Raw genomic sequence first — 72089 nt, 5'->3', positions numbered from 1 at the left:
TCTGCCATGGGACCTCTCTTCTCTGTCTGGGTGCCGGGGCCTAAAAATATCTGACAATGGCCTCTTCCATTGGTGGGTGACATGAAGCCTTATTCTCTGCTATGACATGAAGCCTGATTCTCTGCTATGGGACATCTCTCCTCTGTCTCGGTGACGGGGCCTAAATATCTTACAATGGCCTGTTCCAGTGATGGGTGACATGAAGCTTGATTCTCTGCTATGGGACCTCTCTCCTCTGTCTGGGTGCCGGGGCCTAAATATCTGACAATGGCCTGTTCCAGTGGTGGGTGACGTGAAGCCTGATTCTCTTCAATGACATTAAGCCTGATTCTCTGCTATGATATGAAGCCTGATTCTTTGCTATGACTTGAAGCCTTATTCTCTTCTATGGGACCTCTTTCCTTTGTCTGGGTGCTGGGGCCTAAATATCTGACAATGGCCTGTTCCAGTGGTGGGTGACGTGAAGCCTGATTCTCTGCTATGACATGAAGCCTGATTCTCTTCTATGACTTGAAGCCTGATTCTCTGCTATGACATGAAGCCCGATTCTCTGCTATGACATGAAGCCTGATTCTCTGCTATGGGACATCTCTCCTCTGTCTCGGTGCCGGGGCCTAAATATCTTACAATGGCCTGTTCCAGTGTTGGGTGACATGAAGCCTGATTCTCTGCTATTGCACCTCTCTCCTCTGTCTGGGTGCCGGGGCCTAAATATCTGACAACGGCCTGTTCCAGTGGTAGGTGACGTGAAGCCTGATTCTCTGCTATGACATGAAGCCTGATTCTCTGCTATGACTTAAAGCCTGATTCTCTGCTATGACATGAAGCCTGATTCTATGCTATGACATGAAGCCTGATTCTCTGCTATGGGACCTCTCTCCTCTGTCTGGGTGCCGGGGCCTAAATATCTGACAATGGCCTGTTCCAGTGGTGGGTGACGTGAAGCCTAATTCTCTGCTATGACATAAAGCCTGATTCTCTGCTATGGGACCTCTCTCCTTTGTCTGGGTGCCGGGGCCTTAAAATATCTGACAGTGGCCTTTTCCAGTGTTGGGTGACATGAAGCATGATTCTCTGCTATGACATGAAGCCTGATTCTCTGCTAGGGGACCTCTCTTCTCTATCTGGGTGCCGGGGCCTAAAATATCTGACAATGGCCTGTTCCATTGGTGAGTGACATAAAGCCTTATTCTCTGCTATGACATGAAGCCTGATTCTCTGCTATGGGACATCTCTCCTCTGTCTCGGTGCCGGGGCCTAAATATCTTACAATGGCCTGTTCCAGTGTTGGGTGACATGAAGCCTGATTCTCTGCTATTGCACCTCTCTCCTCTGTCTGGGTGCCGGGGCCTAAATATCTGACAATGGCCTGTTCCAGTGGTGGGTGACGTGAAGCCTGATTCTCTGCTATGACATGAACCCTGATTCTTTGCTATGACTTGAAGCCTGATTCTCTGCTATGAAATGAAGCCTTATTCTCTTCTATGGGACCTCTCGCCTTTGTCTGGGTGCCGGGGCCTAAATATCTGACAATGGCCTGTTCCAGTGGTGGGTGTTGTGAAGCCTGATTCTCTGTTATGACATGAAGCCTGATTCTCTGCTATGGGACCTCTCTCCTCTGTCTGGGTGCCGGGGCCTAAATATCTGACAATGGCCTGTTCCAGTGGTAGGTGACGTGAAGCCTGATTCTCTGCTATGACTTGAAGCGTGATTTTTTGCTATGACATGAAGCCTGATTCTCTGCTATGGGACCTCTCTCCTCTGTCTGGGTGCCGGGGCCTTAAAATATCTGACAGTGGCCTTTTCCAGTGTTGGGTGACATGAAGCATGATTCTCTGCTATGACATGAAGCCTGATTCTCTGCTAGGGGACCTCTCTTCTCTATCTGGGTGCCGGGGCCTAAAATATCTGACAATGGCCTGTTCCATTGGTGAGTGACATAAAGCCTTATTCTCTGCTATGACATGAAGCCTGATTCTCTGCTATGGGACATCTCTCCTCTGTCTCGGTGCCGGGGCCTAAATATCTTACAATGGCCTGTTCCAGTGTTGGGTGACATGAAGCCTGATTCTCTGCTATTGCACCTCTCTCCTCTGTCTGGGTGCCGGGGCCTAAATATCTGACAATGGCCTGTTCCAGTGGTGGGTGACGTGAAGCCTGATTCTCTGCTATGACATGAACCCTGATTCTTTGCTATGACTTGAAGCCTGATTCTCTGCTATGAAATGAAGCCTTATTCTCTTCTATGGGACCTCTCGCCTTTGTCTGGGTGCCGGGGCCTAAATATCTGACAATGGCCTGTTCCAGTGGTGGGTGTTGTGAAGCCTGATTCTCTGTTATGACATGAAGCCTGATTCTCTGCTATGGGACCTCTCTCCTCTGTCTGGGTGCCGGGGCCTAAATATCTGACAATGGCCTGTTCCAGTGGTAGGTGACGTGAAGCCTGATTCTCTGCTATGACTTGAAGCGTGATTTTTTGCTATGACATGAAGCCTGATTCTCTGCTATGGGACCTCTCTCCTCTGTCTGGGTGCCGGGGCCTTAAAATATCTGACAGTGGCCTTTTCCAGTGTTGGGTGACATGAAGCATGATTCTCTGCTATGACATGAAGCCTGATTCTCTGCTAGGGGACCTCTCTCCTCTGTCTGGGTGCCAGGACCTGAAAATATCTGACAATGGCCTGTTCCAGTGTTGGGTGACATGAAGCATGATTCTCTGCTATGAGATGAAGCCTGATTCTCTGCTATGGGACCTCTCTTCTCTGTCTGGGTATCTGGGCCTAAAAATATCTGACAATGGCCTCTTCCTTTGGTGGGTGACATGAAGCCTGATTCTCTGCTATGACATGAAGCCGTATTCTCTGCTATGGGACATCTCTCCTCTGTCTCGGTGCCGGGGCCTAAATATCTTACAATGGCCTGTTCCAGTGTTGGGTGACATGAAGCCTGATTCTCTGCTATGGGACCTCTATCCTCTGTCTGGGTGCCGGGGCCTAAATATCTGACAATGGCCTGTTCCAGTGGTGGGTGACGTGAAGCCTGATTCTCTGCTATGACATGAAGCCTGATTCTCTGCTATGGGACCTCTCTCCTCTGTCTGGGTGCCGGGGCCTTAAAATACCTGACAGTGGCCTTTTCCAGTGTTGGGTGACATGAAGCATGATTCTCTGCTATGACATGAAGCCTTATTCTCTGCTAGGGGACCTCTCTCCTCTGTCTGGGTGCCGAGACCTAAAAATATCTGACAATGGCCTGTTCCAGTGTTGGGTGACATGAAGCATGATTCTCTGCTATGACATAAAGCCTGATTCTCTGCTATGGGACCTCTCTTCTCTATCCTTGTGCCGGGGCCTAAAATATCTGACAATGGCCTGTTCCATTGGTGGGTGACATGAAGCCTTATTCTCTGCTATGACATGAAGCCTGATTCTCTGCTATGGGACATCTCTCCTCTGTCACGGTGCCGGGGCCTAAATATCTTACAATGGCCTGTTCCAGTGTTGGGTGACATGAAGCCTGATTCTCTGCTATGGTACCTCTCTCCTCTGTCTGGGTGCCGGGGCTTAAATATCTGACAATGGCCTGTTCCAGTGGTGGGTGACGTGAAGCCTGATTCTCAGCTATGACATGAAGCCTGATTCTTTGCTATGACTTGAAGCCTGATTCTCTGCTATGACATGAAGCCTTATTCTCTTCTATGGGACCTCTCTCCTTTGTCTGGGTGCCGGGGCCTAAATATCTGACAATGGCCTGTTCCATTGGTGGGTGTTGTGAAGCCTGATTCTCTGTTATGACATGAAGCCTGATTCTCTGCTATGGGACCTCTCTCCTCTGTCTGGGTGCCGGGGCCTAAATATCTGACAATGGCCTGTTCCAGTGGTGGGTGACGTGAAGCCTGATTCTCTGCTATGACATGAAGCCTGATTCTCTGCTATGACTTGAAGCCTGATTCTTTGCTATGACATGAAGCCTGATTCTCTGCTATGGGACCTCTCTCCTCTGTCTGGGTGCCGGGGCCTAAATATCTGACAATGGCCTGTTCCAGTGGTGGGTGACGTGTAGCCTGATTCTCTGCTATGGGACCTCTCTCCTCTGTCTGGGTGCCGGGGCCTTAAAATATCTGACAGTGGCCTTTTCCAGTGTTGGGTGACATGAAGCATGATTCTCTGCTATGACATGAAGCTTGATTCTCTGCCATGGGACCTCTCTTCTCTGTCTGGGTGCCGGGGCCTAAAAATATCTGACAATGGCCTCTTCCATTGGTGGGTGACATGAAGCCTTATTCTCTGCTATGACATGAAGCCTGATTCTCTGCTATGGGACATCTCTCCTCTGTCTCGGTGCCGGGGCCTAAATATCTTACAATGGCCTGTTCCAGTGATGGGTGACATGAAGCTTGATTCTCTGCTATGGGACCTCTCTCCTCTGTCTGGGTGCCGGGGCCTAAATATCTGACAATGGCCTGTTCCAGTGGTGGGTGACGTGAAGCCTGATTCTCTTCAATGACATTAAGCCTGATTCTCTGCTATGATATGAAGCCTGATTCTTTGCTATGACTTGAAGCCTTATTCTCTTCTATGGGACCTCTTTCCTTTGTCTGGGTGCTGGGGCCTAAATATCTGACAATGGCCTGTTCCAGTGGTGGGTGACGTGAAGCCTGATTCTCTGCTATGACATGAAGCCTGATTCTCTTCTATGACTTGAAGCCTGATTCTCTGCTATGACATGAAGCCTGATTCTCTGCTATGGGACCTCTCTCCTCTGTCTGGGTGTCGGGGCCTTAATATCTGACAATGGCCTTTTCCAGTGGTGGGTGACGTGAAGCCTGATTCTCTGCTATGACATGAAGCCTGATTCTCTGCTATGGGACCTCTGTCCTCTGTCTGGATGCCGGGGCCTAAATATCTGACAATGGCCTGTTCCAGTGGTGGGTGACGTGAAGCCTGATTCTCTGCTATGACATGAAGCCTGATTCTCTGCTATGATATGAAGCCTGATTCTCTGCTATGGGACCTCTCTCCTCTGTCTGGTTGCCGGGGCCTAAATATCTGACAATGGCCTGTTCCAGTTGTAGGTGACGTGAAGCCTGATTCTCTGCTATGACATGAAGCCTGATTCTCTGCTATGACTTGAAGCCTGATTCTCTGCTATGACTTGAAGCCTGATTCTCTGCTATGACATGAAGCCTAATTCTCTGCTATGGGACCTCTCTCCTCTGTCTGGGTGCCGGGCCTAAACATTTGACAATGGCCTATTCCAGTGGTGGGTGACGTGAAGCCTGATTCTCTGCTATGACATGAATCCTGATTCTCTGCTATGACATGAAGCCTGATTCTCTGCTATGGGACCTCTCTCCTCTGTCTGGGTGTCGGGGCCTAAATGTCTGACAATGGCCTGTTCTAGTGGTGGGTGACGTGAAGCCTGATTCTCTGCTATGACATGAAGCCTGATTCTCTGCTATGACTTGAAGCCTGATTCTCTGCTATGACATGAAGCCTGATTCTCTGCTATGGGACCTCTCTCCTCTGTCTGGGTGCCGGGGCCTAAATATCTGACAATGGCCTGTTCCAGTGGTGGGTGATGTGAAGCCTGATTCTCTGCTATGGGACCTCTCTCCTCTGTCTGGGTGCCGGGGCCTTAAAATATCTGACAATGGCCTGTTCAAGTGTTGGGTGACATGAAGCATGATTCTCTGCTATGACATGAAGCCTGATTCTCTGCTATGGGACCTCTCTTCTCTATCTGGGTGCCGGGGCCTAAAATATCTGACAATGGCCTGTTCCATTGGTGGGTGACATGAAGCCTTATTCTCTGCTATGACATGAAGCCTGATTCTCTGCTATGGGACCACTCTCCTTTGTCTGGGTGCCGGGGCCTAAATATCTGACAATGGCCTGTTCCAGTGGTGGGTGACGTGAAGCCTGATTCTCTGCTATGACATGAAGCCTGATTCTCTTCTATGACTTGAAGCCTGATTCTCTGCTATGACATGAAGCCTGATTCTCTGCTATGGGACCTCTCTCCTCTGTCTGGGTGTCGGGGCCTAAATATCTGACAATGGCCTTTTCCAGTGGTGGGTGACGTGAAGCCTGATTCTCTGCTATGACATGAAGCCTGATTCTCTGCTATGGGACCTCTGTCCTCTGTCTGGATGCCGGGGCCTAAATATCTGACAATGGCCTGTTCCAGTGGTGGGTGACGTGAAGCCTGATTCTCTGCTATGACATGAAGCCTGATTCTCTGCTATGATATGAAGCCTGATTCTCTGCTATGGGACCTCTCTCCTCTGTCTGGTTGCCGGGGCCTAAATATCTGACAATGGCCTGTTCCAGTTGTAGGTGACGTGAAGCCTGATTCTCTGCTATGACATGAAGCCTGATTCTCTGCTATGACTTGAAGCCTGATTCTCTGCTATGACTTGAAGCCTGATTCTCTGCTATGACATGAAGCCTAATTCTCTGCTATGGGACCTCTCTCCTCTGTCTGGGTGCCGGGCCTAAACATTTGACAATGGCCTATTCCAGTGGTGGGTGACGTGAAGCCTGATTCTCTGCTATGACATGAATCCTGATTCTCTGCTATGACATGAAGCCTGATTCTCTGCTATGGGACCTCTCTCCTCTGTCTGTGTGTCGGGGCCTAAATGTCTGACAATGGCCTGTTCTAGTGGTGGGTGACGTGAAGCCTGATTCTCTGCTATGACATGAAGCCTGATTCTCTGCTATGACTTGAAGCCTGATTCTCTGCTATGACATGAAGCCTGATTCTCTGCTATGGGACCTCTCTCCTCTGTCTGGGTGCCGGGGCCTAAATATCTGACAATGGCCTGTTCCAGTGGTGGGTGATGTGAAGCCTGATTCTCTGCTATGGGACCTCTCTCCTCTGTCTGGGTGCCGGGGCCTTAAAATATCTGACAATGGCCTGTTCAAGTGTTGGGTGACATGAAGCATGATTCTCTGCTATGACACGAAGCCTGATTCTCTGCTATGGGACCTCTCTTCTCTATCTGGGTGCCGGGGCCTAAAATATCTGACAATGGCCTGTTCCATTGGTGGGTGACATGAAGCCTTATTCTCTGCTATGACATGAAGCCTGATTCTCTGCTATGGGACCACTCTCCTTTGTCTGGGTGCCGGGGCCTAAATATCTGACAATGGCCTGTTCCAGTGGTGGGTGTCGTGAAGCCTGATTCTCTGTTATGACATGAAGCCTGATTCTCTGCTATGGGACCTCTTTCCTCTGTCTGGGTGCCGGGTCCTAAATATCTCACAATGGCCTGTTCCAGTGGTGGGTGACGTGAAGCCTTATTCTCTGCTATGACATGAAGCCTGATTCTCTGCTATGACTTGAAGCCTGATTCTCTGCTATGACCTGAAGCCTGATTCTCTGCTATGGGACCTCTCTTCTCTGTCTGGATGCCGGGGCCTAAATATCTGACAATTGCCTGTTCCAGTGGTAGGTGACGTGAAGCCTGATTCTCTGCTATGACATGAAGCCTGATTCTCTGCTATGACTTGAAGCCTGATTCTCTGCTATGACTTGAAGCCTGATTCTCTGCTATGACATGAAGCCTGATTCTCTGCTATGGGACCTCTCTCCTCTGTCTGGGTGCCAGGCCGAAACATCTGACAATGGCCTGTTCCAGTGGTGGGTGACGTGAAGCCTGATTCTCTGCTATGACATGAAGCCTGATTCTCTGCTATGACATGAAGCCTGATTCTCTGCTATGGGACCTCTCTCCTCTGTCTGGGTGCCGGGGCCTAATTGTCTGACAATGGCTTGTTCTAGTGGTGGGTGACGTGAAGCCTGATTCTCTGCTATGACATGAAGCCTGATTCTCTGCTATGACATGAAGCCTGATTCTTTGCTATGACTTGAAGCCTGATTCTCTGCTATGACATGAAGCCTTATTCTCTTCTATGGGACCTCTCTCCTTTGTCTCAGTGCCGGGGCCTAAATATCTGACAATGGCCTGTTCCAGTGGTGGGTGTTGTGAAGCCTGATTCTCTGTTATGACATGAAGCCTGATTCTCTGCTATGGGACCACTCTCCTCTGTCTGGGTGCCGGGGCCTAAATATCTGACAATGGCCTGTTCCAGTGGTGGGTGACGTGAAGCCTGATTCTCTGCTATGACATGAAGCCTGATTCTCTGCTATGACATGAAGCCTGATTCTCTGCTATGGGACCTCTCTCTTCTGTCTGGATGCCGGGGCCCAAACATCTGACAATGGCCTGTTCCAGTGGTGGGTGACGTGAAGCCTGATTCTCTGCTATGACATGAAGCCTGATTCTCTGCTATGACATGAAGCCTGATACTCTGCTATGGGACCTCTCTCCTCTGTCTGGGTGCCGGGGCCTAAATGTCTGACAATGGCCTGTTCTAGTGGTGGGTGACGTGAAACCTGATTCTCTGCTATGACATGAAGCCTGATTCTCTGCTATGACTTGAAGCCTGATTCTCTGCTATGACATGAAGCCTGATTCTCTGCTATGGGACCTCTCTGCTCTGTCTGGGTGCCGGGGCATAAAAATATCTGACAATGGCCTGTTCCAGTGGTGGGTGACATAAAGCCTGATTCTCTGCTATGGGACCTCTCTCCTCTGTCTGGGTGCCGGGGCCTAAATATCTGACAATGGCCTGTTCTAGTGGTGGGTGACGTGAAGCCTGATTCTCTGCTATGACATGAAGCCTGATTCTCTGCTATGAAAAGAAGCCTGATTCTCTGCTATGGGACCTCTCTCCTCTGTCTGAGTGCTGGGGCCTAAATATCTGACAATGGCCTGTTCCAGTGGTGGGTGTTGTGAAGCCTGATTCTCTGTTATGACATGAAGCCTGATTCTCTGCTATGGGACCTCTCTCCTCTGTCTGGGTGCCGGGGCCTAAATATCTGACAATGGCCTGTTCCAGTGCTGGGTGACGTGAAGCCTGATTCTCTGCTATGACAGGAAGCCTGATTCTCTGCTATGACATGAAGCCTGATTCTCTGCTATGGGACCTCTCTCCTCTGTCTGGATGCCGGGGCCCAAACATCTGACAATGGCCTGTTCCAGTGGTGGGTGACGTGAAGCCTGATTCTCTGCTATGACATGAAGCCTGATTCTCTGCTATGACATGAAGCCTGATACTCTGCTATGGGACCTCTCTCCTCTGTCTGGGTGCCGGGGCCTAAATGTCTGACAATGGCCTGTTTTAGTGGTGGGTGACGTGAAACCTGATTCTCTGCTATGACATGAAGCCTGATTCTCTGCTATGACTTGAAGCCTGATTCTCTGCTATGACATGAAGCCTGATTCTCTGCTATGGGACCTCTCTGCTCTGTCTGGGTGCCGGGGCATAAAAATATCTGACAATGGCCTGTTCCAGTGGTGGGTGACATAAAGCCTGATTCTCTGCTATGGGACCTCTCTCCTCTGTCTGGGTGCCGGGGCCTAAATATCTGACAATGGCCTGTTCTAGTGGTGGGTGACGTGAAGCCTGATTCTCTGCTATGACATGAAGCCTGATTCTCTGCTATGAAAAGAAGCCTGATTCTCTGCTATGGGACCTCTCTCCTCTGTCTGAGTGCCGGGGCCTAAATATCTGACAATGGCCTGTTCCAGTGATTTTCTGCTATGACATGAAGCCTGATTCTCTGCGATGAGACCTCTCTCCAATTGATATTGGTTAATTTAAATTTATTTTATTTTTATTTTAATTCATTTCCCTATCCACATTTGTTTGCAGGGGATTTACTTACATTTTGCTGCCTTTTTCAGCCCTCTAGCCCTTTCCTGGGCTATTTTACAGCCTTTTTAGTGCAGAAAAGTTCGGGTCCCCATTGACTTCAATAGTGTTCGGGTACGGGGCGAAGTTCGGGTCGAGTTCGGATCCCGAACCCGAACATTTCCGGGAAGTTCGGCCGAACTTCTCGAACCCGAACATCCAGGTGTTCGCTCAACTCTACTGTTGAAGACTGGAAAAATGTTGCCTGGTCTGATGAGTCTCGATTTCTGTTGAGACATTCAAATGGTAGAGTCCGAGTTTGACATAAACAGAATGAGAACATGTATCCATCCTCTGATGGCTACTTCCAGCAGGATAATGCACCATGTCACAAAGCTCGAAATCATTTCAAATTGGTTTCTTGAAGATGACAATGAGTTCACTGTACTAAAATGGCACCCATAGTCACCAGATCTCAACCCAATCCCCACCTTTTATGCACTACCCAAGGTGCATAAAGGGAAGAACCCAATACCTGGGCGCCCGATAGTTTCGGGAAATGACTCCCTTAGCCAACCTGCCAGCGAGTATGTAGATGAGATATTGAGACCGTTTGTATCATCCTTACCGTCGTATATAAAAGATACGACTGATGTATTAGCTAAAATCAGGGGAATCTCCTTGTCCTCATCTACATACCTGGCGAGTTTGGACGTTGAAGCCCTTTACAGTAATATCGATCACACACTGGGCCTAGAGGCTATAAAATATTTTTTGGACACCAATGAGTTCATTTTATGTCTATTGAGATTCATTTTAAGTCACAATTATTTTCTCTGTAACGGTACCTTCTATCAGCAGATGAATGTTGCTATTTTATTTTTTGGGTGGTGGGAAGACACTATAGTATTCACGGACACAATGGCACAATTCACGAATCACATTTTATTTTGGGGGAGATTTATCGATGATGTGTTGTTATTCTGGGAGGGAGAGGAAGAATTATTCCGTACCTTCGTTGGCGTGCTGAATCATACCAAAATAGGTATGCACTTTACCTTTGAAATAGGTAAGTCAAATATGTTTCTTAGATTTGAAGATTCAGAAAGACCTGGATGGCCAATTCCTTACTGATATTTTTAGAAAGCCTACTGCGACTAATAATCTCCTCCATTGGACGAGCTGGCACCTGGTGGCCTTGAAGAAAGGAATACCAGTGGGGCAGTACTTAAGAGCTAAGAGAAATTGTACAACGGAGGAGTCTTTCAAAAAAGAAGCTGATGAACTCTACAAGCGATTTAGGAGTAGAGGCTACCCTGGTAAATGTTTAAAAAGGGCATATAATCGTGTTAAGAATATCTATAGGGAAGAACTGTTATCTCATGACTATGGGAAAAAGAAAAATGAGGAAAAGAGGATAAGATGCATCGGCACTTATGACTGCAATAACCAACAAATAATGAAAATTCTTAAAAAGCACTGGAGAATACTTACCAGCGATGATGAATTAAGACCTGTTTTATCACCATATCCCAGTGTAACATATAGGAGGGGACAAAATCTAAAGGATAAACTGGTTCACAGTTTCTTGCCTGCAAAGGAAACAATAAATACAACTTGGTTAAAATCTAGTATTGTTGGCTCCTTTACATGTGGTAACTGTACCTTTTGTAAGTACCTACCCAGAGTAAAGAAATTCAGAAACCCCATAGATGGACGTGAATATGCAATAAGAGAATATTTTAATTGCCACAGTAGCGGGATTATTTATATTGCATCCTGTAATTGCCCGAAATTGTACGTGGGCAAAACCACACAGGAGCTGAGTCGAAGAATATCTGGACACATCAGTGCAATAAATACAGGGAAAGATACGTCTCTCTATAGGCATATTACATACGCCCATGGGGGAAATCTTTAAGTCCTCAAATTTTGGGGACTGACGAAAAAAACTGGGACCTAGGAGTGGAAATCTGGATATTAAACTTTTACAGGAAGAAGCCAGGTGGATACAGAGGTTGCAGACCCTAAGTCCAGGAGGCCTAAATTAAGGCTTTTCATATACAGCCTTAATTTAATATAAGCATATGAAATAGCAAACATAAAGAAAATTATTTGACAATAAAAAATAACAAGGAGGAAAAATAAAGGATACTGACCCCCATAAAATCCCCAGAAATTACCCACCCATAGATAAGAAATTTGACCCACCTTAATAAAAACTGATGGGTCCAGCCACAATGATATCCTTGCTTTAGCTATCTCTACAATAAATAAATAATAAAAAATAAAAAATATAATAAAAACTGAATAAAATAAATAAAATAATAAAATCTATAAATTTAATAAAATATATAGATTCAATCTGACGTATTTCAGGATGGTGAATTTGAATGGGGATATAGCTTTACATCTATGAAAGACAGACTGTATATAGTGTGAATGGCCTATATTATATCTAGGGGCCATTCATTATGCTTGTAATAGTACAGTATATATAGGGCAGTTTAATATTAAATAGCGCCTGACTAATAAATTCAAAATTTAACAGTTATGGAAGGAATGCACATTCTATAAAGTGAATCCAAATTGAATATTAATACATCTCTCTATCTTATTGTAGTAATAGAGATAAATCGGGTTGCAGCCATTAATTATATATTGTACGCAATATACTATAGGCATCGATCACCTACAATAAGTCTTTCATCGCTGAAATTGAGCGATCTATTTAGTGTTCCCCTGTCTTTTTCCAATTATAGAATGATAGCTCTGCCATGTAAACATCACCTGACGTCATCGAGGAGAGACCGCACAGGGCAAGCGCACAGGATACACGTCAACTAGACGTCTCCTGGTCTGTGATCACATGCACAGATTGGAGTTACTTGTGATTGCTGATTGGCTGAGAGATCCAGATGGGTGGGATCTCGGAAAGTATAAAGGGAGGTCGGCACAAGCGTGCGCGTACATATGCCCCGCATCCCCTGACGAAGCCGCAACACGCGGCGAAACATGTCGGGAGGGGTGGTGTAATGTGAACCTGTTTTAGGCAGATTGCAAGAGAGTGAGAAGAGTTGTACTGGCTAACAAACACAGAGAGATAGAGAGGAGCACAGTGAGGCAGAGATCAGGTTGGACGCGTAACACCCACCCCTGGTGCAAGGCAGTCTGTACTGCAAGCACAACGAATGTTCAGCAGTGTATCGGATACAGAGATATGTTTACACTGACCTCTATGGAGATAAATAGAGGCAACAGTGTAGCCACTCTAAATCACTGAAAGGAGTATTGCCACAAAAGTGTCAAAGTAGGGTAGTGGTAACATTTTACTAGCCCTAGTACAACAATAATATAGTGGTGACACCCTGAATGAATTAAGCTTCATAGTCTAATTGCTGATCCTATATTAAGAATACCGCAACGTACTTACAACTGACCTGAAATAAAGGCTAGGTTGTTGCACACCAACAGTCCTCACATTACCTATGAAGAGATAGCCACTGTGTTGAGCCAGAGACAAAGACATTGCTCAAATAGGTTGCAAAAAATTGGCAACCAGGCTTATTAATATTTGTCTCATAACTCCTTGCAACTGAGAGTTTTAATTCATTTTTCTTTGTATTTTCTCTATTACAAACAATAAAGTTACGATTTTAACTGTTGGTTAGGGACCCCTAAAGGGATTTTTGGTCCTACAGACCATTGTAGTATAATGAAATAATATCCCGAGGGTCTCTAAAAAGGGACTGTGGAGACAAAAGGGAGTCCAACCCCGTATTAGTATGGTCTTCCTAATAATTCTTTAGGTGAGTGTATATGGTGTATGTATATGTAAACATGTGTCGTGGCGCTGCGTGTCCTCCGTTGAGTAGGGAACCTGTTGTTAAAAATTTGAATCCCACCCCTGCTTATATATAAACTTAATATGCCCCCAAACTGTTTGTATCAGATTGCAATTTCACCCCAGAATCAAGGAGGAATGGATGTAGTTATATATCAAATAAATACACCCCAAAACTGTTTGTATTTGATTCCAATTTCACCCCAGAATCAAGGAGGAATGAAAGTTCATATAGATCAACTAAATACACCCCAAAACTGGTTGTTTTAAACAGCAATTTTACCCCAGATGCAACGGTGAATGGAGGTACTTTTATATATTTAAAATGAATACACCCAAAACTGTTTGTATCAGGCCGCAAATTTACCCTGAAAACAAGGATGAATGGAGGTACTTTTATAAATTTAATATAAATACACCCCAAAATGAGTTGTATCAGACCGCAAATTCACCCCAAATGCAAGGATGAACGAACGTACATTTTTATATTTAAAATAAACACATCCCAAATCTGTTTGTATCAGGAGGCATTTTCAGTATAGAAACAAAGATGAATGCAAGTAGTTAGATATCAACTAAATACACCCCAAAACTGGCTGTATCAGATAGCACTTTCAACCCAATAACAGATGCCTGGATTACTGCAATTACTGTTTAACCCTTTCAGTACTGGGCCACTTTTCACCTTAAATCCCAAGCCGGTTTTTGCAAATCTGACATTTGTCACTTTATGTGCTAATAACGTTGGAACGCTTTTACTTATCCAAGCCATTCTGAGATTGTTTTCTCATGACATATTGAACTTCATTATAGTGGTAAATTTCAGTCAATATTTTTCATTTTTATTTTAAATAAAATACCAAATTTACAAAAATAAAATGAAAAATTAGCAACTTTCCAAATTTCATTTTCTTTGCTTTTAAAACAGATACCTCATATAATAGTTATTACTTTACATTTTCCATATGTCTGCTTTATGTTTGGATCATTTTGTAAATGCCATTTTATTTTTGTGGACGTTTAAAGGTTTAGAAGCAAATCTCCAAAACACAGTTTTTAAGGACCAGATCAGGTCTTAAGTCACTTGAGGCTTGCAAAATAGAAACCACTCAAAAATTACCCATTTTAGAAACTAAACCCCTCAAGGTATTAAAAACTGATTTTACAAACTTTGGTAACTCTTAGGTGTTCCACAAGAATTAAAAGAAAATGTAGATGAAATTTCAGAATTTACAATTTTTGGGCAGATTTTCCATTTTAATCCAGTAACAAAGCAAGGGTTAACAGCCAAACAAAACTCAATATCTATGCCCTGATTGTGTAGTTTACAGAAACACCCCATGCGGTATGTGGTCGTAAACTGCTGTACCGACACACGGCAGGGCGCAGAAGGAAAGCAACGCCATATGGTTTTTGGAGGGCAGATTTCACTGGAATAATGTCAAATTTGAAGACCCCCTGATGCATCCCCTAGAGTAGAACCTCCAAAATTGACTCCATTTTGGAAGCCATGGGATAAGGTGGCAGTTTTGTTGTTAATATTTTAGGGTACATATGATTTTTGGTTGCTCTATATTACACTTTTTGTGAGGCAAGGTAACAAAAAGTAGCTGTATAGGCACTGCTTTTATTTTTTGTCATTTACAATGTTCATCTGACAGGTTAGATCATGAGTAGGGTTGAACGAACCCCAGACCCGAACCCAAACATTTCAGTAAAAGTTTGGGTTCAGTGTTAGTAGATTTCTCAGTGCTTTTTGAAAGGGTGCAGAGCAGCCAATCAACAAGTGTTTAACTCTGTGCCCTTAGAAGCCATCACAGCCATGCCTACTAATGGCATGGCTGTGATTGGCCAGTGTAGCATATGACCCAGCCTCTATATAAGCTGGAGTGACGTAGCCATGCACGTCACTCTGCTGTGCTTAGTGTAGGGAGATGATGCTGCTGGTCATTTCTGGGAGAGAATAGGAGAGAATCTTTGCTCAAAACGTCAATGTAACTCAGCGATCTACAGTAAATACATTTTGTTGTGTGGGTGCAGGGCACAATTTTTTTATTCTGCCCTGAGCCCAGTGACAGAAAAAAAAAACCTTCTATAAGTCAGTTAGGTGGGCGGCGGTGGCGGCCATTTTATGCAAGCTCAGTGCACCAGCACTGCATCTGAGCTTTTGGGACATTGAAATCCAAGCTTTAAAAACAGCACAAATAATCAGTTAAAAAAATTAAAAAATTTACATCATCTGGTGCATTTGCAGGCTTAGTCAGTGTGCAATTTAAGCTAGAAATACAGCCATCATTTTCTGGGTTTTTAAAAAAGCCCAAAAACACTTTTTTACAAATCTACAAGTGTTAAATTCAATACAGCTTTCATATTCTGTTACAAAAAAAAGACTTTTTGGGCAATATACAACATCTGTATTAGCCATTGTGCAATTTTAACTAGAAATACAGCCATCATTTACTTGATTTTTAAAAACACACTTTTTTGCCAGATTCCACTATTTTTCTGGCCTTGCAGCATCAGCACGTGTGAAATTCCAGGGTTATATACTGCTGTCAAATTCAGTTATTAAACAAACACCCGTTTGGGCAAAAAAAAAATTGTTGGCAGCCTTTGCTGCAGATGTCATTGTGAGATACCGCTTTTATATACTGTCTTTCTATTCAGTTATTTAAAATAAAGCCATTTTGGGCACAATTCTTTGATAGCGGGTTAGTGTGGGTCAGGACGTGTGAGATACACCCTTAATATATTTGGGTTATATTCAGATATTTTAAATACCGCTATTTGGTGCACAAATCTTAAATTGAGGCCTAGTGTGGGTCAGGTGGTGTGAGATCCACACTGTATATACAGCGCTTATATTCTTCTATTTATAAAACACCCTTTTTGGGGCAAAATACACAATTTTTCAGGCCTTTCAGCATCAGCACGTTTGAAATTCCAGGGTTATATACTGCTGCCATATTCAGTTATTAAACACCCATTTGGGCAAAAAGTTTATTTGGCAGCCTATGCTGCATATGTCATTGCGAGATACACCCTTTTTATATTTGGGTTATATTCATATATTTGAAATACCATTTAAAATGGCAGAGATCATGCAGGATGAGACTTTTTATAGGGCTGTGACATCATAAGGGCTGGCTATCTGCTGATTGGTTGTCTGCATGGCATTGTGGGTGCTCCCTCATTCATGGGCTTCTTACTTTCACTTTCTAACATGTGCAGCAGCCATTTTAGAAAAAATTTGATTCGTTACCACGAAGCGTGAGGAAATTCGACTTGGGGGCAAATCAAATTTTTCCAGAAATTCTGATCCAATTCCACTTTGTCAACTTTGATTTGCTCATCTCTAAGTACCATATAAGCATTTTACATTACATTGGTCAACTACTGTAATAAGAAAGAGGCCAACCATTTTAGGAGCTAGTACCTGTATGTGAGAATTTTCAACAATTATGAGTCTAAGAGTCTTTAACATCTTTGAATTGGTATCCAGCACTCACTACACTACTGACTTACTATTTTTGCAAACATTGTCTATGTCATTAGAAATACAATATATATTGACAATTCCTTCAGTCATGGCTGTTATACATATACTCAGTGTATCCTACTCACCTTGTATTTATATTCACCTACTGAAATATTGTGCTTCCTATGATTATGAAAAGCTATATCTATATTATGTAAAGCCCGAGCCATCAGTAAGACTGCCACGTACACTTGATAAGGAGTTAAATCTTCAGGAAAATGAAAGAGGTTGCCGTGAAATCGCTCCTCTCCTGAGCAGTTATGGAAAGGAGTGATATATGTAATTGGAATAAGCAAGTTCTTCAATTTATTTCTTGAAAAACAATGGAATACAGCCATCCAAATATCTTCCAACAACGGATCAGAAGGTTGATTGTAAAACTCTACTTTAGAAAAATACTCCTGCATCCCAGTAAAATTGTAACTGTGAGGTGAAAACACCAAACTACAATTAGCAAGAACTTCTCCTTTTCTATAATGTACGAGCTCTGTAGCAAATGACCATGAAATTGGAAGAATGAGAGTCTTGTTATTCAGAACATCAACTGCACAGTACAAAAACTTTATGTAAGTCAGACTATACGTGCCACAAATAATAATAACATCAGTGGACGATGTCTGTAAAGATACTGGCACATCATCATAATTATTCACAGATACGAGGATGCTGAACTCCACACAAATATGATGATGTGCAAACTTCTTGATTAACTGCTGTAACTCCAGCCGTCCACTGTCATCATCTGATGTGATGATCCCAACCCAGTTCCACTGGAACCTCTCCAGTAGCTTCACCAATGCTAAATATTGTATATTGTCATCGGGTACAGTTCGAAAGAAGTTTGGGTAAAACCTTTTATCACTTAGAAGATGATCTCTTGCTCCATAACTGATCTAAGATTGTGGAAAAAATAGTAATAGCCGAGTCCATATTGTATAATGAGTTGTACATTTAACAATCTGACATGCAGGATAGACGTGAGTGAATTGATTCTAAAATAATACGATTTATTATGAATTTCACAAAAATTCTAATGCCAAACAGATCTAAAGTTTTGGCAGTGTAATTTTACTGTGAAAATTGGTAGGGAAAACAGGAGGGAGACTGAAGGTGAAGGATTACATGACACTGGGAAGGAGTGTTGCTCCGAATCGGCCAAACACTATTCTGTGGGCAGCTGGCAATCTGAAAACTTGTGTTTGGGCTGTGCCTGCAAAAATCAATTAGAGACTAGGGATGAGTGAACCCTTGGATGTTCGTGTGCGACTGGTTCAGCCGAGCTTAATTTCAAAGTTCGGTCCGGGTCCCAAATTTGACCCGAAACCTGAACACAATTGAATTCAATGTAGACCCAAACTTTAGAGCTGTAAAATGGCTGTAAACTAGTCCTAGATAGGGCTAGAAGGCTGCAAAAGGAAGCAAAATGGGGGTAAGAGCAGGGCGATTGCCCTGCAAACAAATATGGATAGGGAAAATGGCTTAAAGTAACATAGAACACATAAAAATAATAATCTTGAACCAGGATACAGAAGTCCAAGTGGAGTAGGAGGTTGAGGAGGCTGTGGACGTGGCGGTGTATGTGGTAAAGGTGGAGGAGGTGGAGGAGGAAGCCAACCCTTTTTTTTCTCTTTATTTTTTTTATTTTTATTTGTCTGTTAATTCTTTGTGTGAACTAGTAGTAGTAGTAGTAGTAGTATTTTTTTATTATTTTTTTTTATTTGTGGAGGCCCCAAAACATTGGGAAATGGCAAACAAAATGCACAAACTGAACTGGAGTATAACAATGGCTGGGTGCGGCTGGTATACTTCTCTATTCTGGCAATAAAAGAAATAATCTTGAGCCAGGAGTTGGAGGTCTGATTGCAAGAGGAGGTGGACGTGGGGGTGTAGGTGGAAGAGGTAGCCAACATTTTTTTTCTTTTTATTTATTTTTTTAATTTTTTTTCTCTGTTTGTAGACACCCCAAAACATTGGGAAATGGCAAAGAGAACACACAAACTGCACTGGAGTATAACAATGGCTGGATGTGGTCAGTAAATCTCTCTACTCTGACCAAGGTATGGACAAGTTTATAAAAAAATACCAAATTTACCAAAGATTTTTGTATAAAATTGCAAACTTCCAAGTTTCAATTTCTCTACTTCTATAATACATAGTAATACCTGAAAAAATAGTTATTACTTTACATTCCCCATATGTCTACTTCATGTTTGGATCATTTTGGGAATGATATTTTATTTTTTTGGGGGATGTTACAAGGCTTAGAAGTTTAGAAGCAAATCTTGAAATTTTTTAGAAATTTTCAAAAACCCAATTTTTAGGGACCAGTTCAGGTCTAAAGTCACTTTGTGAGGCTTACATAATAGAAACCACCCAAAATTACCCCATTCTATAAACTACACCCCTCAAGGTATTCAAAACTGATTTTACAAACTTTGTTAACCCTTTAGGTGTTCCAAAAGAATTAATGGAAAATAGAGATACATTTTCAAAATTTCACTTTTTTGGCAGATTTTCCATTTTAATAATTTCTTTCCAGTTACAAAGCAAGGGTTAACAGCCAATCCAAACTCAATATTTATGGCCCTGATTCTGTAGTTTACATAAACACCCAATATGTGGTCGTAAACTTCTGTACAGGCACATGGCAGGGCACAGAAGGAAAGGAATGCCATACGGTTTTTGGAAGGCAGATTCTGCTGGACTGTTTTTTTTTCTTTTTTTTTTTGTTTTAAAATATTTTATTTTCGCTCTTAGAAAATATATAGTGTAAACAGAACACCAACAGTGGTGTAAATCGGTACCAGACACATATACATGCAAATATACTGTTGTACAGGAAGGATTGGGGATAACAGCAGCTACAATCCATTAGATGAAAACCTCAGCATATATATGTTATATACCAAGACATATGGGGTACAGTCAAATTATTACAAGACAAGACAATGCTGACCTAATTAAAGGAGCGAAATAAAGTAATGGAAACCCTGCACTAGTAATAAGATCACCGACTTCAAACCGCATAGGGTACGTGCAACTGATTCACTTTCCCTACCTACCTACCTACCTCTGGCCATAAAACCAATTTGTAGACTTTGTATTGCAGTGGGACTTACAAGCCAGAGCCTAAGGTTTAAAAAGAGGTATTTTGTCCATGGGGCCCACCTTCACCTTCTCAAAAATGTCGGGTGTGTTCGTGATTCCCAAGAGGCCATCTCCTCGAAACTGCAAATTTGATCCACCTTAAGCCTCCATTGCTCCACCGAGGGTATGCTAGTCTGTAACCAGTATTTGGGTATTAAGAGACGAGCCGCTAACAAAAGCTGTTTGAAGAGAAAGGTAGGGGGAGGGGTAGTATTGTCATTGAAAAAAGAAAGAGCATCTGAGGGAGCACGTGACCGCCCAGGATCACATGATCCTCTCTGGTCACGTGATCCGGATGACATCACTTGAACGCGCACACTGAGTCGCGGTCCCGTGGCGTCATCCTCCCTACCTAAATAGTTCGGACATATATCGAACCGATTATGTTGGCATATTCACTTAATCGAGAGGCACACAAATACACTAGACAAGGAATCTACCGGAGTGTATACATTATAGCCACCTTGATATAAATCCAAAAATATGAGCATTATATTCAGATGTAATTCACAGAATTGCAAATACAAATAAGATATTGATGTATATAGATAAATAAATAAATAAATAATAATACGGTCCCGTGTACCTCCCTTAAAGTGATAACACCTATATGTTAATCCGTGACCACTATTATCCCAATTTTCAATTATATTATAAATAGCAACATATCAATCCCATAATCTATTCCATAATGTGAGTATATAGATCGAACTCATGTACATATTCCATAAATGGCATAATATAAAGTGATCCTATAGTATTATTAAAGTGCATTGTGCATTATAATCAATTCATAATCTATTAGAAAATACATGCAAAATTTATAAAAAATCATTAGAGTATATAAAAGAATATTACCCATGCAAAAATAATTAATGGGTGAATCACAGAACCAAATTGAAAACCAGAAAAAAAGAGAAGGAAGAGAGGAAAGAAGAGAGAAGACAAAAAAGAAAAAAAGGAAGAAAAAGAAAAAAGAAAGAAAGGTAGGAAACAGAAGGGAGAAGAAGGGAAAAGGGAAAAGAAAAGGGGGGGGAGGGAGGAAGGAGGGGAGGAGGGGGGAGATGAAGAAGAAGGGAGGGATAGGGAAGGAAGGGAAAGGAAGGAAGGATGGGGAGGAGAGAAATAAAATAAAACAAGAAAAAAGGCAACAAGGAAAAAGAAAAAACGCCAAATTTCCCAAAATAAGCAAAAGCCTCTGGCCACAATGTGTTAGTCAGAGGGTACCAACAGAGGATACCAACACATATATACCATATATATGCCATACTGGGACTATCAATTACTCTGTTCCCATTATCCACTTAAATGTCACCACATCACATTCCCCAATGCGCATACGCAATGCAGACTGAGGAATACAAGGTGGGGAACCAAAGTCAGACCAGTGATACGCTGCATCCAGGTGGCTTGAATGAATCGACTGGTTTCTCCTCCTTCTTGTAGGTATGACGGATCACATGGGTCTCCACACCCAAAAGGGGTTAATTTGTGTAATTTTAACTTTATTTTTAATCGCTTTTTACCCTTGATCTTCTAGGGTCATCACTGCTGCTGGTTGTCGTGCTGAGTTAGGCCGAACTATGTGTAGGCCTTATACTGGACCCTTAACATCTACCTGCTGCTGATGAAGTCTGTCCTGACCCTGATGACTATGTGTGGGCCTTAGGCCTCTTTCACACGGGCGTCATGTTTTTTGCCCGGATAAGAGGCGGGTGCGTTGCGGGAAAATGCGCGATTTTTCCGCGCAAGTGCAAAACATTGTAATGCGTTTTGCACTTGCGTGAGAAAAATCGCGCATGTTTGGTACCCAAACCCGAACTTCTTCACAGAAGTTCGGGCTTGGGATTGATGTTCTGAAGATTGTATTATTTTACCTTATAACATGGTTATAAGGGAAAATAATAGCATTCTGACTACATAATGCATAGTATAATAGTGCTGGAAGGGTTAAAAAAAAAAAAAGTTAACTCACCTTATCCTCTTGATCGCGTAGTTCCCGGTCTGTTCTTTGCTAGCTGTGGGCTGAATGACCTGTGGTGACGTCAGATCACATGCTCCAATCACATGGTCCATCACCATGGTGATGGAGCATGTGATCTGACATCACCACAGGTCCTTTAGCCCACAGCTAGTAAAGAACAGACCGGGAACTACGCGATCAAGAAGATAAGGTGAGTTAACTTTTTTATTTTTTTTAACCCTTCCAGCACTATTATACTAAGCATTCTGTGTTCAGAATGCTATTATTTTCCCTTATAACCATGTTATAAGGGAAAATAATACAGTGAATAGACTGTCACCTAGAACGTGAAAATCGCGTGAAAATCGCACCGCATCCGCACTTGCTTGCGGATGCTTGCGATTTTCATGCAACCCCATTCACTTCTGTGGGGCCTGCATTGCGTGGATTATCGCACCGCAACACACAAAGAGGAGCATGCTGCGATTTTCACGCAACGCATAAGTGATGTGTGAAAATCACCGCTCATGTGAACAGCCCCATAGAAATGAATGGGTCAGGATTCAGTGCGGGTGCAATGCGTTCAACTCACGCATCGCACCCGCGCGGAGAACTCGCCCGTGTGAAAGGGGCCTTATACTCCAGTGTTACCAATACTTGCTGTTGTAGGTCCTGACACTGCTGAGTTATGGGTGGGCCGTATACTACAGTGTTACCATGTACCTAATGCTGTCTGTTCTGCTGTCTGTTCTGACCCTGGAATAAAGGGGCCTTACAACAAACTTATAAAATTACACCGCAACATTACATTATAAAAAACAAAATCACGCGTTATCAAACAGAAAAAAAGTTATTTATAACAAAAATAAGAAAACATGCCTCTAGGGCAACTTTTTGAGCTCCAATAATATGTAGTCCATTTTTTTGTAATTGGAGAAGGTTCTTTTCCTCCATTTCCCGCACCTTCTTATTGATGTGATGCTGCAATTTTTTGAGTTCCACCATGTCATTTATGAATTTTTTTAAAATTTCTTCTAAGTGCTTTATGCACTTGTTCACTGTTGAAAAAAATAAATAAAAAAAATGTATTTCAATTAGAGTTACTTACAAGACAATTAGTGCATTGTGTGTAGTATGTGTTTAAACACTGCCTATTTACATCTAAATACAATAACTATAGATATTTATGTTAATTATATTTTGGTTTGCTTAGTGATAGTTCGGATAGAGTATAATGTTATTTATTTGGTTAGTTAATAGTTTTTCGGTAGTTTACAGATAATCTCACATTTTTTTTATTTTCCTATTACACTAGTTTCTGTTGTCCCCTCATTGTGGCCACTTTTATCCACTTCATGGCCGACAATTAAGAGTATGCCTCAGCGGGACGTGACTTGACACAGAGGGACAGTCTATTACGGACCAACAGACACCCTGCCCCCAGGCATAAACGTTTGTGAACCGGGGTGCAAATGCTGCTCAGCTAAACAGGCAGCCATGTTAACTAAGGGCTTCTATTTTTCAGATTCATTGCACATGTGCATTGCAGCTCCGGAGATGCAGGGTGGTGGGGGGATCGTGGGATGCTTGTGAATATGTTATGTATACCAAATTATAGTAATGTGTGCACATATTTACCCTCCCGGTGGGGGGTGTAGACTACCTCTTCCTCCTCCTCTTCTGGAACTGGGGGGGCAGAATCTGGTGGCTGGGAAATTCCAGACTCCTCCTCTGTCTTAACTTCCTCTGTCTCGCAAACATCTGGGGGGGGAAGTGGCCTCAATATTTTCTCCCTCCGCCTGCTCCTCACACTCCTCCTCCTCCACGGGCACCTCCTTTAAAAAAAATGGTGTTTTTTTTGTGGTGGTGGAAGGAGGGAACGGGTTGACCTGTAATAACTACACAATGTTAAGAATTAAGAATTTAGACAAACAACTCAGAAATCATAACAAAGGTAAAGATCAAGAAATTCCTATACGGAGGAATCTGCATGAGATTATGAATTATACCAATAGTGGATTTGCCTCATTTTGTTGGTGTTATAGATGGGTAGAACTAGTCTAAGTTACATGGTAGGATGAGGTAACATGGAATTTGTTAGGAAGGTGCCCTATAGGGTATTGTGACTGGGTTATTAATGTTTAGGGAAACCAAATAACAGTTCGTAAATTAGACACAGGGTTATCGGTGACCGGCCCTTTAACTGTGAACTCCATAGAGCCCGTAAGTTGGCAGTTAGAATTTAAGTGAAAGGCTGGCAGGCTTGTATTGGATAATACAGGCAATTTTTTGGGAATATCTCGGGAACGGTATGTCGTATAGAGCCGAGACCCCCGCAAAATTTCTTTCCAGGTAGCAAGGGATGTGTATACCAAGTTTCTTAGAAATTGATGCTTGCATTTTTGAGTTTTTGTTGAACATACACATATACAAATATAATACATACACACATACATTTTTATATATATATATATATATATCTATATATGAAATTTTGAATCCCATGCAAATTATGTGGGGGATATATGCAATGGGGACTTTGACCGGAATACTTAATGATGTTTGCAGTTTATGTAGATATATGCAAAAATACCAATATACAGTTGCAAGAAAAAGTATGTAAACCCTTTGGAATGATATGGATTTATGCACAAATTGGTCATAAAATGTGATCTGATCTTCATCTAAGTCACAACAATAGACAATCACAGTCTGCTTAAACTAATAACACACAAAGCATTACATTTTTACCATGTTTTTATTGAACACACCATGTAAACATTCACAGTGCAAGTGGAAAAAGTATGTGAACCCCTAGACTAATGACATATCCAAGAGCTAATTGGAGTGAGGTGTCAGCCAACTGGAGTCCAATCAATGATATGAGATTTACAGGTGTTGGTTACAGCTGCCCTGCCCTATAAAAAACATACACCAGTTCTGGGTTTGCTTTTCACAAGAAGCATTGCCTGATGTGAATGATGCCTCGCACAAAAGAGCTCTCAGAAGACCTACAATTAAAAATTGTTGATTTGCATAAAGCTTGCAACTATATATTTATGTGTGTGTGAAACGTATGAAGTCATCCGATGACATCATACCTCAGTACCGCGCTGTATGTATAACAATATATATACAATCGAGGTAGAGATGTATGATGTAACATGTATGATTGTACATGTCACACTAGGTATTAAGTAATCATTTGAAAAGGGATGAAATACGGATGTAGTACAGTTAACACACATGCTTTATGAGATGTGTTATGTAAACTTAATGCAATTAAATACGTTAAGATATTTTATAAAATGGCTTTTTTTTGAAGATTAGGTGATGAGTTCAGAAATTTGAGTTAAGAGGTTGTGTGTTAACCATACTACATCTGTACGGATTATCAGAATAAATGAATATATACATTACTGAGTGTTGTAGAGAGAAATACAAAATTTGTGTAAACAGTGTACCTGGGCATAATCGCCTACTATAATCTTCGACCCGATCTGGGTATAGGCGTTTGCGGTCGCAATGCTTTTTTTTAATGGCCTTGTGGTCTTGCCATATCCCGCTTTTTCATTTTAATTCCGCCCGGACAGACCGTACAATGGCCTCTTTTTCAACCCTATTCCAGGTCCAAGGATATCCCCGCTCAAGAAAGCGCTGAAAGATAAAGATGAAAGCATATAATCAATTTTTTTTTTTTATTATACAAATATTCAAAAAAAAATATCCATTATAAAAAAGCAAAAAGTAGTTTAGTCTTTAAAGGGGAAATATTAGATTTAAAGTTACCGTTATAAGATCAGATTGTATTGCGATTATATATATGTGAGGTCTGAGCAATCAGATATTGGCCAGCTAAGCTGCAATGTACCTGTCTAGTTAAGTGACGGTACGGTATTGGGTGTACTGCTGGTTCGCCTCCCCATGGTACTGTCACGGAAGGTGTACAGCAAACTAGAAGACACAAAAGGAAGATCCGACTGACTGGATCCAAAACTAAGGAACAAAAGGGGAAGCCCTGTAACAGACCTGGCTCTCTCCCTGACTGCTCAGCCTATGCAAAATTCTCAATGGTAGAAGATCGCATATCCTCGTACCTTGACTGTATAACACCTGAACACCATATAATAGTGAGGGGACACAACCACCGACTCCCTACACTTTATACGGAGGGAGTCAGGGTCACCTGAGATCCAGCAAACAGGAAAATACAAATGAATGAACAAACTTATCTGTAGAAGACTCAGTAGTAGCATCCAGCATGCATACACTCCAGGAAGTTGTATAAACCGCAAAGTGATGCAGTATGGGAAGGGATTTAAAGGGATGCAATCAGTGCAACTACATGACAGCTGAGAGAGGCTAACGAGATGAGAAAATGAAAGCAAAACAAAAGGAACCTCAAGGAGGAGGTTCTGAAGGACGTCTGTCAGAGCTTCTCAGATGTCTGGTGGTGACAGTACCCCTCCTTCTACAAGTGGACTCTGGACACTCAGAGCCTACCTTCTCAGGATGGGACCTATGGAAAGCCCTGATGAGACGAGTGGCCTTAATGTCCGTCACTGGGACCCACATCCTCTCCTCAGGACCATAACCCTCCCAATGAACGAGGTACTGGAGAGAACCGCGGACAACACAAGAATCCACAATTCTAGAGATCTGAAATTCAAGATTACCATCAACCACAATCGGAGGAGGAGGCAAAGACGGGGGTACAATGGGTTGGACATAAGGTCTTAATAAGGACTTATGAAAAACATTATGGATCTTCCAAGTCTGAGGAAGATCAAGACGGTAGGCAACAGGATTGATGACGGACAAGATTTTGTAAGGCCCAATAAACTTAGGACCCAACTTCCAGGAGGGAACCTTTAATTTGATATTCTTAGTTGACAACCACACCAGATCACCAACACTCAGGTCTGGACCAGGCACACGTCTCTTATCCGCCACACGCTTATATCTCTCACTCATGCTCTTTAGATTATCCTGAATCTTTTGCCAAATCGATGACAAAGACGAGGAGAATCTGTCCTCATCCGGTAAACCAGAAGACCCCTCTCCAGAGAATGTCCAAACTGCGGATGAAACCCATATGCACCAAAAAATGGTGACCTATCAGAGGACTCCTGACGACGGTTATTTAAAGCAAACTCAGCAAGGGACAAAAAAGAACACCAATCCTCCTGATTCTCCACCACAAAACAGCGCAGATATGTCTCCAGATTCTGATTGACGCGCTCTGTCTGACCATTCGACTGCGGGTGAAAAGCAGAAGAGAATGACAACTGAACCCCCAAGCGAGAACAGAAGGCCTTCCAGAATCTGGAAACAAACTGTGTGCCCCTATCAGAGACTATGTCTGAAGGAATACCATGCAATTTGACAATGTGATCAATAAATGCCTGCGCCAGCGTTTTAGCATTGGGCAAGCCAGGAAAAGGAATGAAATGCACCATTTTGCTAAAACGGTCCACCCCCACCAGAATCACAGTCTTCCCCGAGGAACGAGGCAGGTCCATAATGAAGTCCATGGACAGATGTGTCCAAGGACGGGAAGGAATGGGTAACGGAAGGAGAGGACCCGATGGCCGTGAACGAGGGAACTTGGCACAAGCGCAGGTCTCGCAGGCTGCCACAAAACCCTCAACCGACTTACGAAGCGCCGGCCACCAGAATCTCCGAGCGATGAGATCCACTGTGGCTCTTGCCCCCGGGTGCCCAGCAAGGACAGTATCGTGGTGCTCCTTAAAAATCTTGTGTCTCAAAGCGAGAGGCACAAACAACCTGTCACAACCAGACAGCTGAGAAGCTCTGACAGAAGCCTTTCAGAACCTCCTCCTTGAGTTTTATTTTTTTCTTTATTACTCCCAGAAAACTGCCTGAATCTCCTAGAGGGACTAACATTTGCCAAATGATTTATACCTCCACAACAAAAACAAACCTTCCCATGCGGGCTGAATCTTCTATTGTCAGAGGCAATCAACCCCAGCTGCATGGGCTCCTGCTCAGAAGGGGCTGACAGCGACTGAGACCCCTGCACATAGAATGAGACCGCTGCACTGTCCTGGGACTGAGTATGACAGGAAGGAGAGATCTCTCCTCTCTCTCTAAGACGCCTGTCAATACGAACGGCCTGAGACATAGCACAGTCCAAGGAGATAGGCCTCTCATGAAAGGCAAATGCATCTTTCAATCCCTCTGAAAGACCATGGCAAAATTGACTTCGGAGTGCAGGATCATTCCAACCAGTATCAGCTGCCCATCTCCGAAATTCTGAGCAGTATATCTCTGCGGATTGTTTACCCTGGCATAACAGACGTAGTCTAGACTCAGCCAAAGCAACACGATCCGGATCATCATATATCTGACTCAGGGCTAAAAAGAAATCATCCACTGAAAGGAGGGGCCGTGCCCCCACCGGCAGGGAAAAGGCCCACGACTGAGCGTTACCCCATAGCAGCGATATAATGATCCCCACCCTCCGTTCCTCATCACCAGAGGAATGGGGAAGAAGGCGAAAATGGAGTTTGCAAGCCTCTCTGAAACACACAAAATTCTCACTACCCCCGGAGAACGTATCCGGGAGCGAGATCTTAGGCTCAGAACAAACTCCATGAACGCAAGCTGAACCGGTCACTAGAAACTGAGAAAGAGTCTTACGGAGATCAGCTACCTCCAATGAAAGACCCTGGAAGCGTTCAGTCAAAAGTGAAACCGGATCCATGCTTAGACGGTTTTGGCGGCTTATAATGTCACGGAAGGTGTACAGGAAACAAGACAATGCAAAATTAATATATGACTCACTGGATACAAAACTAAGGAACAAACGGGAGACCCCTGCATAAGACCTGGCACTCTCCCTGTCTGCTCAGCCTATGCGAAAATCCCAATGGTGGATGATCGCATATCCACGTACCTCGACTATATACCACCTGAACACCCTACAATAGTGAGGGGACACGACGACCGGCTCCCTACACTAGACACGGAGGGAATCAGGGTCACCTGGGATCCAGCAAACAGAAAATCACAAATTAATGTACAGCACTTATCTTGTAGAAGGCTGGAAAATAGGATCAGCATGCACACACACTCCAGGAAGTTGTATAAGCCGCACACTAATGCATTATGGGGAGGAATTTAAAGGGATGCAATCAGTCCAACTACATGACAGCTGAGAGAGGCTAACTAGATGAGGAACTGAAATTCAAAACAAAGAAAACTCAAGGAGGAGGTTCTGAAAGGCTTCTGTCAGAGCTTCTCAGCTGTCTGGTTGTGACACAACCTACCAGGAGGACAAAGATCAGGAGCCTCTGACTGGGCTACCTGAACCTCTGCCTCCAATTCAGGATAAAGAGCAGAGACCACCACACCTTCAGCCAAAATGGGACCCGGGTCTTCAAAATTCCCACCTCCCGGAAAACAACGTGACAGGGCATCCGCCTTCACATTCTTAACCGGGGGCGGAAAGTGACAACAAAATTAAACCTTGAAAAGAACAAAGACCATCTGGCCTGTCTCAGGTTCAGATGCTTGGCTGACTCCAAGTAGGCCAGATTCTTATGGTCAGTAAACACGGTAATAGGGTGTCTGGCTCCCTCTAGCCAATGGCGCCATTCCTCAAAAGCTAACTTGATGGCCAACAATTCCCTATCTCCCACATCGTAATTTCTCTCTGTGGAGGAGAGTTTCTTCGAGAAAAAGGCACACGGTCGCCATTTGGCAGGAGAGGGACCCTGAGACAAGACGGCACCCACACCCACCTCAGAAGCATCAAGCATGAAGGGTAGAGAAATATCAGGTTGTACCAAGATGGGAGCGGAAGCAAAACTCTCTTTGATATTAGAAAAGGCCTTACACGCCTCTACTGACCAGGAGGAAAAATCTACCCCCTTTCTAGTCATATCAGTGAATGGTTTAACAAAAGAGGAATAATTCAAAATAAACTTCCTGTAATAATTGGCAAAACCCAGAAAACGCATCAGCACCTTCTGATTCTCAGGAAGCTCCCACTCAAGCACAGCGCGGACCTTCTCGGGGTCCATGCGAAAACCAGATGCGGAGAGAAGAAACCCGAGAAATTGCATTTCTGGAACCGCAAACACACATTTTTCCAGTTTAGCATATAATTTATTCTCCCGCAGGATGAGCAAGACCTGATGTAAATGTTCCTTATGAGTTTTGAAATCAGGAGAAAAAATCTAAATATCATCCAGATACACTAATACAAATTTCCCCATTAAATGATAAAAAATGCTGTTCACAAAATGCTGAAAGATGGCTGGAGCATTCATCAAACCAAAAGGCATAACCAAATTCTCAAAATGGCCCTCAAGGGTATTGAAGGCCGTCTTCCATTCGTCTCCTTCTCTGACCCTGACCAGGTTGTATGCCCCTCTTAGATCCAATTTGGAAAAAACTTTAGCCCCCAAAACCTGGTTAAACAGGTCCGGTATCAGAGGAAGCGGATAAGGGTCACGAATTGTGACACTGTTCAGCTCTCTGAAATCCAGACATGGTCTTAAAGAACCATCTTTTTTCTTAACAAAGAAGGGTTGTATGTGTCCCTTTCTCAGACTCTCAGAGATATAAGCACGCATAGCGACCCTTTCAGGTTGGGAGAGATTGTATAAACGAGATTTAGGCAGCTTGGCGCCTGGGATGAGATTAATAGGGCAATCGTACTCCCTGTTAGGGGGCAATTCCTGAACACCACTCTCAGAAAACACATCCGAAAATTCTGAGAGAAAAGATGGTACAGTCTTAGTAGAAACCTCTGAAACAGATGTCGTGAGGCAATTCTCTCTGCAAAAGTCACTCCAACCATTTATTTGCCTCGCTTGCCAATCAATGGTGGGGTTATGTTTAGTGAGCCAGGGTAGCCCCAACACTAGAGGAGTAGGCAACCCGTTTAGGATGAAACATGACACATCCTCAACATGAGTATCACTCACAATCAAACGGATATTGTGAACTATGCCCTTTAACGATTTCTGAGAAAGTGGAACGGAATCAATAGCAAAAACAGGTATATCCTTTCCCAAAGTGCATATCTGGAAACCATGAGTTATAGCAAATTGATTATCAATAAGATTTACAGCTGCTCCACTATCTACAAAAATCTCTCAAAAAATATTCTTGCTCTCTAGCGCCACCCTGGCAGGTAGGACAAAACTGGAACTACAAGCAAAAGGAAAACCTTCAATTTCCTCATCAACCTTGCCAATAGTAACAGATGGAACATTTTTAGAGGATTTTTTTTCTTTTTGTTTCTTTATTACTCTCAAAAAACTGCCTGAATCTCTTAGAGGGACAAACATTTGCCAAATGATTTATACCTCCACAACAGAAACAAACCTTCCCATGAGAGCTGAATCCTCTATTGTTAGAGGCAAGCAAACCCAGCTGCATGCGCCCCTGCTCAGAAGGGATTGAGAGCGAGTGAGACCCCTGTGCACTGAATGAGACCGCCGCACTGTCCTTGGACTGAGTATGACAGGAAGGAGTGATCTCTCCTCTCTCTCTCTAAGACGCCTGTGAATACGAACGGCCCGAGACATGTCAGAGTCCAAGGAGGTAGGTCTCTCATGAAAGGAAAATGCATCTTTCAATCTCTCTAAAGGACCATGGCAAAATTGACTTTGGAGTACAGCATCATTCAAACCAGTATCACCTGCCCATCTCCGAAATTCTGAACAGTATATCTCTGCGGACTGTTTACCCTGGCATAAAAGACGTAATCTAGACTCAGCCAGAGCAATACGATCCGGATCATCATATATCTGACCCAGGGCTAAAAAAAAATCATCCACTGAACAGAGGGGCCGTGCCCCCACTGGCAGCGAAGAGGCCCAGGACTGAGCATTATCCCTGAGCAGCGAGATGATGATCCCCACCCTCTGCTCCTCATCACCAGAGGAATGGGGAAGTAGGCGAAAATGGAGTTTGAAAGCCTCTCTAAAACGAACTAAATTCTCACTACCCCCGGAGAACGTATCCGGGAGCGAGATCTTAGGCTCAGAACAAACTCCATGAACGCAAGCTGAACCAGTCACCTGAAACTGAGATACAGTTTTACGGAGATCTGCTACCTCCAATGAAAGACCCTGCATGTGTTCAGTCAAAAGTGAAACCGGATCCATGCTTGAGACGGTTTTGGCGGTTTATAATGTCACGGAAGGTGTACAGCAAACTAGAAGATCCGACTGACTGGATCCAAAACTAAGGAACAAAAGGGGAATCCCTGTAACAGACCTGGCTCTCTCCCTGACTGCTCAGCCTATGCAAAATTCTCAATGGTAGAAGATCGCATATCCTCGTACCTTGACTGTATAACACCTGAACACCCTATAATAGTGAGGGGACATGACCACCGGCTCCCTACACTTGATACGGAGGGAGTCAGGGTCACCTGAGATCCAGCAAACAGGAAAAAATGAATGAACAAACTTATCTGTAGTAGCATCCAGCATGCATACACTCCAGGAAGTTGTATAAACCGCAAAGTGATGCAGTATGGGAAGGGATTTAAAGGGATGCAATCAGTGCAACTACATGACAGCTGAGAGAGGCTAACGAGATGAGAAAATGAAAGAAAAACAAAAGGAACCTCAAGGAGGAGGTTCTGAAGGACGTCTGTCAGAGCTTCTCAGATGTCTGGTGGTGACAGGTACAGCCTGGGTAACGCTAAATGAACCAGCAAATACTTTTTGTCCGACAAAAAAAGCTCATGGAGATAAATTTTAATCAATATATATTGTGTGTATGGTATATAGTGTGTGGCATATCTTGCATGGCAGGAAAATGGATGTGCTATGTGCATGTGATAGATATTTATCTGTTTTCCATACATACATGCTACTGACATAATGCTGCGAAGTAACAAGAATTCTCAGTGCACCAATTAGTAGTATGTACTATTAGGGGGGGCGGGCGGCGGAGGAAAAAATAAATAAATTATTTGTATCAATGTCGTTTCTTATTCGCATACACGAATATTTAGCAACACTCAATCTACATATAAATAATTTAGACGTAGATCGAGTGTTGCTAAATATTGTTCTGCCATGCATGCAATATTAAATAAAATACAGTGCTGTAATACAATATTACTTACAGTGAGAAGAACTTCTTCTTTTTTAAATCGAATTCGCCCCATTTTCGATCGCCGATTTTAATACAGGCAGACTGCCAAACTCCACTGGTAGCAAAACCGAAACCGAAACCAGGGCACATGACACATAACATGATTACGTCACTCATAAGATCGCGTCCTCACGCGATCATTTATAACATTCCTGATTTTTAGCTAAAAATCGGGAATTTGAATAACAAGATTGATTCCACCCTGCTTCTTGCAATACAGCAAATATTCGAAAAAAATAATGTAGAATCAATCAATTTAGCTAATATAGTGGTAAAATCTTCTTTAGTCTAATAGTTGTAACTTTTTTTTCTCTTCGGAACTTCAGATTTAAAACAAGTTAAGACTCTTAAAAAAAGATATTAGCTAAATTGCTCAATGTTAGTATTTATCGAATAGTCGCTAAATTGCGATATATACTTGTTTTAGAATATGACGAATACTCTAAAAAACTAATATATAGCAATATAGCGAATATATTTGTTATCTAGAATATTCGTATATATATTTTTTTAATATGATATTTTTTTTCCTTCCAGCTTAATTTGCTTGTGGGCCAATGACTCATTGTCCCACAAGCAAGAAACAGTGAGGGATCATGTTTTCAGATGTTTAAAATTCAAAAATATTCGATATAGCGAATATATAGCACTATATTAGAAATATTAGCGAATTCTCAAAGTTGCGATATTCGCTAAAAATATTCGTTATTCGAATATTCGCGCTCAACACTACCAACCAATAGGTAGTGTTGCCTTATAGACTTAAAAAAAAAATCGCAATACGCGAATAATTAAATCACATTTTAATCGCGATAAATAGAATAATGACGAATATTTGATTTTGACAAATATAAGACGAATATTTGTGAAATATCGCAACATCGAATATGGCACCTCCCGCTCATCACTATCAATGATGGGAATTTTTTCAGTGATTCACATTGTGTTTTTTGTACATTCATTTCTAGACCTCAGTATATCCAGGTATTCAGAACCTTGTCATATATTACATGTCACTTTTTTGTGGACTCCGTTCCATGTTTTTGTTTCTACCTTGACTTGCTTGGCTATAAATATGATGCATATCAGTAGTATAATTGTATCTGAGGAAGGAGGCAGCATGCCTCAGAAACATGTTATATGTGATTATATATATTTTATTATTTTAATAATGTATTTCCTACATCAGTATCTCTCACTGGTTGAAAGCCTGCTTTTTTCCGTTTCTGCTGTGGTGCTAATATCGGGAATCCTCTGGATTGGTTGGCAAAGCTGCGGATTACCTTGAGTGTGGAGTAATTTTATACTGTACAGAGTTGTTACTGCCTCACAACACTCTCCCTAGTACAGATACTCTGCATTACTTTTTTTTCTTTTTTATATTTGATGGTACTTCACTATGGAGCACCATACGGTTTAATTTTTTACTGAAATTATGGCATGAATTCATCTTTGATGGAAAACATTTATGAAAGCCATCACTGCCTTGTATTCTCACATTGCAGGGGACGCGGGATGGTCCTTGGACCTATCTCTCTGCAGCAAGGTGCATGTCACTATCAACACGTAGGGCAAGTGCAGGTCTTTCCTGGCCCACTTGGTCAGTGTTTTGCATGGCAGGAACAAGGCTGCACTTCAGAAATGAGATCTCCATGTTTGTCCTAGTTCCCACAATAGGCACTTATTCACATCCTTCTCCATGGGCTTCCTGCCCTTCACAGCAGAAACAGAGCAGAGTGTGTTTTCCACCCCATCTGACTCCTTTCATGTGAGTGAACTGAAGGGTTTTCATTCAGTCTTTGAACTAATGAGCCTGGGTAAGAGAAGCCAAACAGTGAATCAGTTGCTATTGTGCATAATTTTCCATTGGGTGTCTCTCCATAATCAACATTAGCACAAATTTTTGTGTTTTTACAATTTATCTCAGGCAGTGAATTCTTAATATTTGAAGATTGAAACATTTACCGGTAGATGTATTACTGTGAGTATTTACACTAGAAAGCAGAATTCCTAAAGGGCTGAGTAGGATAGAATATTAAAGGGAACCTGCAACTATGAAAATGCAAAATAAACTGTGATATACGGAGGGGCTTGGGTACATCCCTCATTGCACTGAAGGCCTGTATATAGATTCAAATCCTTATATCATCAGAACAGCTAGAGTAATTCGATTTTCTTTAAATAGACATTTTTTAATCACCAGGTTCAACCCTCCTGACCAGCTCGTCTGTCCCACAGGTTGATTTTAATTAGTGTTAGTATATAGCTTGGCCCGCTCCCCCCCCCCCCCCACTCACTGAAGCCATCTGGCACCAGGAGAGAGATAGTGTGTGGACTCTCATTGCAGTCCTTGGTGACCATGTGGCGCCAGGGGTGGTGTGGAGTGGGCCCGGCGTGCATGCTGGTAACTGCTTTCCCTGGATATAATGGAGGCCATTTTGGCACCGAAATTCAGGCGGATCCAGCATGTAAGTGGAACCTGCACTTTCTGAATTATATGATAGCCGCTATGGCACATAACAGGTATATTTAGTGTTAGGAACCCGTCTAACTAGAGACCCGTCTAACTGCCGTGCGGCAGACGGGCTCAAATAATTTTGTACAAAACGATTTGCCAAGTATCTCTAACTTATTAGTTTAGCATTTGCAATTATGATTTGCACTTTATATGGTTTGCAGTGAGCTGTTGCATTGCTTGTTTTGTTCAACCCTACAAGACAGTATGGTTTAAAATGGTAGATCCTGCTGACATGTCATCTCTAAGAACATTTGCTTGCATTAACTTGTACTTACCTGTGTGTATCCATATACACTTAACAGCCGGGCCATATAGAGAGTCGTCTCAGAACGTAAATCTCCAATAAAACCGACCACTGCATCCTTCTCCATACATGAGTAGTTTGGAGCTGTCACCGTGTGTCCGGACAGTATCTGCAGAACATCTTTTATAACTTTATTCACATGTCCACAGGAGTCATATATATGATATCCCAGAGTCACATTGGGCAGAATATCTGAGCGCTGGTTAGTTGTCTCAATAGCAAAGAGAAAAGCCAACAGATGTGTATAATCCCTTACATGAATCCTGTAGAAAACATAAAAAAATTATTGCAAATGTATGTACAGACATTTCCTTCCTTACCTTTCCTCCTAGCTCATGTAATAATAAGATGAGTGGCTTAAAGGGGTTCTCCACTTTTCCTATATATTGCCCATATTGTTTGTATAGGTTAGATATCAGATCGACGGAGGCCAGACGGCCGGCACCCAGGCGATCCTCTGTATGAAGACAAAGCAGCGCTTGTATGATCAGTGTTATCTTCAGTGTTTACTGTTCCCTGTCGCTGCAATGTCACCAATGAGCAGAGATAATTACACCTCCTCGATCTCATTCACTTCCTGCACAGATAAGACACCTATGTTGCAAATTTGTAATGCAATTATTGTGTTTCACAACGTTGGGTCAAAACTGAGATTTCTGTACTATACAAAACACGTTGCAAACTAGTAATATGATAATGTGTCCTCCTGCCACCAATATAACAATGCAGCAAAAGCTTATTTTAACTCTTATAAAAATGTCATTATGTCAAGCTCGTGTGTGGGAGGAAAACACCACACCGAGCAAAAGAAGGAAAAGGAAATACAGGAATAAGGCCTGGAAACTAGGGAAGGAAAATGGACACCTCCTAGAGAAAACCCTAACTCCAGTCCTGACAGATTACTAGTATGAACAGGCCCCGAAGGTAGGCACGTTCAAACACCAGATACCTAGAATCCTATATCGCCCTATAGGACCCTTGAACTAATGGCAGGACTGAGTCTACCTGTTCTTCCAAAGTGAAGGACAAACAGGAGTCTCCCTCAGGCCTAATGACTAGAGTTGAGCGAACACCTGGATGTTCGGGTTCGAGAAGTTAGGCCGAACTTCCCGGAAATGTTCGGGTTTGGGATGCGAACCCGACCCGAACTTCGTCCCAAACCCGAACCCCATTGAAGTCAATGGGGACCCAAACTTTTCGGCACTAAAAAGGCTGTAAAACAGCCGAGGAAAGAGGACACGGTTTTAAATTAGAGGGGCAAAGGTTTAAAAGTAATATAAGGAAGTATTACTTTACTGAGAGAGTAGTGGATGCATGGAATAGCCTTCCTGCAGAAGTGGTAGCTGCAAATACAGTGAAGGAGTTTAAGCATGCATGGGATAGGCATAAGGCTATCCTTCATATAAGATAGGGCCAGGGACTATTCATAGGATTCAGATATATTGGGCAGACTAGATGGGCCAAATGGTTCTTATCTGCCGACACATTCTATGAAAGGGCTAGAGGGCTGCAAAAGGCAGCAACATGTAGGTAAATCCCCTGCAAACAAATGTAGATAGGGAAATGAATTAAAATAAAAATAAAATAAATTAAAATTAACCAATATCAATTGGAGAGAGGTCCCATAGCAGAGAATCTGGCTTCACGTCACCCACCACTGTAACAGTCCATTGTCAGATATTTAGGCCCCGGGACCCAGGCAGAGGAGAGAGGTCCCATAACAGAGAATCTGGCTTCTTGTCACAAGAGAATCAGTCTTCATATCATAGCACAGAATCATGCTTCACGTCACCCAACACTGGAACAGTCCATTGTCAGATATTTAGGCCCAGGCACCCAGGCAGAGGAGAGAGGTCCCGTAACAGAGAATCTGGCTTCATGTCAGCAGAGAATCAGTCTTCATATCATAGCAGAGAATCATGCTTGACGTCACCCAACACTGGAACAGTCCATTGTCAGATATTTAGGCCCAGGCACCCAGGCAGAGGAGAGAGGTCCCGTAACAGAGAATCTGGCTTCATGTCAGCAGAGAATCAGTCTTCATATCATAGCAGAGAATCATGCTTCACGTCACCCAACACTGGAACAGTCCATTGTCAGATATTTAGGCCCAGGCACCCAGGCAGAGGAGAGAGGTCCCGTAACAGAGAATCTGGCTTCATGTCACCAGAGAATCAGTCTTCATATCATAGCAGAGAATCATGCTTCACGTCACCCACCACTGGAACAGTCCATTGTCATATATTTAGGCCCAGGCACCCAGGCAGACGAGAGAGGTCCCGTAACAGAGAATCTGGCTTCATGTCAGCAGAGAATAAGTCTTCATGTCATAGCATAGAATCAGGCTTCACGTCACCCACCACTGTAACAGTCCATTGTCATAAATGTAGGCCCCAGCAACCAGGCAGAAGAGAGAGGTCCCATAATAGAGAATCTGGCTTCATATCACCAGAGAATCAGTCTTCATGTCATAGGAGAGAATCATGCTTGACGTCACCCAACACTGAAACAGTCCATTGTCAGATATTTAGGCCCAAACACCCAGGCAGAGGAGAGAGGTTCCGTAACAGAGAATCTGGCTTCATGTCAGCAGAGAATCAGTCTGCATGTCATTGCAGAGAATCATGCTTCACGTCAACCCACCATTGTAACAGTCCATTGTCATAAATTTAGGCCCCGGCACCCAGGCAGAGGGAGAGGTTCATTGAACTTTGGGTTGCCCCGCAATATAATGGTAAAATAAAAATAGGATTGAATGAGGAAGTGCCCTGGAGTACAATAATATATGGTTAAGGGGAGGTAGTTAATGTCTAATCTGCACAAGGGATGGACAGGTCCTGTGGGATCCATGCCTGGTTCATTTTTATGAACGTCAGCTTGTCCACATTGGCTGTAGACAGGCGGCTGCGTTTGTCTGTAATGACGCCCCCTGCCGTGCTGAATACACGTTCAGACAAAACGCTGGCCGCCGGGCAGGCCAGCACCTCCAAGGCATAAAAGGCTAGCTCTGGCCACGTGGACAATTTAAAGACCAAGAAGTTGAATGGGTCCGAACCATCAGTCAGTACGTGGAGGGGTGTGCACACGTACTGTTCCACCATGTTAGTGAAATGTTGCCTCCTGCTAACACGTTGCGTATCAGGTGGTGGTGCAGTTAGCTGTGGCGTGTTGACAAAAGTTTTCCACATCTCTGCCATGCTAACCCTGCCCTCAGAGGAGCTGGCCGTGACACATCTGCCTTGGCGACCTCTTGCTCCTCCTCTGCCTTGGCCTTGGACTTCCACTTGTTCCCCTGTGACATTTGGGAATGCTCTCAGTAGCGCGTCTACCAACGTGCGCTTGTACTCGCGCATCTTCCTATCACGCTCCAGTGCAGGAAGTAAGGTGGGCACATTGTCTTTGTACCGTGGATCCAGCAGGGTGGTAACCCAGTAGTCCGCACACGTTAAAATGTGGGCAACTCTGCTGTTGTTGCGCAGGCCATGTGTACGAGGCTGCCCAGAGGTAAGGACAAGCTGTCCTCTGTGGGAGGCGTATCGTCATCGTCCTGCGTTTCCCCCCAGCCACGCACAAGTGATGGGCCCAAGCTGCGTTAGGTGCCACCCCGCTGTGACTATGCTTCATCCTCATCCTCCTCCACCTCCTCCTCATCCTCGTCCTCCTCGTCCTCCAGTAGTGGGCCCTGGCTGGCCACATTTGTACCTGGCCTCTGCTGTTGCAAAAAATCTCCCTCTGAGTCACTTCGAAGAGACTGGCCTGAAAGTGCTAAAAATGACCCCTCTTCCTCCTCCTCCTCCTCCTCCTGGGCCACCTCCTCTTCCATCATCGCCCTAAGTGTTTTCTCAAGGAGACATAGAAGTGGTATTGTAACGCTGATAACGGCGTCATCGCCACTGGCCATGTTGGTGAAATACTCAAAACAGCACAACAGGGCACACAGGTCTTACATGGAGGCCCAGTCATTGGTGGTGAAGTGGTGCTGTTCCGCAGTGCGACTGACCCGTGCGTGCTGCAGCTGAAACTCCACTATGGCCTGCTGCTGCTCGCACAGTCTGTCCAGCATGTGCAAGGTGGAGTTCCACCTGGTGGGCACGTCGCATATGAGGTGGTAAGGTGGGAAGGCCGAAGTTACGCTGTAGCGCAGACAGGCGAGCAGCGGCAGGATGTGAACGCCGGAAGCGCGAACAGACAGCCCGCACTTTATGCAGCAGCTCTGACATGTCGGGGTAGTTGTTAATGAACTTCTGCACCACCAAGTTCAGCACATGCGCCAGGCAAGGGATGTGCGTCAAATCGGGTATTCCCAGAGCTGCAACGAGATTTCTTCCATTATCGCACACCACCAGGCCGGGCTTGAGGCTCACCGGCAGCAACCACTCGTCGGTCTGTTGTTCTATACCCCGCCACAACTCCTGTGCGGTGTGGGGCCTGTCCCCCAAACATATGAGTTTCAGAATGGCCTGCTGACGTTTACCCCGGACTGTGCTGAAGTTGGTGGTCAAGGTGTGTGGCTGACTGGATGAGCAGGTGGAAGAAGAGGAGTAGGAAACTGAGTAGGAGGAGGTGGCAACAGGAGCCAAAGAATGTTGCCCTGCGATCCTTGGTGGTGGAAGGACGTGCGCCAAACAGCTCTCCGCCTGGGGCCCAGCCGCCACTACATTTACCCAGTGTGCAGATAGGGAGATATAGCATCCCTGGCCGTGCTTACTGGTCCACGTATCTGTGGTTAGGTGGACCTTGCCACAGATGGCGTTGCGCAGTGCACACTTGATTTTATCGGATACTTGGTTGTGCAGGGAAGGCACGGCTCTCTTGGAGAAGTAGTGCCGGCTGGGAACAACATACTGTGGGACAGCAAGGAACATGAGCTGTTTGAAGCTGTCTGTGTCCACCAGCCTAAATGACAGCATTTCATAGGCCAGTAGTTTAGAAATGCTGGCGTTCAGGGCCAGGGATCGAGGGTGGCTAGGTGGGAATTTACGCTTTCTCTCAAATGTTTGTGAGATGGAGAGCTGAACGCTGCCGTGTGACATGGTTGAGATGCTTGGTGACGCAGGTGGTGATGTTGGTGGTACATCCCATGTTTGCTGGGCGGCAGGTGCCAAAGTTCCTGCAGAGGCGGAGGAAGAGGTCGAGACGGCAGCAGCAGAAGAGGCCGAGGCGGCAGCAGCAGAAGGGGTAGCAGGGGGAGCCTGAGTGACTTCCTTGTTTTTAAGGTGTTTACTCCACTGCAGTTCATGCTTTGCATGCAGGTGCCTGGTCATGCAGGTTGTGCTAAGGTTCAGAACGTTAATGCCTCACTTCAGGCTCTGATGGCACAGCGAGGCACCTAACACTATCTGGCAATTATGTACCGTATTACACTAATACAGGCACAGCAGTAACCACAGATTTAGCTTAATATAAATTTGAGGCCTAGTATTTAGGCGCTGGATGACAGGTATACGTTTACGGACAAAATTAGACTTGGAATTGCACAGTAGCGTGTGTGTGAAGTTATTGAGAATGACCCTATCTGCACCTTGAATCTAATATACCCTTTTAGGGATAGATTTAAAGTAGGCCTGATACAGCAGAAACTACAAATTTAGAGAATTGCTAAATTGGGAATTGTATTTCAACCCAGAAGAAAAACTGTGCTTTGACGGACACTAAATAACTTGACCAGCCACAGCAATAACCACAGATTTAGATGAATATAAATTTGAGGCCTATTATTTAGGCGCTGGGTGACAGGTATACGTTTACACACAGAATTAGACTTGGAAATGCACAGTAGCGTGTGTGTGAAGTTATTCAGAATGACCCTATCTGCACCTTGAATCTAATATACCCTTTTAGGGATAGATTTAAAGTAGGCCTGATACAGCAGAAACCACAAATTTTGAGAATTGCTAAATTGGGAATTGTATTTCAACCCAGAAGAAAAACTGTGCTTTGACGGACACTAAATAACTTGACCAGCCACAGCAATAACCACAGATTTAGATGAATATAAATTTGAGGCCTATTATTTAGGCGCTGGGTGACAGGTATACGTTTACACACAGAATTAGACTTGGAATTGCACTGTAGCGTGTGTGTGAAGTTATTCAGAATGACCCTATCTGCACCTTGAATCTAATATACCCGTTTAGGGATAGATTTAATGTAGGCCTGATACAGCAGAAACCACTCATTTAGAGAATTGCTAAATTGGGAATTGTATTTCAACCCTGAACAAAAATATATCCTTTGCCAGACAGCAGACAATATTACAATTGGCTGGCCACAGCTGAAACACCAGATTTAGGGTACTGCTATTTTGGCAATTGTATTTCACCCCTCCCCTGATGTAGGATATAGCCAAAAAATAACCACACTATTGATGGTTAAATGCATTTGGTGGCAGCTTGCCCCTGATGTAGGATATAGCCAAAAAATAACCACACTATTGATGGTTAAATGCACTTGGTGGAAGCTTGTGCTGGCGCACCACAAGACACAAAATGGCCGCCGATCACCCCAGAAAAAAGTGAATGAAAAACGCTCTGGGCAGCCTAAAAACAGTGAGCAATTGAATAGCAGCAGTTCAATGATCCACAGCTGTAGATCGATTACTGAATTAAGTCTTTTGGAGGAGTTAATCACTGCCTAATCTCGCCCTAACGTCGCAGCTGCATCCTCTCCCTACACTGATCAGAGCAGAGTGACGGGCGGCGCTACGTGACTCCAGCTTAAATAGAGGCTGGGTCACATGCTGCACTAGCCAATCATAGCCATGCCAATAGTAGGCATGGCTGTGACGGCCTCTTGGGCAAGTAGTATGACGCTTGTTGATTGGCTGCTTTGCAGCCTTTCAAAAAGCGCCAAGAAAGCGACAAACACCGAACCTGAACCCGGACTTTTACGAAAATGTTCGGGTTCGGGTCTGTGTCACGGACACCCCAAAATTCGGTACGAACCCGAACTATACAGTTCGGGTTCGCTCATCCCTATTCATAATTTTTCAACCCACCATAATCCCACCTGGTGCGTTTGTACAACCAGCAGATTTTTGGCCTTCTCTGTTTCATGCTATGCTGCTACTGCTACTATTTCTATACTTGCAGCATGCTACTATAACTCCTGAATACACGGAAAAGCCTTTGTTTCCTCTGCTACAGGCATCTTTCTCCCGGTCAGGCATCATTTTTAGAAATGTGTGCAGAAAAAGACACTGTTTCTTATGCTATTAACACATATGTGAGAATAAACAGTACCATGGATCTGCCTGCTTTAAGACATAATTTTTAGACTCTGGGTCCAAACAAGCCACTGTTTTTTCCCCATAACGCTGTGTGTGTTTAACTTTTGCAAAGTCAGATGACCAATGTCACTTTTTGTGGTGATAACTTTAAACGCTGTGACTTATCCAGGCCATTTTGATATAGTTTTTTTCGTCACATATTGTTCTTCATGACACTGGTAAAATGGAGTAAAAAAAATTCATTTTGATTTATAAAAAAATACCAAATTTGCCAAAAATTTGGAAACATTTGCAAGTAAATCTTGAAATTTCTCAGACATTTTCAAAAACCAACTTTTTAAGGACCAGTTTAGGTCTGAAGTCAATTTGTGAGGCTTGCATAGTAGAAACCACCCAAAAATGACCCCATTCTAGAAACTACACCCCTAAAGGTTTTCAAAACTGTTATTTCAAACGTTGTTAACCCTTTAGGTGTTCCACAAGAATTAATGAAATATAGAGATACAATTTAAAAATTTCGCTTTTTTGGAAGATTTTTCCATTTTAATAATTTTTTTCCAGTTACAAGCAAGGGTTCACAACCAAACAAAACTCAAAATGTATGGCTCTGATTCTGTAGTTTGCAGAAACACCCCATATGTGGTCGTAAACCGCTGAATGGGCACACGGCAGGGCGCAGAAGGAAAGGAATGCCATACGGTTTTTGGAAAGCAGATTTTGCTGGACTGTTTTTTTGACACCATGTCCTATTTGAAGCCCCCCTGACTCACCCCTAGAGTACAAACTCCAAACAAGTGACCCCATTTTAGACACTAAACCCCACAAGGTATTCAAAACTGATTTTACAAACTTTGTTAACCCTTTAGGTGTTCTACAAGAATTAATGGAAAATAGAGATACAATTAAAAAATTTCACTTTTTTGGAAGATTTTCCATTTTAATAATTTTTTTCCAGTTACAAAGCAAGGGTTCACAGCCAAACAAAACGCAATATTTATGGCCCTGATTCTGTAGTATACAGAAACAACCCATATGTGGTCATAAACTGCTGTACGGGCACACGGCAGGGCGCTGAAGGAAAGGAATGCCATACGGTTTTTGGAAGGCAGATTTTGCTGGACTGTTTTTTTGACACCATGTCCCATTTGAAGCCCCCCTGATGCACCCCTTGAGTAGAAACTCCATAAAAATTACCCCATTTTAGAAACTACGGGATAGGGTGGCAGTTTTGTTGGCACTAGTTTAGGGAACATATGATTTTTGGTTGCTCTATATTACACTTTTTGTGATACAAGGTAACAAGAAATAGCTGTTTTGGCAGCTGGTTTATTTTTTGTTATTTACAACATTCATCTGACAGGTTAGATCATGTGATATTTTTATAGACCAGGTTGTCACAGACACGGTGATAACTAATATGTATACTTTTTTTATTTATGTAAGTTTTACACAATGATTTCATTTAAAAAAATAAATAAATCATGTTTTAGTGTCTCCATATTCTGAGAGCCATAGTTTTTTCAGTTTTTAGGCGATTATCTTAGGTAGGGGCTCATTTTTTGTGGGATGAGGTGATGGTTAGATTGGTACTATTTTGGTGGGCATACGCATTTTTTATCGCTTGCTGTTGTACTTTTTTCGATGAAAGGTGACAAAAAAAAATGGTTTATTTAGCACAGTTTTTATTTTTTATTTTTTTACGGTGTTCATCTGAGGGGTTAGGTCATGTGATATGTTTATAGAGCCATTCGATATGGACACGGCAATACCTAATATGTCTTTTTTTCCCCAAATTTTTCCCATTTTTTTTTTTACTTAATTTGAGCAAAATTATGTTTTTGTTTATTTTTACTTGAAACTTACATTTTTTGGGGGGGGGGGGAACTTTATTTTTTTCAACTTTTTTTTACTTTATCTTTTTGTCCCACTTTGGGACTTCAACTTTTGGGGGTCTAATCCTTTACAATGCATTCCAATACTTCTGTATTGGAATGCATTGGCTATATAAGTAATACAGTGTGTATTACTCATACAGCTTCCGTCCTGTGAGATCCAGGGGGCTGGATCTCACAGGCTCATTACAGGAAGGCAGCGCCGATGCCTCAGAAAGTCATCGTGCTGCCTTCCATGCTATCGGGTCCCCCCTACAGCCCCACGGGGACCCGATGGCGCCGCTGCCCGCCGCCGCCCGCAACATGTAAAAGCTGAAAACCGCAGGTCTGAATTGACCTGCTGTTTGCGGCGATCACCGATCGCCTGCCCATTTACCTAAGGTTCCTGCTCAATGATTTGGGCACCGGGCTCCGATTACAGCCCGCCGAGCGGCGGAGATCGAAAATACATAGGACGTACAGGTACGCCTTGTGTCCTTAAGTACTAGAACATCAGGGCGTACCTGTACTCCCTATGTCCGGAAGAGATTAACCACCATCTACCCCCAATAAGGGACTATTTTTGGAACATTTATAATTTTAAGACAGATAAATTAAAATTAAACAAGGCCTTTATTAACCGCCTCCGTACGCAAGATTTCCTGTGAACGCGCGCACACAGGCGCGCGCGTTCACAGGAACTGCAGGTAAGCGAGTGGATCTCCAGCCTGCCAGCGGACCTCTGAATGGAGCCTTACAGGGGGGTTATCACCCCATATAGACTCCCTGATCACCCCCCTGTCATTGATCACCCCTCTGTAAGGCTCCATTCAGAGGTCCGTATGTGTTTTGCGGATCCACGGATCGGATCCGCAAAACACATACGGACGTCTGAATGGAGCCTTACAGGGGGGTGATCAATGACAGGATGGTGATCACCCCATATAGACTCCCTGATCACCCCCCTGTCATTGATCACCCCCCTGTAAGGCTCCATTCAGACATTTGTTTGGCACAAGTTAGCGGAAATTGATTTTTTGTTTTTTTTGTTTTTTCTTACAAAGTCTCATATTCCACTAACTTGTGACAAAAAATAAAATCTCGTAAGAACTCACCATACCCCTCACGGAATCCAAATGCGTAAATTTTTTTAGACATTTATATTCCAGACTTCTTCTCACGCTTTAGGGCCCCTAAAATGCCAGGGCAGTATAAATACCCCACATGTGACCCCATTTCAGAAATAAGACACCCCAAGGTATTCGCTGAGGGGCATATTGAGTCCATGAAAGATTGAACTTTTTGTTCCAAGTTAGCAGAAAGGGAGACTTTGTGAGAAGAAACAAAAAAAATCAATTTCCGCTAACTTGTGCCAAAAAAAAATAAAAAATTATATGAACTCGCCATGCCCCTCATGGAATACCTTGGGGTGTCTTCTTTCCAAAATGGGGTCACATGTGGGGTATGGGGGGTATGGGGTCACATGTGGCCTGGCATTTTAGGGGCCCTAATGTGTGAGAAGTAGTTTGTCTTCTTTCCAAAATGGGGTCACATGTGGGGTATTTATACAGCCCTGGCATTTTAGGGTCCCTAAAGCGTGAGAAGAAGTCTGGGATCCAAATGTCTAAAAATGCCCTGTGAAATACGAAAGGTGCTCTTTGGAATGTGGGCCCATTTGCCCACCTAGGCTGCAAAAAAGTGTCACACATCTGGTATCGCCGTACTCAGAAGAAGTTGGGGAATGTGTTTTGGGGTGTCATTTTACATATACCTATGCTGGGTGAGATAAATATCTCGGTCAAATGCCAACTTTGTATAAAAAAATGGGAAAAGTTGTCTTTTGCCGAGATATTTCTCTCACCCAGCATGGGTATATGTAAAAAGACACCCCAAAACACATTGCCCGACTTCTTCTGAGTACGGCGATACCAGATGTGTGACACTTTTTTGCAGCCTAGGTGGGCAAAGGGGCCCACATTCCAAAAAGCACCTTTAGGATTTCACAGGGCATTTTTTACACATTTTGATTTCAAACTACTTCCCACACATTAGGGCCCCTAAAATTCCAGGGCAGTATAACTACCCCACAAGTGACCCCATTTTGGAAAGAAGACACCCCATGGTATTTCGTGATGGGCATAGTGAGTTCATGGAAGTTTTTATTTTTTGTCACAAGTTAGTGGAATATGAGACTTTGTAAGAAAAAAAAAATCATCATTTTCCGCTAACCTGTGACAAAAAATAAAAAGTTGTATGAACTCACTATGCCCATCAGCGAATACCTTAGGGTGTCTACTTTCCGAAATGAGGTTATTTGTGGGGTTTTACTACTGTCTGGGCATTGTAGAACCTCAGGAAACATGACAGGTGCTCAGAAAATTCACATTTTTGTACCATAGTTTGTAAACGCTATAACTTTTACCCAAACCATTTTTTTTACCCAAACATTTTTTTTTATCAAAGACATGTAGAACAATAAATTTAGAGAAAAATTTATAACTGAAAGTGAAAAATGTCATTTTTTTGCAAAAGTTTTGGTAAATTTCGATTGATAACAAAAAAAGTTAAAATGTCAGCAGCAATGAAATACCACCAAATGAAAGCTCTATTAGTGATAAGAAAAGGAGGTTAAATTCATTTGGGTGGTAAGTTGCATGACCGAGCAATAAACGGTGAAAGTAGTGTAGTGCAGAAGTGTAAAAAGTGGTCTGGTCATTAAGGGTGTTTAAGCTAGGGGGGCTGAGGTGGTTAACATCATCAGCCATGCATACCATTCTATACCATGGAATCCCAATACCTTAATCATTACCACAATTAAGGGAGGTGCCAGAGGTACTAGACTTGCCAAAATTCCATTGCCAGTCATTCAAGGAAATATTCCAAACATACCATTTAGGAATTTGTCCAAGAATAGTATGACCAATTATAATATATTTTAGAAGGATCCTCACTTTACCCCTTCTCCTACCTTCAAGACACCTTAAATATACTGTTCTGTCTTCATACACGTTCACACAGTGTGCAGTCTGACATTCAGCATTAACCATTCCTGTCTTCCAAATAAGAGGACTGTTCTTTGTAGTCTAACTTGTTTATTGGTCAACCGGTCATACATATGTGATTGTTTGATTATATACAATTGATTGATTGGTAAAATAGGATTGTTTGGTAAAACTACAAGAATACAAATAATATGTATTAAGCATAGCGTGGCATGTACTATAACATTTCATTAACACTGAAGAATAGTTTAGTGCTCTCATTAAGAGAAACAAAATAAGAGTATTGCAGGTTTGATACCTTTTAATGGCTAACAAAAATAGAAGTAATGATGTTACATAGCGAGCTTTCGAGACATCACCAGTCTCTTCATCAGGCGTGCTACAAGAATATATGAAGAAACAGCAATATATATACAATAAGAACAGAGGCATGGGGGAATGAATGGACATTTGAAAAAAAAAACTAAAAAAAAACAGAGCAACATATTAAAGATCTTGAGAATGAGTCCTTAATTATCTTACAGATAAGGGGTGTGAAAGTTTTATGGTCTCTAAATTGATGTTATCTCAAAGACCTGGTGCCCCGACTATGTCTTCAGATCTTGTAGTGTGTCATAAATCCCGGGGACAAATTCAGTCCAGTATTCAAAGTGTCAAGCAGTGTTATAAATTTGTATTCCCAAATTCTTCTAGCTTTTTGGGATTTGAAGTTACCTTTTAATATGAGAACTTTCATATGTTCTACATTGTGTCCTGGGCTACAGAAATGCTGAGTCACAGGAAAGTGTAGCTTCTTCTCTTTAATTGTGTGGCGGTGGGACCTCATCCTTGCATTGAGTCTCTGTCCTGTTTCTCCAACGTAGAGGCCTCTAACAGGACATTTAGTGCAGAGAATCAGATAAACAACATTAGATGTAGAACATGTGAATGTCCCAGGGATCCTATATTCCTGCTGTGTGTTGGGGATCTGGATCTTATCTGTTGTCATTATATGGGAACAGGTTTTGCATCTGCTTATATTACAGGGATGGGTTCCTTTTTCTGTGGTACCTGGCCTTGAACTTGATCTGATCAAAATGTTCCTTAGATTTGGAGGTTGTCGGTAAGCTAGTAAGGGGGGGGGGGGGGGTCTGGGAAGATTGTTTTTAGTCGTTCATCCTTACGTAGGACATGATGTAATTTTTGGGCAGTTTTCCTCAGTACCTCTAGTTGTGGGTTGTAGGTCACAACCAGAGGTATGCGCTGGTTCTGTTTCTTTTCATTGTATTGGAGAAGTTGACTTCTAGGGATCTTGGTGGCTCTTGTGATCTGATCTTCAATTGAAGCAGGATTGTAGCCCTGGTGTAAAAATGTCCTTTTCAGATATTGTAAATGCTCATCCCTGTCTAATGGGCTGGAGCAGATTCGGTTATATCTGACCGCTTGACTATAGATGATGGACTTTTTAATATGTTTAGGGTGGAAGCTGTCTCATTTGAGGTATGTAGGCCGATCAATAGGTTTCCGATACAGGGATGTCTGTATTGAGCTGTCTTGAAGTTTTATGGTGGTGTCCAGAAAGCTGACTTCTGTGTGAGAATAGTTGAGGGTCAGGTTTATGGTGGGATGGAATTTGTTGAATTGTTCATGAAATTTTATCAGTTCATGTTCAGAGTCGGTCCAGATTATTAGGATGTCATCAATGAAACGGAAGTAGGCCAAGGGTTTTTTGAGACAGGATACCAAAAAGTCATTTTCCAGTTTTGCCATGAACAGATTTGCATATTGCGGTGTCATTCTACTGCCCATGGCGGTCCCAGTACACTGTAAATATATCTCCTTGTCAAAAGAGAAATAGTTATGGGTGAGGATGAATTTGGTCAGTTGTAGTACAGACTCTGAGACGATCCCATTCGCCTCCAAGTATACTCGGCAAGCAGTTAATCCATCATTGTGCGGGATATTCGAATACAAGGATTCCACATCCATGGTTGCCAAGATTGTGCCTTTAGGGAGGGGACCTATGGCTGACAGTTTGTTCAATAAGTCAGTGGTGTCCTGTAGATAACTTTTTGTGTTCCTCACTAATGGTTTCAAGATGCCCTCTATCCAACCTGAGATTTTTTCAGTGAGGGTTCCCACACCTGAAATGATCGGCCTCCCTGGATTCCCTGCTTTGTGTATTTTGGGAAGCATGTAGAATACTCCAATCCTGGGATTCTCAGGTACCAAGTCTAAAAGTTGCGTGGATCCTGCAGGAAGACCTCTGATGACCTTTTTCAACTCTTTTAAATATTTCTGAGTTGGGTCTCCCTCCATTTTGATATAGTATTGTGTGTCTGTGAGTTGTCGGTGTGCTTCTTCTATATAGTCCAAAGTGTTCAAAAGGACTATAGCGCCACCTTTATCTGCAGGTTTTATGGTGATTCCTTTGTTGTTTTTTAAGGTTTGAATCGCCCTCCTTTCCTGTATGTTGATGTTGAATGTTTCTTTTATATGTTTGTCCAGTATTGTAGACTGTACTACATTTCTAAAGAAGTCAATGTACTGGTCCAAAATGGTATTGCGGCCAGGGGGAGGGGTCCATTCAGACTGTTTTTTATCCACCAGTGCCAATTGTGTTTGGCTGTTTGAGTATTCTCTCTCCTGTTTGTCATGGAAACAGGTGTCAGTGTTCATAGATTTTTTTTCAAAATTGCACTTTTGTCTCACTACTGCACATGAGCTGAAAGAGGTCAGCACAGGCTGAGATACAGGATATCCAGTGAAGACTGAGAAATAACAATAAAATAACACTTTAAGGCCGGGGTAAAATCACAGTTTAGATTTTCATTCTTCTGATCCGTCAGAAGAACAGAAAAATAGAAAAATAGATCCTTTCTTTCTAACATCTGTTGTGCTACTTTTTCATCTTTTTTGTCAATTCCACAAATGACTTTTTCTCCCATCTAAAATAATGGATCTCTGATGGAACCGACGAAGACAGGGAAGACAGGGTGTTTTTTGGACACATCGGAACAGAAAACTAAACAGGGATGTGACCCTGGACTAAGAAAGCAAAATTTCAAAACATGAAATTTGGCTATGAAGGCACGAAGGCTTAAAACCCTCCCTTTATGAGCAGAGTTAACAAAATGTGTGAATATTATATATGTGCAAAAATACGCTTTTATAAATTAGCCATAAAAAAAAACTGCAACATAAACTGACCCATGGTGAGGATTTGAGATCTGCTTCCTGTCAATGTATGCACCATATTTCTACTGTGCAATACATAGGGTGAAATTGGTGGCAAATCCGCAGCACGTAATGGAAAGTCTACACACTGTCATATCTTTAAAGGGGTTGTCCAGGTTCAGAGCTAAACCCGGACATTCCTCCATTTCCCCCAGGCAGCCCCCTGACTTGAGCAGTTCATGCTCCGATGCTCTCCTTTTCTCACACTGAAACTGCTTTTTGCAGTAAGACTTTATTTCCCAGAATAATCACAGAATGAACTGGCAGATTCTCAATACTTTCTTATGGACAGTCATTTGTGAGAGATTTTTTTAAGTAGAGCAATCCTAAGTCTCATTTTCGCTCAAAGAGATTTTCCAAGATTTCTCTGGATAGGTCATAAGTATCTGATTGGTGGGGGTCCAACACCAGGGACCTCCACCGATCAGCTGTTTGAGAAGGCACCAGTGCTCCTGTGAGCGCAGTAGTCTTCTTTCTGCATTTCCTAGGCCAGTGTCATTCATCGGTCACGTGGCCTAGGAGCAGCTCAGCCCCATTCAAGTGAATGGGGCTGAGCTGCAATACTAAGCACAGCCACTATACAATGTACAGCACTGTTCTTGGTAACCTGCAAGAAGGACATGGTGTTCACAGGAGTGTTGTTACCTTCTCAAAACAGCTGATCGGCAGGGGGGCCGGCTGTCGGACCCCACAGATCAGATACTGAGGATAGGTCATTAGTATAAAAATCTCAGAAAACCCTTTTAAGTCCTCATGAATGTGGCAGAGCCCGGTGCTGGAGGTCATACTGCAGCACACATGTAGACTATGTAATATAACATGGAATGCAGCTTGTTAGTTTCCTTTAGCATCTTCCAGACAAACAAATCTATATATCTCAATATGAAATTGCAGGATGTACAGTAAGACCTCAGAACCCCTATGGATCTTCTCTTATGGCTGCATATGACACACAGATGAAATATGACTGTGCGAAAGAGGCCTTGACCTCTCTGTTCACTGAGAACTAAACATACTGGAGCTGTAGTCCAACATGCTATAGCGGGTAATATACTGTACATGTGGCGCAAATGCTGAATTCTTCTAGGGAGGAACAGTGGCGTCTCTAGCTTTCAATTTTTTTTTGGGGGGGGGCACACTGGGGGCCAGGACAAAAGTAGGGGGGGCAGCTATAACAATGATACATTTACACAAGTGCGCTTAGAAATGCTGCAACACTTTACCCAATACCTAAAATCGCAACAGGGAAGAAAAGTCCAGCAGTCTGAAAAGTCCAGCCATAGAGAGGGGGATCTGTGGATGACACTGCTATGGGGGGGATCTGTGGATGCCACATACCGTATATAGCATCTTATGCTATATGTGTCATCCACATATCCACCCCATGACAGTGTCATCCCCATTTCCCCCTCCATAACAGTGTCATCCACAGATCTCCCTCCCTATAACAGTGTCATCCACAGATCTCCCTCCCCGCCTCTCACAGGAGTGTACATATATAAAATAAACATATTTCACATGAACACTTACAGTTACTTGGCTTGGCCCTTGGGGATCTCGAACGCCACTTCAACACTTGGCCGGAGGCTCGGCTGAGCTGATGTTGTGTTTTATCCTAATAAGAAAGATTTGATAATAAGGATTTGGAGAAGGGGCAGAGGGATAGCAGAGCAGGGAGAGGCTGGTGCTGCTACTAGGGGGTCATACCATGGGGGAGTAATAAAGCCCACCATAATGTCCCCCAGTAGAAATAATTCTCCTTATAATGTGCAAAACTTACCCCCTTATGCCCCCAGTTGAGCTAATGTCCCCCATAATGTGCCAGTATAAAATACCCCTATATAGTGCCCCAGTAAATGCCTCCATAGTGCTCCTCTCCCCCGTTCCTGCTAGTGCCCCCCATAATGTACCAGTATAAAATGCCCCATATATCGTGCCCCAGTAGATGCCCTCAGTATCCCCCATAATTTGCAAGTATAAAATACCCCTTCTTAGTGCCCCCCGTAGATGACTCCATAGTACTCCTGTCTCCCCTTCTCCATAGTACCCACCATAATGTGTCCCAGTATAAAATGCTACTGTACAGAGCCCCCCATATAAAACACCCCTTCTTTGTGGCCTCAGTAGATGCCCCTATAGTGCTCACCAATAATGTGCCAGAAATAAGTGCCCCAATAACGTGCCACTGCCAGTAACAAGAGCCCCCCAATGTGCCAGTAATAAGTGCCCCAATAACGTGCCACTGCCAGTAACAAGAGCCCCCCAATGTGCCAGTAATAAGCCCCCATCACGTGCCAGTAATAAGCCCCCGATCACGTGCCAGCAATAAGCCCCCCATCACGTGCCAGTAATAAGCCCCTCAATGTGCCAGTAATAAGCCCCCCATCACGTGCCAGTAATAAGCCCCCCCATTACATGCTAGTAATAAGCCCCCCATTACGTCCCAGTAATAAGCCCCCCATCATGTGCCAGTAATAAGCCCCCATCACGTGCCAGTAATAAGCCCCCCATCACGTGCCAGTAATAAGCCCCCCCATTATGTGCTAGTAATATGCCCCCCATTACATGCCAGTAATAAGCCCCCCATTACGTGCCAGTATTAAGCCCCCCATCATGTGCCAGTATTAAGCCCCCCATCATGTGCCAGTATTAAGCCCCCCCATCATGTGCCAGTATTAAGCCCCACATCATGTGCCAGTATTAAGTCCCCCCATAATGTGCCAGTATTAAGTCCCCCCATCATCATGTGCCAGTATTAAGTCCCCCCCATCATGTGCCAGTATTAAGTCCCCCATCATCATGTGCCAGTATTAAGTCCCCCCCATCATGTGCCAATATTAAGTCCCCCCATCATCATGTGCCAGTATTAATTCCCCCCCATAATGTGCCAATATTAATTCCCCCCCATAATGTGCCAGTATTAATTCCCCCATCGTCATGTGTCAGTATTAAGTCCCCCCATCATCATGTGCCAGTATTAATCCCCCCATTATCATGTGCCATTATTAAGTCCCCCCCATCATGTGCCCGTATTAAGTCCCCCCCATCATGTGCCAGTATTAAGTCCCCCCCATCATGTGCCAGTATTAAGTCCCCCCATCATGTGCCAGTATTAAGTCCCCCCATCGTCATGTGCCAGTATTAAGTCCCCCCATCATCATGTGCCAGTATTAATCCCCCCATCATCATGTGCCAGTATTAAGTCCCCCCATCATGTGCCAGTATTAAGTCCCCCCCATCATGTGCCAGTATTAAGTCCCCCCATCATCATGTGCCAGTATTAAGTCCCCCCATCATCATGTGCCAGTATTAAGTCCCCCCATTGTAATAATCCCCCCCATTGTAATAAGCCCCCCCATTGTAATAATCCCCCCCAATGTGCCAGTAACACTATTGTAAAAAAACAAAAAACAAAACACTTATACTTACCTCAGTGTCAGCGATGCGATGCAGACTCTTCCTGTGTCCCGCGCTGTAAGGCTCAGGTGGCGCGATGACGTCATCGCCCCGCCTGCGCCGGTCTCTGATAGGCTGCCGGCCTAGTGCCGGCAGCCTATCAGAGGAAGGGGAAGGGACACGCCTCTCCCTCCACTGCACCTCCGCTGGCACAGGCAGATTACAATGGAGATGAGCGCAATGGAAGCGCTGATCTCCCTGTGCCCGGCGGCGGCTCACTTGGGGGGGGCATTTTATTTGGGGGGGGCACATGGAGAGGCACAGCATGATGTAGTGGGGGCCATGGCCTCCTCTGGCCCCCCCCTGGCGACGCCACTGGGGAGGAATACCAACATATGTCGGGCATCACATGGAGCATGTCACATTTGTATGAATCTACATATACTTCTATATCTGAGATCATCTCTATGGGTGGCCTATTACATCTCTGTACAAAGCCTGCTAAAACCTGGTATGAATATGGTAGATATTTTCCCTTTTCAACCAATAACAACTTATATGATGATTTTACTGAGAATTTACAATGTTCACCCTCAAAACTGTAAATGTAATTCTGAAGAAGACGCCAGGTGGACTTTTACCTGTACTTATCCCAGAACTCACATAAAGTGATTTATTATTTTATTTTTCTCATCACAGAACTTTTACAAGGGTTTATATCACAGTAAGATAACACATATATCCCTGTATAGACTAAATACAATAAGAGGCGATCGCCTCTCTGATCCCTGTCATTTTCTGTGTAAATGCCAGCTCTGCAGAACTAACATTTGTACTGACCCTGAACACATCCGGTTGTAGTCACTGCTCCCTTTCCAGCTCCATTGTGACACCCAGGAATGTACAGTGAAGATCCCTCCGATAATGATATCTCCTTCCTGAGAATATTCATACTCAAAGGTGTAATCCTTCATTACAAGATGACATTGAGCTGCAGGGTCCTGTATCTCAGAATCACAGAAGGTCACACACAAAACCAGCAAAAGGAACATTTTCAGAAAATAACACAAAATGATAGAAATAATTTTGTGCAGTATCATTGCTTCCATGGTATCTCTGGCACACTAGTGTGTCTGCACAGGCCTGCATCACTGGGAATTATTCAGCAGTAGATCTAGGGATGTGACAGGGAGAGGTTTATATCTTATCACCGGTCAGGTCTGTACCGAGAAATAAGTACAATGTCCTCCTGTGTATTATCTAGAAAAGGACGCAAAATGAGAAAAAAGTCACAACCACCAGGGATCTCTCTGAACTGCAACAAAGAGTTCTAAAAGTGTGTCTGTACTTCAGTAAAACTTTTCACATGTTAAAGTGACAGAAACTACTTATAAAAATATAGGGATTTGGCTTTCAGGGGAAATTTATGCCAAATGTAAAAAGTTCACACTACAGTGATGTTATATCATGAAAGTACAGTAGAAGCAAACAACCCACTCTTCTTGATGGGCGGTCCTCAGGTCATTGAGGTTCGGGAGTACAGAGTTACGAGCCTCTACATGGTGACTCAGCTCATCCCATACGTTTTCAATGGTATTCAGGTCTGGAGAAAGTGCAGGCCACTACATTTGAGGTACCCCAGTCTCCAGCAGCCATTTCCTAATGATGCGACCTTGACGAGCTAACACATTGTCGTCCATGAAGATAAAATTAGGCTTGTATTGTTATGCAGAGGAACAATGACTGAATTAATGACGTTACTCAAGTAGTATGGGCTTGTCACTCTACCAATCACAAAGTGTAGGTCATTTATGTTTGGACTAGACAAACCTGCCCAAACTATAGCACCACCTCCACCAAAGACAAACAGTGGCTGATGATGACATGATGGCATAGACTGGGTGCATCATGCCCTCCCCCTCTCCTCCGGCTTCGCTCCACCACGTCACCTGCTCTGCCTGCTGCCCGGCGTTGGGAGCAGTTCCCGAGCCCTGGAGCTCTCTCTTTCTGGGTCGAACCTCCTTTCTGGTGTGGTGGCTTCTCAGTCTGGTTGTGGTGGTCTGCTGTGGATGGTGTGTGCCTGGCTGAGCCCAGCGCTGTCTGCGATGTGGCTGCGAATTTTCCGGTCCCTCTTCTCCGCTCCCTAAACTGCCTCTAGGACCTTGTGTATCTGCTGAATCCTACTGAATTTCTTTAAGGAGACTGGTGAGACCTTTCCGTTTTAGTTTGAGTTTTTTATTATAATTTTTTCTCCACAACAAACTAATTAACTAATGTACTAATATATAACTAGCTTATTTAATACCACTGCCTACTTGTTGTAGTTGCAGTTCCTTCGGCCCTGTTTGTTTTATTTTTTTATTTGTTTTAGTTTTTATATGTGGACTTCATTCCTTGTCCTTGCTCTGCTGGCTGCCTTTCCCTGAGTTCTTGTCTCTCCTAACAGAATAACTGATTAACTGATTAACATACAAGCAGTTTATCTGGGGGGAAGAAAAAGGAAGAAAAAAAAAAGAGGAAAGAGAAGGAAACGAAAAAAGAGGACGGAAAAAGAAAGGAAAAAGGAAAGAGAAAGAAAAAGGAGAAAAGGGGAGAAGAAAGAATGGAAAAAAGGACAGAAGAAAAGTAAAGAGGAAAGAAAAGGGAAAGAAAAGAGAGGGGGGAAAGAATGGAGGGAGGAGAAAAAAAAGAAAAAAGGAAAGTGGGAAAAGAGAGGAGGAAAAGGAATGGAAAAATAAAAGAAAAAGAGGAGAAGAAGATAAAAAAAAAATAAGGGCCCTAAGTAGGGATGAGCAGACCCGTGAATGTTCTGGTTCGCCAGGTTCGGATGAACTTCGGGTCAAAGAACTTTGGGACCCAAACTCGAACCCGAACCCCATTGAAATCAATGGGGATCTGAACTTTGGTGCACTAAAATGGCTGTAAAATAGTCGTAGCAAGGGCTAGAGGGCTGCAAAATGAGGGTAAGAGCAGGACAGTTGCCCTGCAAACAAATGTGGATAGGGAAATGACTTAAAATAACATAGAATAGAAAAACAAAAAAATTATAATCTTGAACTAGGAGGCGGAGGTCAAAGTGGAGTAGGAGTTTGAGGAGGCGGTGGATGTGGCGGTGTAGGTGGAAGCAGAGGAGGAGGAGGTAGCCAACACTGTTTTTGTTGTTTTTTAATTACATTTTTTCCTTTAGTTTTTTATTTATTTATTTTTCTAAATTTGTGAAGACCCCCAAACATTGGGAAACAGAGAATGCAAAGAGAAAGTGTGCTGGAGTCTAACAATGGCTAGGTGCGGCCAGTATACTTGTCTATTCAGCACAAGGTACAGACTAGTCCTGTGGGATCCATGCCTGGTTCATTTTAATGTTTAACGTGAGCTTGTCCATGTTGGCTGTGGACAGGCGGCTGCGCTTGTCTGTGATCACCACCTCCTGCCATGCTAAACACACGTTCGGACAATACACTGGCCGCAGGGCAGGCCAGCACCTCTAAGGTGTAAAGGGCAAGCTCAGGCCATGGGCCCAATTTGGAGACCCAGAAGATGAAGGGGCAGACCCATCAGTCAGTACGTGTAGGCGTGTGCACATGTACTGTTCTACCATGTTGCTGAAATGCTGCCTTCTGCTAAGACGTTCCTTATAGGCTGGTGGTGCTGGTTGTTGTTGCGTGCTGACAAAGCTTTTCCACATTTCGGACATTTCGGCCTCCCTTCTGAGGTGCTTGTACTCGCGCATCTTCCGATCACGCTCCAGTGACATAATTAAGGATGGCACATTATCCTTGTAGTGGGGATCCAGCAGGGTGGCCACCCTGTAATCAGCACTGGTTAGAATGTGGGCAACTCGGCAGTCGTTGCGCAGGCACTGCAGCAGGTAGTCACTCATGTGTGCCTGGCTGCCCATAGGCAACGACAAGCTGTCCTCTTTTCGAGATGTATCGTCTGTATCCTCTGTATCCCCTCCTCATCATACTCCTCATCCTCCAGGTGTGTCCTGGCTGGACAGATGTGTACCTGGCCTCTGTTGGTGAAGGAACCCAGCCTCCGAGCCACTTGTGAACGACTGGCCAGATAACCGTGGAAATGACCCCTCTTCCTCCTCCTCTTCCTCCTGTGCCACATCCTCTTCCATCATCGCCCGAAGCGTATTTACAAGGAAACATAGAAGTGGGATAGTAACTCTGATGATGGCGCCATCGGCACTGGCCATGTTGGTGGAGTACTCCAAACAGCGCAACACGGCACACACGTCCTGCATAGGGCCCACTGCTGTTCCGCAGAATGACTCACCCCTGTGTGCTGCAGCTAAAACTCCACTATTGCCTGCTGCTGCTTGCACAGTCTCTCCAGCTTTGTGGGTACGCCGCATATGAGGCGGTGAGCGGGAAAGCCTAAGTTATGCTGCAGCGCAGACAGGCGAGCAGCAGCAGGGTGAGAATGCCGAAAGCGCACACAGACGGCCCCCACTTTCTGCAGCAGCTCAAACGTATCGGGGTAATTTTTCAGGAAACTCTGCACCACCAAATTCAGCACATGCGCCAGGCAAGGGATGTGCATTAAACCGGCTAAGCCCAGAGCTGCTACAAGATTTTGCCCATTATCACACACCACCAGGCCAGGCTTGAGGCTCAGTGGCACCAACCACTTCGTTCTGTTGTTCCATGTCCGTTCACAGCTCCTGCTCGGTGTGTGATTTTCCCCCCAAACAGATGAGTTTTAAAACAGCCTGCTGTCGTTTGACCCTGGCTGTGCTGAAGTTGGTGGTGCAGGTGTTACGCTGACCAGATGAAGAGGCGGTAGAGGAGGAGGCAGAGTAGGAGGAGGAGGCAACGAGAAATGTCCTGCAATCCCCGGTGGCAGAAGGACATGCGCCAAACTGCTATATGCCTCAGGCCCAGCCGCCACTGTATTTATCCAGTGTGCAGATAGGGAGATATAATATCCCTGCCTGTGCTTAATGGTCCACGTATCGGTGGTTATGTGGACCTTGCCACAGATGGTGTTGCGCAGTGCACACCTTATTTTCTCTTGTCTGCCACTTGATGTGCAGGGCAAGTATGGCTCGCCTGTAAAAGTAGTGGCGCCCGGAACCATGTACTGTGGGACAGTAACCTCCATAAGGTTTTTAAAAGTCTCTGTCTCCACCAGATGGAATGACAGCATTTCAAATGCCAGGAATTTTGAAATGCTGGCATTCAGGGCCAGGGATCGCTGGTGGGTAGAGGGGGAACTTGGAGCTGGCTTTGGTGTGCTCAGTCCATGGGTGCGGTGGGCAGTAGCAGGCATACTGGCTAGTGGATGGCCACTCTGCTTTTGCACCCTGTTCCCTCTTTTGCTGTGCGGCTGGCGCTGTGTGAACACCACCTCTTCCTTCGAACTGCACATGTCACTCGCATGATCTTGATTCCATGTGGTGTCTAGGACTAGAGATGTCCCGAACTATTCGCCGGCTTGTTCGCGTTCGCCGCGGCGGGCGAACATATGTGATGTTCGGTCCGCCCCCTATTCGTCATCATTGTGTAAACTTTGACCCTGTATCTCACAGTCAGCAGACACATTCCAGCCAATCAGCAGCAGACCCTCCCTCTCAGTCCCTCCCACCTCCTGGACAGCATCCATTTTAGATTCATTCGGAAGCTGCATTCACAGTGAGAGGAGGGACAGTGCTGCTGCTGCTGCTGATTTAATAGGGAAATCGATAGCTAGGCCAGTGTATTCAGTGTCCACTACAGTCCTGAAGGACTCATCTGATCTCTTCTGTAAGGACAGCACCCCAAAAAAGCCCTTTTTAGGGCTAGTACATCTTTCAGCTTTTTTTTTTTTTCCTGTGTAATCTAATTGCAGTTGCCTGCGGCTGCCAGCGTGTGTGTCAGACTCACAGCGTATACTGTGCCCACTTGCCCAGTGCCACCACTCATATCTGGTGTCACAGTAGCTTGCATTTAAAAAAATAAATACATTTTTTTTTATCTGACCACTGATACCTGGTCTGCAAAGCACGGCCAGGGCAGGTATATCACCTACACTGTGCATTGGGTAAACCTGCTGACGGCTGACAAGCATGGAATGCGTGGCTCTGCAGAGGAGTTGGTGACACCCCCACGACTTGCAGGCAAGCCTGCTGCCACCTCCTCTACTCCTCCTACTCCATCCTCTTCCATAACCTCCTCGGCTGAGTCCTCTTCTGCTGCTGCATCTTGCTCCACATCAACGGCACCCCCCCAGCTCCCAGGAGCTATTTCACATCCCGGATACGGCAGTATGACGCCGTCTTGGGGTTGACTTGCCTGAAAGCAGAGAGTCACACCGGACCAGCACTCCTGTCCGCCCTGAACGCACAGGTGGATTAGTGGCAGACTCCGCGCCAACTGGAAATCGGCAAAGTGGTGTGTGACAACGGAAGCAATTTGTTGGCAGCATTGAATTTGGGCAAGTTGACACATGTGCCGTGCATGGCACATTTGTGTAATCTGATCGTACAACGCTTTGTGCATAAGTACCCAGTCTTACAGGACGTCCTCAAGCAGGACAGGAAGGTGTGTGGCCATTTCAGGCGTTCCTACATGGCCATGGCACACTTTTCAGTTATCCAGCGGCAAAACAACATGCCAATGAGGCGCTTGATTTGCGACAGCCCAACACGTTGGAATTCAACACTCCTAATGTTCGACCTCCTGCTCCAACAAGAAAAAGTCGTCAGGCCTGCAGCCGTGCTGAATGGCTGTGTGAAGACAGAGCTCTGTTGTAAAAGTGCCCTTACAGCCTGTATTACAGCGTGATTAGGCCGAATCATGGTCAAGATCGGAGGCTCCAAGGCAGGGGAATCTGCTGCCCAAGTGAAATCTGCTCCAGCAAGCGGCGATATGGATAAATTCGTTAAAAAAGCTGCCGCTACCTACGTTAGCAGGGAAGCTAAGATGGCGCCGGCGTCTCCACATGCGGCCAGCAGAAGACAAGGTGAAGCGATCATGGGCGCGCATGGAGGTGAGGATGACTCTGATACCCTCCCGATCTCCCGCTCTTACCTCAGGGACACTCTGACTGAATCGCTGGCATCTGCTTTAGAACCGATCAGCACTGATATTGGTGCGATAAAACAAGATGTCCGCTACATAGGCCGCAGGGTGGAAGCGCTGGAGGAGACACAAATAGCCCTGTTGGATCATCAAACAGTAGTGACACAAAAGCTGCAGGCGGTACAGATGAATCTGAACACAATTTATAGCTCCTTAGAAGATCAGGAGAACAGAGGCCGTCGCAACAACCTCCGTTTCAGGGGGATACCTGAAACGGTTAATCAGAGTGATATCCCTAACACTGTGATGCAAATATGCTCTTCCTTGCTGGGCCCAGACTCAGTTCATGAGATTTTGTTAGAATGAGCTCACAGGGCTCTGAAGCCAAGCCTGTCCCCCCAGCACCACCGAGAGATGTCATCTGCAAATTTTTAAGCTTCCTTGTAAAAGAAGCAGTGCTAAATAAAGCCAGAGATACGCAAACGGTGCAGTGGGATGGTTATGAGATCCTTGTCTTTCAGGACTTAGCCCAATCTACACTGAGGAAAAGGAGATCCCTTAAGCCACTAACGGGTTGGCTTAGACGGAACAACATCATGTATAGATGGACCTTTCCCTTTGGCCTTACGTTTGTTTATGATGGCCGCAGGATGTAGATCTCGTCCTATGTGGATCTGGAGGCGGAATATGAACATTTGAACATAGCTCCACTGGATATCCAGGACTGGGATCCGGTGCAAGATCGCTGCGGATTACCTGCTCTCCCTCCTATTGAAACCTGGGACAAACTGCATACACCCAAACAGCAGAGAAACAGAAGAGGGAACCAGAAAACCACCCCGAGAAGACTTCCTATGGGAGAATAATTCTCCTCCAGCATAATGAAGGACTAGAGGTCTTGTATTATCCGCACTTCTCCTCCTACTGGGGTATTTCCCCCTTAGTTTCTTTCGCTTGCATCTTATTTTCCCCCTTCTTGATATAGATCTTTACACTCCCTCCGTGATCTAACCAGGCCACTTTCTTGTCATAAGGGCACTGATACTGATCTGTTTTTCTCCCCCCTACTTTACCTTTCCTTCGGGATATTATTTTCCTATTCCTTCCTCTATCCTATGACTATATCTTATTTTCTATCCAATCCTTTATGTTTCCATTTTTTTACCACATAACCTCTTTGCTGATTGTAAAGCAGAAGAGTATGCGGTATAACAGTTACCTGTTATTATTGGTTATATATGTTGTTCTTATAGGTAGAACTATCACTGACATTTTTGATTTGATATATCATTTTAGGATGATGACAATGCAGTTGATGGCTGCATCTGGGAAGGCACATCTATACCCCTGGCTTCTATGGTCACTCGAGCATTCAATAGTTCAGGTACTCCCACTTCTGAGGTAACTAGATGGCGGATTTAAATATTGTCTCCTACAATGTAAAAGGTTTTAACGCGCCTTCCAAAAGATGTCAGATTCTCTCCCTACTTAAAAAAAAAGACTGTTCAATCCTGCTGTTGCAGGAAACACATTTCAGATTTGATCGTTATCCAAATTTATCCCACTCAAAATTTCCGCTATGGTTCCACTGTGGCTCCAACTCCTCAGCATCCAGGGGAGTCAGTGTGGGAATCAGGGGTGATGTGCCTTTCCAATTGTGTTCTCAATTACAGGACCCAGAAGGACGCTACATTTTGATTAAGGGCCGTATTTCAAACCAGGTATACACGTTTATTAATATATACGCCCCAAACACTAACCAACAACAATGGTTTCAAGGTCTCTCCCCAATAATAGAATCCTTTAAAGAGGGTATCACTGTGTTGGGCGGAGACTTTAACCTGGTCATGGACCCCTTGAAAGATACATCTTCCCATAAATCAGCCCTCTCCCATAAAGCTTTGGTGTCCATTAAGAAACAAATTCATAATCAGGACTTCATTGATGTCTGGAGAACCCTCAATCCAGAAACTAGAGATTATACCTTTTTTTCCCAGGCCCATGGTTCATATCAAAGACTAGACCATATTATGATCTCCAGGGAGCATATCCATTTGTGTTCTAAAGCATGGATCGATTCTATCCACTTATCCGATCACTCCCCTATTTTAGTCAACATTTCTACGCCTCAATTGTCCCCAAGGTCTTTTATGTGGAGGCTTAATGAACAACTCCTATCGTCTAAAGAACAAATTCTAGATATCCAGAATTCCATGGAAGAATTTTTCGAGTTTAATGCGCTTCCTGAAACTTCCCCCCATGTAGTCTGGGACACCCACAAGGCCTTCATACGAGGTCAGTTCATCAAGGCAGGCTCAATTCTTAAGAAAAAAAGGAAGGAGCATATGGACCACCTAATGTTGGAAATCCGTAAATTAGAGACCCTTCATAAAAGGTCTTTGCAAGATTCCCAGCTCACCAGACTTAGCGAACTGAGAGCGGAACTGAAAAATTATCTAAACACACAATCCGCGAAGCTTTTCTTGAATTCTCAGTATAAATTCTTCGCTCATGGTGATAAAACATCTAGATTTATGATGAGTAGAATAAAAAAAAGAAGAGCCCATAATTGTATACATAAAATTATCAAGGCTGGAGGTGACCAGGCTTTAACTACAAAGGAGATAGCCCATCAATTCCATGAGTATTACAGGGCCCTATATAATATTCCTCAAATTAGCGGGGATACAGACTCCATATCATCACCTCTATCAATTGAACAATTCCTCGGTCGGATCCCCTTACCCAGCCTTGATGACTCCCAAAGAAGTAAACTTAGCTCTCCATTTACTTTGGAAGAACTGCTGCTCACTATCAAGCAGCTCCCTAAGAATAAAGCCCCTGGCCCAGATGGCTTTCCTGCTCTTTACTATCGTACCTTTAGTGGAATTCTAGCCCCCCACCTGCTGAAAATTTGTAATATGTCCCTAAAAGGCCACCCTTTGACCCCTGAAATGTCAAAAGCGCACATAACTATTATTCCCAAAGACGGGGAAAGATCCCTCCGTTTGCGCTAATTACCGCCCCATATCTCTCCTAAATTTGGATCTAAAGTTACTGGCGAAAATGTTAGCTAACCGCCTATCCCTTCTACTTCCCCTGCTGGTAAACAGAGATCAGACTGGCTTTGTTACTGGAAGAGAGGGTAAAGATAACTCAGCTAGACTAAAAAACATTCCACCCCTCTAGTCTTTCTCAGCACTGATGCTGAGAAAGCATTTGACCGGGTCAAATGGGATTATATGACACTCACCCTGGGAAAGCTTGGCTTACCTCCAGAGTTCGTGGACGCTATCCACTCAATGTACAATAGAGCCTCAGCAGCGGTAATAGTTAACAGTAGAGTTGAGCGAACACCTGGATGTTCGGGTTCGAGAAGTTCGGCCGAACATCCCGGAAATGTTCGGGTTCGGGATCCGAACCCGATCCGAACTTCGTCCCGAACCCGAACCCCATTGAAGTCAATGGGGACCCGAACTTTTCGGCACTAAAAAGGCTGTAAAACAGCCCAGGAAAGAGCTAGAGGGCTGCAAAAGGCAGCAACATGTAGGTAAATCCCCTGCAAACAAATGTGGATAGGGAAATGAATTAAAATAAAAATTAAATAAATATAAATTAACCAAAATCAATTGGAGAGAGGTTCCATAGCAGAGAATCTGGCTTCCCGTCACCCACCACTGGAACAGTCCATTCTCAGATATTTAGGCCCCGGCACCCAGGCAGAGGAGAGAGGTCCCGTAACAGAGAATCTGTCTTCATGTCAGCAGAGAATTAGTCTGCATGTCATAGCAGAGAATGAGGCTTCACGTCAGCCACCACTGCAACAGTCCATTGGCATATATTTAGGCCCAGCACCCAGGCAGAGGAGGGAGGTCCCGTAACAGAGAATCTGTCTTCATGTCAGCAGAGAATTAGTCTGCATGTCATAGCAGAGAATGAGGCTTCACGTCAGCCACCACTGCAACAGTCCATTGGCATATATTTAGGCCCAGCACACACACAGGCAGAGGAGAGAGGTCCCGTAACAGAGAATCTGGCTTCATGTCAGCAGAGAATCAGTCTGCATGTCATAGCAGAGAATGAGGCTTCACGTCAGCCACCACTGCAACAGTCCATTGGCATATATTTAGGCCCAGCACACACACAGGCAGAGGAGAGAGGTCCCGTAACAGAGAATCTGGCTTCATGTCAGCAGAGAATCAGTCTGCATGTCATAGCAGAGAATCAGGCTTCACGTCACCCACCACTGCAACAGTCCATTGTCATAAATTTAGGCCCAGCACTAGTGTTGAGCGGCATGTCCCATATTCGAATTCGCGAAATTTTGTGAATATTCGAAAGAATATTCGTAAAATATTCGCGATTATTCAAATTCGTTATTATTTCGCATATGCGATAATTCGAATTTTCGCATCGCATAATACATATGCTATGCAAAATTCACATGTGCGCTAATGAAATCGCCTTACGAAGATTCGCAACTCAATTCAATCACTAATGTATGAATGCAATGCCCTTTGCCTCTGTTCTGGGACAAGTGTAGATATTCGCATGTGCGCTAATAAAATCGCCTTACGAAGATTCGCACCTCAATCACTTTCTAGGGAATGTGAGACTTTTGGGAATCAATCGAGATACAGTGGGGGGTGATGACAGTAGTTGACAGAGTACAGATCAATGTAATCTGTAAGGTGGAAAGTAAAATAAAAAATACAAATATTCGTAAATCGAATTTTACGAAGTTCTACGTATTCGCGAATATGGTGCTATACTATATGAATGCACAGGCCTTTGCCTCTCTGTTCTGGGGACAAGTGTAGATATTTGCATTTGCGTTAATAAAATCGCCTTACGAAGATTCGCAGCTCAATTCAATCACTAATGTATGAATGCAAAGCCCTTTGCCTCTGTTCTGGGACAAGTGTAGATATTCGCATGTGCGCTAATAAAATCGCCTTACGAAGATTCGCAACTCAATTCACTAATGTATGAATGCAAAGCCCTTTGCCTCTGTTCTGGGACGTGCCGATATTCGCATGTGCGCTAATAAAATCGCCTTACGAAGATTCGCGCCTCAATCACTTTCTAGGCAATGTGAGTAAGATCTGAGCTGTTGGACCTTTGGGAAACAATCAATTATATGTGTACTGTAATTTTGTGGGGGGGGGGGAAAACAAAAAACGAATATTCGTTTTTACGAATATATAGCACTATATTCGAAATATTCGCGAAATCGCGAAGTTGCGATATTCGCGAAAAAAATTTGCTTTTCGAATATTCGCGCTCAACACTACCCAGCACCCAGGCAGAGGAGAGAGGTCCCGTAACAGACAATCTGGCTTCATGTCAGCAGAGAATCAGTCTGCATGTCATAGCAGAGAATGAGGCTTCACGTCAGCCACCACTGCAACAGTCCATTGGCATATATTTAGGCCCAGCACCCAGGCAGAGGAGGGAGGTCCCGTAACAGAGAATCTGTCTTCATGTCAGCAGAGAATTAGTCTGCATGTCATAGCAGAGAATGAGGCTTCACGTCAGCCACCACTGCAACAGTCCATTGGCATATATTTAGGCCCAGCACACACACAGGCAGAGGAGAGAGGTCCCGTAACAGAGAATCTGGCTTCATGACAGCAGAGAATCAGTCTGCATGTCATAGCAGAGAATGAGGCTTCACGTCAGCCACCACTGCAACAGTCCATTGGCATATATTTAGGCCCAGCACACACACAGGCAGAGGAGAGAGGTCCCGTAACAGAGAATCTGGCTTCATGTCAGCAGAGAATCAGTCTGCATGTCATAGCAGAGAATGAGGCTTCACCTCACCCACCACTGCAACAGTCCATTGGCATATATTTAGGCCCAGCACACACACAGGCAGAGGAGAGAGGTCCCGTAACAGAGAATCTGGCTTCATGTCAGCAGAGAATCAGTCTGCATGTCATAGCAGAGAATGAGGCTTCACGTCAGCCACCACTGCAACAGTCCATTGGCATATATTTAGGCCCAGCACCCAGGCAGAGGAGGGAGGTCCCGTAACAGAGAATCTGTCTTCATGTCAGCAGAGAATTAGTCTGCATGTCATAGCAGAGAATGAGGCTTCACGTCAGCCACCACTGCAACAGTCCATTGGCATATATTTAGGCCCAGCACCCAGGCAGAGGAGGGAGGTCCCGTAACAGAGAATCTGTCTTCATGTCAGCAGAGAATTAGTCTGCATGTCATAGCAGAGAATGAGGCTTCACGTCAGCCACCACTGCAACAGTCCATTGGCATATATTTAGGCCCAGCACACACACAGGCAGAGGAGAGAGGTCCCGTAACAGAGAATCTGGCTTCATGTCAGCAGAGAATCAGTCTGCATGTCATAGCAGAGAATGAGGCTTCACGTCAGCCACCACTGCAACAGTCCATTGGCATATATTTAGGCCCAGCACACACACAGGCAGAGGAGAGAGGTCCCGTAACAGAGGATCTGGCTTCATGTCAGCAGAGAATCAGTCTGCATGTCATAGCAGAGAATCAGGCTTCACGTCAGCCACCACTGCAACAGTCCATTGTCATAAATTTAGGCCCAGCACCCAGGCAGAGGAGAGAGGTCCCGTAACAGACAATCTGGCTTCATGTCAGCAGAGAATTAGTCTGCATGTCATAGCAGAGAATGAGGCTTCACGTCAGCCACCACTGCAACAGTCCATTGGCATATATTTAGGCCTAGCACACAGGCAGAGGAGAGAGGTCCCGTAACAGACAATCTGGCTTCATGTCAGCAGAGAATCAGTCTGCATGTCATAGCGGAGAATGAGGCTTCACGTCACCCACCACTGCAACAGTCCATTGGCATATATTTAGGCCTAGCACACAGGCAGAGCAGAGAGGTCCCGTAACAGACAATCTGGCTTCATGACAGCAGAGAATCAGTCTGCATGTCATAGCAGAGAATCAGGCTTCACGTCAGCCACCACTGCAACAGTCCATTGTCATAAATTTAGGCCCAGCACCCAGGCAGAGGAGAGAGGTCCCGTAACAGAGGATCTGGCTTCATGTCAGCAGAGAATCAGTCTGCATGTCATAGCAGAGAATCAGGCTTCACGTCAGCCACCACTGCAACAGTCCATTGTCATAAATTTAGGCCCAGCACCCAGGCAGAGGAGAGAGGTCCCGTAACAGACAATCTGGCTTCATGTCAGCAGAGAATTAGTCTGCATGTCATAGCAGAGAATGAGGCTTCACGTCAGCCACCACTGCAACAGTCCATTGGCATATATTTAGGCCTAGCACACAGGCAGAGGAGAGAGGTCCCGTAACAGACAATCTGGCTTCATGTCAGCAGAGAATCAGTCTGCATGTCATAGCAGAGAATGAGGCTTCACGTCACCCACCACTGCAACAGTCCATTGGCATATATTTAGGCCTAGCACACAGGCAGAGCAGAGAGGTCCCGTAACAGACAATCTGGCTTCATGTCAGCAGAGAATCAGTCTGCATGTCATAGCAGAGAATCAGGCTTCACGTCAGCCACCACTGCAACAGTCCATTGTCATAAATTTAGGCCCAGCACCCAGGCAGAGGAGAGAGGTCCCGTAACAGACAATCTGGCTTCATGTCAGCAGAGAATTAGTCTGCATGTCATAGCAGAGAATCAGGCTTCATGTCAGCCACCACTGCAACAGTCCATTGGCATATATTTAGGCCTAGCACACAGGCAGAGGAGAGGTTCATTCAACTTTGGGTAGCCTCGCAATATAATGGTAAAATGAAAATAAAAATAGGATTGAATGAGGAAGTGCCCTGGAGTCCAATAATATATGGTTATGGGGAGGTAGTTAATGTCTAATCTGGACAAGGGACGGACAGGTCCTGTGGGATCCATGCCTGGTTCATTTTTATGAACGTCAGCTTGTCCACATTGGCTGTAGACAGGCGGCTGCGTTTGTCTGTAATGACGCCCCCTGCCGTGCTGAATACACGTTCAGACAAAACGCTGGCTGCCGGGCAGGCCAGCACCTCCAAGGCATAAAAGGCTAGCTCTGGCCACGTGGACAATTTAGAGACCCAGAAGTTGAATGGGGCCGAACCATCAGTCAGTACGTGGAGGGGTGTGCACACGTACTGTTCCACCATGTTAGTGAAATGTTGCCTCCTGCTAACACGTTGCGTATCAGGTGGTGGTGCAGTTAGCTGTGGCGTGTTGACAAAAGTTTTCCACATCTCTGCCATGCTAACCCTGCCCTCAGAGGAGCTGGCCGTGACACAGCTGCCTTGGCGACCTCTTGCTCCTCCTCTGCCTTGGCCTTGGGCTTCCACTTGTTCCCCTGTGACATTTGGGAATGCTCTCAGTAGCGCGTCTACCAACGTGCGCTTGTACTCGCGCATCTTCCTATCACGCTCCAGTGCAGGAAGTAAGGTGGGCACATTGTCTTTGTAGCGTGGATCCAGCAGGGTGGCAACCCAGTAGTCCGCACAGGTTAAAATGTGGGCAACTCTGCTGTCGTTGCGCAGGCACTGCAGCATGTAGTCGCTCATGTGTGCCAGGCTGCCCAGGGTTAAGGACAAGCTGTCCTCTGTGGGAGGCGTATCGTCATCGTCCTGCCTTTCCCCCCAGCCACGCACCAGTGATGGACCCGAGCTGCGTTGGGTGCCACCCCGCTGTGACCATGCTTCATCCTCATCCTCCTCCACCTCCTCCTCATCCTCGTCCTCCTTGTCCTCCAGTAGTGGGCCCTGGCTGGCCACATTTGTACCTGGCCTCTGCTGTTGCCAAAAACCTCCCTCTGAGTCACTTCGAAGAGACTGGCCTGAAAGTGCTAAAAATGACCCCTCTTCCTCCTCCTCCTCCTCCTCCTGGGCCACCTCCTCTTCCATCATCGCCCTAAGTGTTTTCTCAAGGAGACATAGAAGTGGTATTGTAACGCTGATAACGGTGTCATCGCCACTGGCCATGTTGGTGGAGTACTCGAAACAGCGCAACAGGGCACACAGGTCTCGCATGCAGCTGAAACTCCACTATGGCCTGCTGCTGCTCGCACAGTCTGTCCAGCATGTGCAAGGTGGAGTTCCACCTGGTGGGCACGTCGCATATGAGGCGGTGAGCGGGAAGGCCGAAGTTACGCTGTAGCGCAGACAGGCGAGCAGCAGCAGGATGTGAACGCCGGAAGCGCGAACAGACGGCCCGCACTTTATGCAGCAGCTCTGACATGTCGGGGTAGTTGTGAATGAACTTCTGCACCACCAAATTCAGCACATGCGCCAAGCAAGGGATGTGCGTCAAATTGGCTAGTCCCAGAGCTGCAACGAGATTTCGCCCATTATCACACACCACCAGGCCGGGCTTGAGGCTCACCGGCAGCAACCACTCGTCGGTCTGTTGTTCAATACCCCGCCACAACTCCTGTGCGGTGTGGGGCCTGTCCCCCAAACATATGAGTTTCAGAATGGCCTGCTGACGTTTACCCCGGGCTGTGCTGAAGTTGGTGGTGAAGGTGTGTGGCTGACTGGATGAGCAGGTGGAAGAAGAGGAGGAGGAAGCCGAGAAGGAGGAGGTGGCAACAGGAGGCAAAGAATGTTGCCCTGCGATCCTTGGCGGCGGAAGGACGTGCGCCAAACAGCTCTCCGCCTGGGGCCCAGCTGCCACTACATTTACCCAGTGTGCAGTTAGGGAGATATAGCGTCCCTGGCCGTGCTTACTGGTCCACGTATCTGTGGTTAGGTGGACCTTGCCACAGATGGCGTTGCGCAGTGCACACTTGATTTTATCGGATACTTGGTTGTGCAGGGAAGGCACGGCTCTCTTGGAGAAGTAGTGCCGGCTGGGAACAACATACTGTGGGACAGCAAGCGACATGAGCTGTTTGAAGCTGTCTGTGTCCACCAGCCTAAATGACAGCATTTCATAGGCCAGTAGTTTAGAAATGCTGGCATTCAGGGCCAGGGATCGAGGGTGGCTAGGTGGGAATTTACGCTTTCTATCAAATGTTTGTGAGATGGAGAGCTGAACGCTGGCGTGTGACATGGTTGAGACGCTTGGTGACGGAGGTGGTGGTGGTGGTGTTGGTGGTACATCCCCTGTTTGCTGGGCGGCAGGTGCCAACGTTCCTCCAGAGGCGGAGGAAGAGGCCGAGGCGGCAGCAGCAGAATAGGCCGAGGCGGCAGCAGCAGAAGAGGTAGCAGGGGGAGCCTGAGTGACTTCCTTGGTTTTAA

The sequence above is a fragment of the Bufo gargarizans genome, chromosome 1 (assembly GCF_014858855.1).
Source record: "Bufo gargarizans isolate SCDJY-AF-19 chromosome 1, ASM1485885v1, whole genome shotgun sequence".
Lineage (NCBI taxonomy): Eukaryota > Metazoa > Chordata > Amphibia > Anura > Bufonidae > Bufo > Bufo gargarizans.
Note: the sequence above shows the minus strand (reverse complement) of the source record.